Source organism: Henckelia pumila, chromosome 1 (assembly GCF_033568475.1).
Source record: "Henckelia pumila isolate YLH828 chromosome 1, ASM3356847v2, whole genome shotgun sequence".
NCBI classification, from domain to species: domain Eukaryota; kingdom Viridiplantae; phylum Streptophyta; class Magnoliopsida; order Lamiales; family Gesneriaceae; genus Henckelia; species Henckelia pumila.
In genome coordinates this window covers 156,085,919-156,158,007 of record NC_133120.1, presented here as the reverse complement: position 1 = coordinate 156,158,007, position 72,089 = coordinate 156,085,919, and the positions used below count along the sequence as shown (strand labels likewise).

General features: G+C 33.1%; 4 protein-coding genes across 6 annotated transcripts; 1 reads left to right on the top strand and 3 right to left on the bottom strand.

Annotated features, from left to right (window-relative positions):
- Positions 1-18,305: 18,305 nt before the first annotated feature.
- On the bottom strand, positions 18,306-22,441 carry LOC140892343 (binding partner of ACD11 1). Its single transcript, XM_073301198.1, has 5 exons — positions 22,334-22,441; positions 21,145-21,271; positions 20,164-20,239; positions 19,044-19,157; positions 18,306-18,962 (listed from the first exon to the last, which is right to left on the bottom strand). Exons 2-5 carry the CDS (start codon positions 21,255-21,257, stop codon positions 18,534-18,536), a joined length of 732 nt encoding a protein of 243 aa, XP_073157299.1. The 5' UTR covers positions 21,258-21,271; positions 22,334-22,441; the 3' UTR covers positions 18,306-18,533.
- An 8,908-nt stretch (positions 22,442-31,349) lies between these two features.
- On the bottom strand, positions 31,350-32,464 carry LOC140875667 (transcription factor PRE3-like). Its single transcript, XM_073279422.1, has 2 exons — positions 32,235-32,464; positions 31,350-31,582 (listed from the first exon to the last, which is right to left on the bottom strand). The coding sequence occupies exons 1-2, from the start codon at positions 32,358-32,360 to the stop codon at positions 31,436-31,438; spliced, it is 273 nt and encodes a 90-aa protein (XP_073135523.1). The 5' UTR covers positions 32,361-32,464; the 3' UTR covers positions 31,350-31,435.
- A 12,452-nt stretch (positions 32,465-44,916) lies between these two features.
- LOC140881411 (peptidyl-prolyl cis-trans isomerase CYP23) lies at positions 44,917-52,917 on the bottom strand. 3 transcript variants are annotated; one of them, XM_073286717.1, is made up of 9 exons: positions 52,699-52,917; positions 51,768-51,881; positions 51,526-51,674; positions 50,917-50,989; positions 50,715-50,804; positions 49,990-50,029; positions 48,144-48,226; positions 47,988-48,055; positions 44,917-45,394 (listed from the first exon to the last, which is right to left on the bottom strand). In XM_073286717.1, exons 1-8 carry the CDS (start codon positions 52,804-52,806, stop codon positions 48,035-48,037), a joined length of 678 nt encoding a protein of 225 aa, XP_073142818.1. In that variant the 5' UTR covers positions 52,807-52,917; the 3' UTR covers positions 44,917-45,394; positions 47,988-48,034. The 3 variants fall into 3 exon arrangements, with proteins under 3 accessions (XP_073142818.1, XP_073142810.1, XP_073142804.1); XM_073286709.1 differs by lacking the exon at positions 44,917-45,394 and adding an exon at positions 45,949-46,443; XM_073286703.1 differs by lacking the exon at positions 44,917-45,394 and adding an exon at positions 45,958-46,391.
- Positions 52,918-65,916: 12,999 nt separating this feature from the next.
- LOC140874288 (uncharacterized) lies at positions 65,917-67,083 on the top strand. The gene has a single exon (XM_073277560.1). The coding sequence runs from the start codon at positions 65,917-65,919 to the stop codon at positions 67,081-67,083; it is 1,167 nt and encodes a 388-aa protein (XP_073133661.1).
- Positions 67,084-72,089: the final 5,006 nt, after the last annotated feature.

Genomic DNA, 72,089 nt, shown 5'->3' with positions numbered 1-72,089 from the left:
AAAAAAAAAAAAAAGAAACCGGCCAGATACGAGAAAATCATAAAAGCTCAACATGTAAAGAAATCAACTAGCTAGTTTTCACAAACTGAAATAAAGCATGTCAAGATCCCAATAAGTCACTATAACCAAGTAATTACTATTTCTTATAGATTGAAATGACAAGTCATAAAAGAAAGAGGAATACATATTATCAATAAATCAGGCTGGTGATTTATAGGCAGCGCTACATTTATAGGTGAGAAAATATACTTGTCATATCATGCTGGTGATTTATAGACATCGCTACATTTACAGGTGGCTCCTCAATCATTGGCACAGCTTCCTCCACATTTTCATAAGTAACACCATCTTCCATATCTGGGATATTGCAACTCATTGTGTGTTCTTCAGATTCCACAGTCAACTCTACAGCTGAGATCAATGGATCACAATTAATAAAAAAAACTTGGTAGGGATGACAATGGTGCGGGGCGGGACGGGGATGGGGAAGCCTTTCCCGTCCCCATCCTCGTCTCGAATTCGAACCCATCCCCATACCCGCACCGATCCCCATAATTTTGTATCGGGGATTCCCCATCCCCATCCCCGCGGGGAACATGTCCCCATCCCCGTACGCATACCCGAAAATATATATATGTATTATAAATAAATTTTATTATAAAATATATATGATATTAATAAATTTTATTATATAAAAATTATTATTCAATTTTATGATAAAATACATAAAATATTTTGGGTCAAATTTTTTATTATAATATTAACTTTAAAATTTATAAAAATATTTTAAATAAAAAATATTTCTAACAATCAAAATTATTATTTTAAAGAATATACTATGTATCAAAAATTTATTAAGATTATATATTGTTTCTAAATTTATCAAAATAAATAAAAATATTTACATTGATTAATATAAATTGTTTATATGTGTACGTAACATTAATGAGATTCAAATAATATTTTTATGGTATAAAAATGACTTTATCAAAGAATGTATTATATATAATACAGAAAAATATATATAAACCAAATAATAATAATACTTTTAATTTTAATTTTTTTAATAATATTTTAGATTTAATAAAGTTTGATAATTAAAATATTTGTTATTATTATTATTATTATTATTATTATTATTATTATTATTTTTATTATTATTATTATTATTATCATTACCGAGGATGGTTCGAGGATGGGGATAGCATCCCCATACCCACCCCAATATTTTTCGGGGATTTTTAAAAGTCTTCAAACTCGAACCCATACCAAAAAATACTCTTTGAACCTCGCGTGAAAAATTATCATCCCTATCTTTGAACACCTCCTTTGACACACAATTTTTAACAACAGTTTTAAAAGGCCCACGACAAAGGTCTAAAAACGTTGTCTTTTTTTAAATAAAAAACTAAACAAAAATTTAAAATTTAATACACAATTTTCCAATATTATAAATCCTTTAAAATGCAAAATTCGAAAATAAAATTTAATATACAATTTTCCAACAACTGAAAATAATATTAACAAAATTCTGAAGAAAATTCATAAGCAATCGATAAAATGAGAAAGAACTGACACCAATAAAATAAATGTACAACAACACATAAGATTTTCTATTTAGATGCAGGTGAAGAGGAACACTTCATCTCCTAGTTTTCCATCACCATGAAATATATAACCAATCACATAAATGTTAGTTGATAGCAAAGATTCATTCCTATCTTCCATTTCAGACACATATTCATGGAAGTAACAAAAGTAAATGCAAATATTTCTTAAAGTAAAAAACACAATTCAAATATGAATAAACCGGTGTTAAGGTTCTTAACGGAATAAAACCAAGAATTATGAAATTTCATAAGACCAGTTTAAGTGCAAGCAACAATTGACGAATGATAAAAAAAAAAAAAAAAAAAAAAAAAAAAAAACCGGCCAGATACGAGAAAATCATCAAAGCTCAACATGTAAAGAAATCAACTAGCTAGTTTTCATAAACTGAAATAAAGCATGTCAAGATCCCAATAAGTTACTGTAACCAAGTAATTACTATTTATTATAGATTGAAGTGACAAGTCATAAAAGGAAAAGGAATACATATTGTAAATACATCATACTGGTGATTTATAGACAGCGCTACATTTATAGGTAAGAAAATATACTTGTCATATCATGCTGGTGATTTATAGACATCGCTACATTTACAGGTAACTCCTCAATCATTGACACAGCTTCCTCTACATTTTCATAAGTAACACTATCTTCCATATCTGGTATATTGCAACTCATTATGTGTTCTTCAGATTCCACAGTCAACTCTACAGCTGAGATCAATGGATCACAATTAATAAAAAGAACTTGGTAGGGATGGCAATGGGGCGGGGCGGGACGGGGATGGGGAAGCCTTTCCCGTCCCCATCCTCGTCTTGAATTCGAACCCATCCCCATACCCGCACCGATTCCCAAAATTTTTTATCGGGGATTCCCCATCCCCATACTCGCGAGGACCAAGTCCCCATCCCCGTACGCATACCTGAAAATATATATATATTATAAATAAATTTTATTATAAAATATATATGATATTAATAAATTTTATTATATAAGAATATAAAAATTATTATTCAATTTTATGATAAAATACATAAAATATTTTGGGTCAAATTTTTTATTATAATATTAACTTTTAAAATTAATAAAAATATTTTAAATAAAAAATATTTCTAACAATTAAAATTATTATTTTAAAGAATATACTATGTATCAAAAATTTATTAAGATTATATATTGTTTCTAAATTTATCGAAATAAATAAAAATATTTACATTGATTAATATAGATTGTTTATATGTGTACGTAACATGAATGAGATTCAAATAATATTTTTATGGTATAAAAAATACTTTATCAAAGAATGTATTATATATAATACATAAAAATATATATAAACCAAATAATAATAAAACTTTTAATTTTAATTTTTTTATAATATTTTAGATTTAATAAACTTTGATAATTAAAATATTTGTTATTATTATTATTATTATTATTATTATTATTATTATTATTATTATTATTATTATTATTATTATTATTATCGGGGATGGTTCGAGGATGGGGATATCATCCCCATACCCGCCCCAATATTTTGCGGGGATTTTTAAAAGTTTTCAAACTCGAACCCATACCGATAAATACTCTCTAAACCTCGCGTGAAAAATTGTCATCCCTATCTTTGAGCACCTCCTTTGACACACAATTTTTAACAACAGTTTTAAAAGGCCCACGACAAAGGTCGAAAAATGTTGTCTTTTTTTAAATAAAAAACTAAACAAAAATTTAAAATTTAATACAAAATTTTCAAATATTATAAATCCTTTAAAATACAAAATTCGAAAATAGAATTTAATATACAATTTTCCAACAACTGAAAATAAAATTAACAAAATTCTGAAGAAAAATTCATAAGCAATCGATAAAATGAGAAAGAACTGACACCAATAAAATAAATGTACAACAACACATAAGATTTTCTACTTAGATGCAGGTGAAGAGGAACACTTCAACTCCTAGTTCTCCATTACCATGAAATAGATAGCCAATCACATAAATGTTAGTTGATAGCAAAAATTCATTCCTATCTTCCATTTCAGACACATATTTATGGAAGCAACAAAAGTAAATGCAAATATTTCTTAAAGTAAAAAACACAATTCAAATATGAATAGACCGGTGTTAAGGTTCTTAACGGAATAAAGCCATGAATTATGAAATTTCATAAGACCAGTTTAAGTGCAAGCAACAATTGACGAATGAAAAAAAAAAAAAAAAAAAAAAAGAAACCGGCCAGATACGAGAAAATCATCAAAGCTCAACATGTAAAGAAATCAACTAGCTAGTTTTCACAAACTGAAATAAAGCATGTCAAGATCCCAATAAGTTACTGTAACCAAGTAATTACTATTTCTTATAGATTGAGGTGGCAAGTCATAAAAGGAAGAGGAATACATATTGTCAATACATCAGGCTGGTGATTCATAGACAGCGCTACATTTATAGGTGAAAAAATATGCTTGTCATATCATGCTGGTGATTTATAGACATCGCTACATTTACAGGTGGCTCCTCAATCATTGACACATCTTCCTCTACATTTTCATAAGTAACACCATCTTCCATATCTGGGATATTGCAACTCATTATGTGTTCTTCAGATTTCATAGTCAACTCTACAGCTGAGATCAATAGATCACAATTAATAAAAAAACTTGGTAGGGATGACAATGGGGCGGGGCGGGACAGGGATGGGGAAGCCTTTCTCATCCCCATTCTCGTCTCGAATTCGAACCCATCCCCATACCCGCACCGATCCCCATATTTTTTTATCGGGGATTCCCCATCCCCGCGGGAACCAAGTACCCATCTCCGTACGCATACCCGAAAATATATATATATATTATAAATAAATTTTATTATAAAATACATATGATATTAATAAATTTTATTATATAAGAATATACAAATTATTATTCAATTTTATGATAAAATAATAAAATATTTTGGGTCAAATTTTTATTATAATATTAACTTTTAAAATTAATAAAAATATTTTAAATAAAAAATATTTCTAACAATCAAAATTATTATTTTAAAGAATATACTATGTATCAAAAATTTATTAAGATTATATATTGTTTCTAAATTTATCGAAATAAATAAAAATATTTACATTGATTAATATAAATTGTTTATATGTATACGTAACATGAATGAGATTCAAATAATATTTTTATGGTATAAAAATTACTTTATCAAAGAATGTATTATATATAGAGAAAATTACGTTTTTAGTCCTGTAACTTGCATTTTTTTCAATTTCAGTCTTGTTATAAGTCAATTTACGTTTTTGATCCTGTAATTTGCAATATTTTTCAATTTCAATTCTTTTCTCCCAAAATTGAATTCATTCACCGGATAGTAACCAAGTCCAGTGTCGGAATGCTTAGCTGTAAATTAACTTAGGGAGTTTGACTTTTGGCAGCCCATGTGGCTTTCAAAAACTCCATGTAGAAAAATATGATAATATAAAACAGAAAAAATAAACCCATATCATTAATATAAAAACCATATTTACGACAAACATATTCCAAACAAATTTAAAAGCCATCAGATACAACAACAATTTTCCCCAACATCAAATTTCGAACCCTACCCAAAATCATTTCCCCAAATCGCGATTCATTATTTCTGAACCATCAAATCCTCCTCCCAAAAATTTGAATCTGGTTTCTCACATAAAATTGGAAGATCTAGTCGGGTCCCAAATCAAAAGCAGGATTGAAAGATGTCTTCAACCTCTGAAACTGATTTCATGTTCTGTAAGTGTGCGAAACGGGAAGTATTGCGAATTTTTGGACAAATGATCATTGGTAGGAGATTTCATGGCTGCATAGGTTGGAAGGTGGTTTTTTCCCTCTTTTTCTTATGTATTCTTAAATTTTGGCAGAAATGTAAATAAATCTTCATTTGCTTTTCGGTCTCTTGTTCTTCTACAGAAGGGTGGCTGTGATTTTTTTTTCTTGGGAGGATCCAAAAATGTGCTATAGAGCAATGAATATAATTCCAGGATTAAAACGGAAGATAAATGTGCTAGACGAAGAAAATCGGAAAATGGCGAGTGAGAACACAACTTTGAAGTTGATTTTTGAGCTGTTGTGGTTGATTTGGCTTGTTTTGTGAATAATTTAATGGGTGATTTTGGTTACTGAGAAGATGAAGATTTTGTTTGTTCGAAGATGTGAAGCTTCTATAATATTTAGGGACTATGCGTGTTGTCTACTGTCATTTGCTAACTTTGAAGATTTTGTTTGTTCGAAGATGGGAGCTTCTACAATATTTAGGGACTATGTGTGTCGCCTACTGTCACTTGCTTACTTTCATGCGACAATATCAAGCTTTTTAGATTTTAGGAGAGTGAATAAATTTGTTTTGTTGTTGTCAAGGTGAACATGTGATTAATGTGTTGAAGTATTAATCAATGTATTATCGTTAATGTATTTCAGACTTTGTTATTTCTTGCTCGAATTTTTCGTTCTTGGTGTTATGGTTAACATATTTAGTTCATTCAACCTTTTGTGTTCTGTTTTTTCAAGTTGGAAATGTGGATATGAATGCGGTGTTTTTTGGATCTTTTAACTACTGTATTAACACTATGCGCTAAAAACTCATGCTTATTGAGATAATGCGATTTGAGATTGTTTCTGCAGTGCTTCTTTACAGCTTCAAAAGAGTTTAAGAAAAAATATTTCATTCACTTAATTGGCTTTGCTTTGTTTATAAAGGAATAATTGTGATTGTTTGACTCATTCTTGAAGAGATCATCTCCTGTGATTTGAGATTGTTCACTTATATTTTGAGTTTTGACAGCTTCAAGAAATATTTTTAGACAATATTTTTAGAAAAGAAACTAGATGAAAATTTTGTGTTTTTATTATATACAATATTTATATACCATATCTTTTTGATATTAAAAAATTAAAAAAATACCCAAGCAAGAGTTCTCACCGTTACCAAGAACAAAGGAGTGATTATGCAAATAATGAAAGATTATGGAAGTATGCTCATAGGCACTTCATTATTCACCTTGCCAAGCAGAGACCTGTCGATTTCCTCTTGATAAGCACGACTCTGGAGTCCTAAATAATGTCAGGACATCGGTTCTAAAAATTAAACAACAAACATATTCTTGACAGATTAAACATTAATTAAACTAGTTAAAACCACTTGTTTTGGACAATAATATATGACATAAATAAAATATAAGCATATTATATGAGTACTTTCTGTATCTATAACTAAACAACAAATTAAAAGCTAAGAATTTTTGGTCCTTCCAAGACAAAGTACAGATTAAGAGCTCGTTTGGATTTTGTAGAGATTTTTTAAAATAAGTGCTTTTAAAAGCTACAATTTTTGGCTTTTAAATAAGCTCTAATTTTGCCTTAAAAAAGTGCTTATTTAAGTATTTTTTTTAGTCAACCAAACACCTTATTAACTGAAAAGCACTTAAAAAAGTGTTTTTTTTGCCTGACTTTTGAAACCAAACGGGGCCTAAATCATATATTTTCAAATAACTAAAAAACATAGTAAAATCCAACAGTACATAAAATCCAAAGGCATGAAAATTGAAAAATCTAACGATGTATAAAATGAATCATAACGGAACTTTCATATGATGTAACCGTAACTGAAACATCATTCAATGCCAATGTTTCATTTCATAATCCATGAATAAACAAAATATTTGCCAAAAAATAACAACTTCTTCACTATCAAAAAACAGCCCCCGAATGAGTTCAAATTTCCAAAAAAAACCATACAATATTCTTCATGTGGCTATAACAAGTCACCCAAAAGCTTGCACTTCATTCACTTCACTTATGATGAGCATTTTCTTTCTTCTTTTTTGCTGCAAATCCACATTCATTTTTAGATACCAAAGTATTTAGACTAGACATTGTTCTGCATTTCTGCCCTCCTTCATGCACGATTGACATTGAAAGCGCGTGCGAACGATTGATGCATGGTTCGACACTTTGTATGTAGGTTCCTCCAACAAATGGTGCAGGTGCCCTTATATTAGTCATATTTGAGGGAATTTGACATTGTTTAAACTGCTCATACATGGATGGAGGAGACACAGAGCTCGAAGAGGGAATTTTTGTAGTTTGTTGAGCCAATAGTTGAGATCTCTGTGACAAATGGATTTTAGATAAAATAAAAAAAATCTGATATAGAATATTTGAACTACTAAACATGAAATAAAACGCTAGCTTACACTACTATTGCCATGATAGATATTTGATTTTTTTGCCACATAACCTCCGATGGTATTGAAATTAAAATTCACATTCCTCCTCACCTGAAAAAACATTATTGAGAAACATTGCGATTAAAAAATAATAATTGAAACATATACCTGTAACTTGGATGTGGTTGACTTATGGGTTCTTCGATCAGCTGACTTATAGGTTGTTCTTGTGACTGTTCGGATTCCAAAGGTTGTATTGGTTCAGTTCGAGCACAAGCTTTCTTATTATGACCCTTAGTACCACATATGCTACAAGTTACTATTCGTTGCTGCCTCCTCATTTCATGAACATTTCTTACTGTCTTTACTTTACTTTTCCTTTTTTTTCTTCATTGTTTCAACAACTTCATCTCTTTCCATTCTTCTTGCTCGTTTGGGCCTTCCCACGAGTCTCCCAAATTTTGGTGGAAGTGCAGGGATAACTCCTGTTTGTTGCCATTCACTTCTACCATTTAGTGGCATCACTGTATGAGCATAAACAGTTTTGTATGTGGCTAAACTATAGCATTTATGCACGTAATCAAAATAATCCCATCGTTGGGCTAAAATGGCAGATAAAGCATGGTTACATGAAATTCCACTCAGATCTCATTTCCTACAACCACATGTCCATTCTTTTAGATCTACACTGTACTTACTCCCATCAAAGCATGAAACTTGGTAATGAAAGTTATTTGCTTTAATTGGTATGCAATCCCCAGTCTTTGTCAAATTCTTCTCTATTAGTTTTTTTATCCGAGGGCAAAACAATACATCCCACTTTTCTTCAACCCTATCCCTATTAACTTGCATTTTTGTCATAAAGTACTCAACAAGCCATTCAAGCATCTCGACAATATGACCTTCTCCCTCGCATCCAAGATACTACTGTTAAAAGATTCACAACAATTATTCAATAAAAAGTCACATATAGAGTTTTCTGTGAAGTGTGATCTACTCCAATGCATTGGTGGCTTGTCATTGAACCAATCAGCAGCGCTTGAATCAATATCTCTCATTTCTGCCATCTTTTTGCTGAATTCATTCACTGTTGTAGCTGTGGCACATTTTCATAATGCATTTTTAAATGATTCACCTCTAAAACCTGCATTTTTAAATTTCTCATGCAAGTGCCTAAGACAAAACCTATTAGTCCTTGGAAATACTTCATTGAATGCTTGGATCAACCCTTTTTGTTTTTCAGACATGAATGTCCATTCATAATCTCTTTCAATATTCAAATCTAATTTCAACAAACACAAAAACTAGCCTCATGTCTCACATGACTCGCTATTCACAATGGCAATCCCAATTGGAAAGTTACTATTATTTGGATCAATTCCTACAGCTGATAGTAGTACCCCACCATACGGTCCCTTCAAATGACACCCATCAACCCCAATAAAACGCCTGCATCCTGACAAAAATCCTATTTTCAATGCATACAAACACATATAAAGCCTGTCAAACCTATTTCCATCGGTCGCATCATTAGTTCCAATCACAACAGTGCTCCCAGGGTTCGATCTCTTAACCTCATTTGAAAAATCCTATATTAGTGCATACTGCTCATAAGCTTGTCCTTCAACTAGCTGAGTTGCTTTTGCTTTTGCCCTATAAATTTTAGACTTTGAAACTATGCATCCAATGTCTTCTATAATATCAGTTCTAAAGCCTTTCACATTTCTTTTTGGGTCTGATCTGATTTCGCTCATATACTTTGTAGACAACCAAGTTGATTTCAGATTTTTCACAAACAAATTCATCACACGTGTGTTCAGGCATGTACTTCTTGATTTGAAAACTGCATTTCCCACTAAGCTTCAATGCATGAAGCTTCCACTCACACTCCTCAGCTGCACACTTAGCATATACTCTGATCTTGTCATTTTTGGTAATGTTGATGCTTCTTCTATTTTTTATAGCATGTGAGTGTATTGCCTCTCTCAATTCCTTCTTGTTGCTAAACATCATTCCCAACTCAAAATGTGGATCATATTGATGTAGGCAATTAAAAAAAGGAAACCTCTTTGCATCATTTTCGAGACTTTTCTTAAATTCATCCTCACTATCAATTAAATTCTCCTCGGTTGAATCTTCGGCCATACATATTTTCAAGGCACCTTCTAAGCCATTATTTTTTCCGCACCACTCACTATCAAAATCCACATTAGCAGTAAGCAAATTATCGTCACATTCTTCATCGACCTCAATGAAAGATTCATTGTACTCATCATTGTCATCATCTGTGCTCTCATCACTTCCATCTTCTTTCCCTAAACTGATGTTATCCTCTATTGCATAGTCACTTTCTTCACTCGAGTTTTCGTGCCTTCGAGCTTCATTAGGTGCATATGAACAGAAAGTTAGTATACGGCACCATTTGAAATTAATAATACCTTAAACAATTAAAGAAATAACTTTCACCGTAAACATGAAGAACATATATACACATAAATCAACAAATTTGTTTCATTGTCTAAGGTCAAACGTTATTTTTAAAATGGACAGGCCCACAAAGATTCCAATTACTAAAAGATTATATACAATACACATGGACCACAAAAAAATGCATATTGAAAACGAAACAAGAAAACAAAACTCAAACCAAAATAAATACATTTTCATAGCAACCGGCTACGAACTCACATATATCATTTTCCAGTGGAGGAAGCTTCATTTTAAAGCAACAACTTTTCGATTCAAAAATTTCGGCTACTGAAATATTCTGTAGTTTATCCAAGTGGGAGGACTTCCCAGTTGCATCGATTATGTGAGAAACCAGATTCAAAGTTTTGGGAGGATTTGATAGTTCAGAAATAATGCATCGCGATTTGGGAAAAAGATTTTGGGTAGGGTTTGATATTTGATGTTGGGAAAAATAGTAGCTTTTTCTTATGGTTTTTAAATTTGTTTGGAATATGTTTGTCGTAAAAATGGTTTCTATATTAATGATGTGAGTTTAATTTTTATTTTTTATATTATGATATTTTTCTACGTGTAGTTTCTTAAAGCCACATGGGCTGCCAAAAGTCAAACTCCCTAATTTATTTTACAGCTAAGCATTCCGGCACTGGACTTGGTTACTTTACGGTGAGAGAATTCAATTTTGAAAGAAAAGGACTGAAATTGGAAAATATTGCAAATTACAGGATGAAAAACGTAAATTGACTTATAATAGGATTGAAATTGGAAAAGATGCAAGTTACAGGACTGAAAACGTAATTTTCTCTTATATATAATACATAAAAATATATATAAACCAAATAATAATAATACTTTTAATTTTAATTTTTTTATAATATTTTAGAATTAATAAACTTTGATAATTAAAATATTTGTTATTATTATTATTATTATTATTATTATTATTATTATTATTATTATTATTATTATTATTACCGAGGATGGTTCGAGGATGAGGATAGCATCCTCATACTCGCCCCAATATTTTTCGGGGATTTTTAAAAGTCTTCAAACTCGAACCCATACCCAAAAATACTCTCTGAACCTCTCGTGAAAAATTGTCATCCCTATCTTTGATCACCTCCTTTGACACACAATTTTTAACAACAGTTTTAAAAGGCTCACGACAAAGGTCTAAAAACGTTGTCTTTTTTTAAATAAAAAACTAAACAAAAATTTAAAATTAAATACACAATTTTCCAATATTTTAAATCCATTAAAATACAAAATTCGAAAATAAAATTTAATATACAATTTTCCAACAACTGAAAATAATATTAACAAAATTCTGAAGAAAAATTCATAAGCAATCGATAAAATGAGAAAGAACTGACACCAATAAAATAAATGTACAACAACACATAAGATTTTCTACTTAGATGCAGGTGAAGAGGCACACTGCAGCTCCTAGTTCTCCATCACCATGAAATAGATAGCCAATCACATAAATGTTAGTTGATAGCAAAGATTCATTCCTATCTTCCATTTCAGACACATATTCATGGAAGCAACAAAAGTAAATGCAAATATTTCTTAAAGTAAAAAACATAATTCAAATATGAATAAACCGGTGTTAAGGTTCTTAACGGAATAAAACCAAGAATTATGAAATTTCATAAGACCAGTTTAAGTCCAAGCAACAATTGACGAATGAAAAAAAATAAAATAAACCGGCCAGATACGAGAAAATCATTAAAGCTCAACATGTAAAGAAATCAACAAGCTAGTTTTCACAAACTGAAATAAAGCATGTCAAGATCCCAATAAGTCACTGTAACCAAGTAATTACTATTTCTTATAGATTGAAGTGACAAGTCATAAAAGGAAGATGAATACATATTGTCAATACATCAGGCTGGTCATTTATAGACAGCGCTACATTTATAGGTGAGAAAATATATTTGTCATATCATGCTGGTGATTTATAGACATCGCTACATTTACAGTTGGCTCATCAATCATTGACACAGCTTCCTCTACATTTTCATAAGTAACACCATCTTCCATATCTGAGATATTGCAACTCATTATGTGTTCTTATAATTGCACAGTCAACTCTACAGTTAAGATCAATGGATCACAATTAATAGAAAGAACTTGGTAGAGATGGCAATGGGGCAGGGCGGGACGGGGATGGGAAAGCCTTTCCCGTCCTTATCCTCGTCTCGAATTCGAACCTCATCCCCATACCCGCACTGATCCCCATAAAAAATATTTTTTTATCGGGGATTCCCCATCCCCGTACGCATACCTGAAAATATATATATATTATAAATAAATTTTATTATAAAATATATATGATATTAATAAATTTTATTATATAAGATTATAAAAATTATTTTTCAATTTTATGATAAAATACATAAAATATTTTGGGTCAAATTTTTTATTATGATATTAACTTTTAAAATTAATAAAAATATTTTAAACAAATAATATTTCTAACAATCAAAATTATTATTTTAAAGAAAATACAAAGTATCAAAAATTTATTAAGATTATATATTGTTTCTAAATTTATCGAATTAAATAAAAACATTTACATTGATTAATATAAATTGTTTATATGTGTACGTAACATGAATGAGATTCAAAATATTTTTATGGTATAAAAATTACTTTATCATAGGATATAATATATACAATGAATAAAAATATATATAAACCAAATAATAATTATACTTTTAATTTTAATTTTTTAATAATATTTTAGATTTAATAAAATTTGATAATTAAAATATTTGTTATTATTATTGATGATATGATAAAAATTTTATCATATCTTTATTTATATTTTAGAAATATATCATAATATTGCATGGATATGCATAAATCTAGTTGTGTTATATAGTTTAATTCTACATGGACTGAGACTCTATTCTTATAAATAAGGGATCTCTAACCCTTATTAGGACAAGTTGTATCGTTTTCATACGCCTCCCATATACTTTTTTTACACATCTTATTTATGTCTTTTTCATCATCATTCACACTCACGTTTACATTAACGCACTCATATCTGTCAGTTTTCGCATTCATCATACCTTCTACCTTCAAAACACTAACTTAGGTATCGGAGGGGTCACGCCGAAAACACTTTCGGCTCCCTCTGACCTAGTTGTTGCTTGTGCAGAGCCCGGTGGTACCCGACCCGACCTGCTTCATGAGTTGGTGGATCCATTCTACCAGACCGAATCCCAAGGTAAAATTTCGACATCATCAATTATTATTATTATTATTATTATTATTATTATTATTATTATTATTATTATTATTATTATTATTATTATTATTATTATTATTATTATTATTATTATTATTATTACCGAGGCGTATTCAAGGATGGGGATATCATCCTCATACCCGCCCCAATATGTTGCGGGAATTTTTAAAAATCTTCAAATCCGAACCCATACCCAAAAATACTCCCTGAACCTCGCGGGAAAAATTGACATCCCTATCTTTGAACACCTCCTTTGACACACAACTTTTAACAACAGTTTTAAAAGGCCCACGACAAAGGTCTAAAAACGTTGTGTTTTTTTAAATAAAAAACCGAACAAAAATTTAAAATTTAATACACAATTTTCCAATATTATAAATCCTTTAAAATACAAAATTCGAAAATAAAATTTAATATACAATTTTCCAACATTTGAAAATAATATTAACAAAATTCTGAAGAAAATTCATAAGCAATCAATAAAATGAGAAAGAACTGACACCAATAAAATAAAGGTACAACAACACATGAGATTTTCTACTTAGATGCAGGTGAAGAGGCACACTTCAGCTCCTAGTTCTCCATCACAATGCAATAGATAGCCAATCAAATAAATGTTAGTTGATAGCAAAGATTCATTTCTATCTTACATTTCAGACACATATTCATGGAAGCAACACAAGTAATGCAAATATTTCTTAAAGTAATAAACACAATTCTAATATGAATAAACCGATGTTAAGGTTCTTAACGGAATAAAACCAAGAATTATGAAATTTCATAAGACCAATTTAAGTGCAAACAACAATTGACGAATGAAAAAAAAAACGGCGAGATATGAGATAAATTATCAAAGCTCAACATGTAAAGAAATCAACTAGCTAGTTTCTACAAACTGAAATAAAGCAGGTCAAGATCCCAATAAGTTACTGTAACCAAGTAATTACTATTTTTTATAGATTGAAGTGACTATTCATAAAAGGAAGATGAATGCATATTGTCAATACATCAGGTTGGTAATTTATAGACAGCGCTACATTTAAAAGTGAGGAAATATACTTGTCATATCATGCTGGTGATTTATAGACAGCGCTACATTTATAGGTGGCTCCTCAATCATTGCCACATCTTCCTCTACATTTTCATAAGTAACACCATCTTCCATATCTGGGATATTGCAACTCATTATGTGTTCTTCAAATTGCACAGTCAACTCTACAGCTGAAATCAATGGATCACAATTAATAAAAAGAACTTGGTAGGGATGGCAATGGGATGGGGCGGGGCGGGAGGGGGATGGGGAAGCCTTTCCCGTCCCCATCCTCGTCACGAATTCGAACCCCATCCTCATACCCGCACCGATCCCCATAATTTTTTATCTGGGATTCCCCATCCCGGCGGGGACCAAGTCCTCATCCCCGTACGCATAACCAAAAATATATATATATATTATGAATAAATTTTATTATACAATATATATGATATTAATAAATTTTATTATATAAGAATATAAAAATTATTATTAAATTTTATGATAAAATACATAAATTATTTTGGGTCAAATTTTTTATTATAATATTAACTTTTAAAATTAATAAAAATATTTTAAATAAAAAATATCTCTAACAATCAAAATTATTATTTTAAAGAAAATATTATGTACCAAAAATTTATTAAGATTATATATTATTTCTAAATTTATCGAATTAAATAAAAACATTTACATTGATTAATATAAATTGTTTATATGTGTACTTAACATGAATGAGATTCAAATAATATTTTTATGGTATAAAAATTACTTTATCAAAGGATGTAATATATATAATGCATAAAAATATATTTAAACCAAATAATAATTATACTTTTAATTTTAATTTTTTTTTATAATATTTTAGATTTAATTAAATTTGATAATTAAAATATTTGTTATTATTATTATTATTATTATTATTATTATTATTATTATTATTATTATTATTATTATTATTATTATTATTATTATTATTATTACCGTGGCGGGTTCGATGATGGGGATATCATACTCATACCCACCCCAATATGTTGCGGGGATTTTTAAAAATCTTCAAACCTTAACCCATATCCAAAAATACTCCCCCGAAATCATCCCGTTTTGGGTTTTCCCCGCGGTTACTCGAATCCGCTGGAAAAATTTTCATCCCTATCTTTGAGCAACTCCTTTGGCACCCAACTTTTAACAACAGTTTTAAAAGGCCTACGACAAAGGTCTAAAAACGTTGTCTTTTTTTAAATAAAAAACAAAAAAAAATTTAAAATTTAATACACAATTTTCTAATATTATAAATCATTTAAAATACAAAATTAAAAAATAAAATTTAATATACAATTTTCCAAAAAATAATATTTACAAAATTCTGTAGAAAATTCATAAGCAATCAAAAAAATGAGAAATACTTAGATGCAGGTGAAAGAGACCGCACTCCAGCTCCTAGTTCTCCATCACCATGAAATAGATAGTCAATCACATAAATGTTAGTTGATAGCAAATTATTCATTCCTATCTTCCATTTCAGACACATATTTACATATTCATGAAAGCAACACAAGTGTCACAATTGCCCAGGCACCAAGGAGGTGTTGTAACAAATGGACGGGCAGAGCAGATAAAGCGAGAGAACCACCACCTCAAAAGCAATGGAAGCCAATTTTCGTTTCAGGAGTGTTCTTCGTCGAAATATGAATGCAATATAACCCTCCCTCAGCCAATGTGTGGCTAGGGGCCATATCAGAAGGCCAAAAATCAACACAAGGTTAAAGGAACCCAGCTTCTTAGCGACTCCTGCCGTTCAGTAGAAAATCGAGGCAACGATCCAACTTAAGAGAGCTGCCAAACACGCCCAAACTCAAACAGTAGTTACACGTATCATTTGGTGGTTCTTATCGGCCATATTATATGATAGGGTTGGGGATGGGGACGAGGAAGACATCCCTACACTTGTCCCGCCCCATATTCATGCCTACACAAGTCCCGCTATCAAGACAAAATGATGTCCAAGATTTTCTATGTTTACATCATTGATCGCTTTCTTGCTTGTATTCTGTAAAATGCCTTCTTCATAGTAAATAAAAATTATGCATAATATATAATTCAAGAATAACAGGAAGTGTTCTCAAGTATCTGATCGTCTGCCTCAATTTCATGCTTTTATACAAATAGATTTGATATCCTTATTCGACATCAAAATCCACGAAAAAATTTCTCTTCTGCAGGTTGGTGCATATAGATGACGTTTTTTATCCATGTATTCCTGGATGTACCTACTAAAATCCGAGATAACAACATAAAAAAAAAAAAAAAAAGAAAGACATCCTGCCTAAGAGCATCGGCATCAGTAAAGAATGGTGGCGCCAAATACAAGATGTCGACTATGTCGACAACGTCAAAACAATAACCTTTGCACCATTGATTTCGACATTTATAATTCTGTAGTGAATCTCCATCAAATCAACAATATTAACGCGCACACGTACGTTGACAGACTTTTGGTCAGGCATCGGGCGCAATAAGTGATTTAACATTTTTTTTAAAAAGAAAAAATAATTCATTCATGTACAATTGTTTCCAGAAATACAACCTGTTTAACAAATTTTTGAACCGAGTCTAGAATTTCTAAATCCTATCTATCATGCAAATCTTTTGTTGAGGAAATTAAGTTTTTGCCGTTTTTAACTCAATCGCATAGCCAAACTTCTCTCGTCACCAACTACTCTCATCACTAAATTGAAGTACGTGAAGTCAATCTACCAATATTTCAGGAATAATCGGTTAATGTCAGTCTACCTCAATGGATAAAGTTTTCCGCACACTTACATTCTGCAAACCGCATCCGCACACTCAAATTGTACTATTGCATTAAAGAATGTTGACGTGGCAATACAAACAGTGCAACAGGCAGAACTTGAAAGAAACAAATATTATGACTGTTGACACCAAAGCTTATAAATAGGCATCAAGATCAGTTTTGGTCTTTTGGAGACTCTTGCACAAACTCGCTTTATCGCACATATCAGTCTACCAAAAGCTTTCACAATTTACCAAGCAAAACTGATCGAGAACTCAAAGCACACATTCAAAGATATTATCTGATCATTGAAGGATCGATTTGCGCTATTGTAATCAAGTTGTAAACACTTTGAATTAAATTCAATCTAGGAATATTTTGTTATTAAGTTACTAGAAATTCTGAGATAGGCAGTGGAGTAAGACCTAACCTTGGGTTGAGATTCTACAAAGAGTTGTAAAGTACAGAGGAAAAGAGATAAACGAACTTAGATAACAAGATCTTCACCAGGAAGAAAGACAATGTCATAGAAAGTTTCAGTAGGATGCTTCTAGAGAGAAAAAATGCCAAATACAGGTTTTTTTATATATATATTTTCTATTGTTGTTAAAACTTAGAAGAAGTTAATGTTCAATAAAATTGGATTTTCATATTCTAACGAGTCAAAAATTGAACCAAACACATCGTGAATATAGCTTATCGAACCAAACTTCTCGGGCTCAAAGATTGGAGCAAGATGACAAGATTCGAACCAAACACAAGGCAAAAGAAGGATTAAAAATCAATCATTATGATCAATAACTCATCAGACATCAAAAGAGGTCTCAGGTTCAAAATTCAATTGTAAAAAAACTCACTCCTTCAAAACATTAAATAAATAAATGTTATGTTTGATCGACGGAACGCGAGTTTTGAGCATTCAAACCAGATCTATCCTAATGCAACCTTTAATAACAACATCGGGGTGACATTATGAAATTCAACTGTACATCTCTCCCATTTAAACATGTTCCTTGAATATAAACTAATACAAACCACCGTTTGAGTACTTTCAGTCACGTATCTAGCAAAAAGAACTACGGCAGAAACAACCAAGCCCGGTGTACACGAGGAAAATGAAATCAACAATAAATAAAACACTTTTAATCAAGATCATTTGAGTAGGCAGCATTATTTATTTATTAACACCACGATTACCTAAATCAGCAGCGGCTTGAGCAGCTCTGTTCAGAGCACCTGATACCCAAAGAGCTCCCTTAGAGAAGTAACTACTATTGACCACAGCATTTGCTGCAGAAACCACAGTTCTTCCCGTAGCAGAAACGGCTGTTTTGGTAGTATCTGAAACATGGTATCTTTGGTCCACTGTTCTCGCTGCTTCAACCCCAGCAAATAACTTGTCAGTCAGTCCAATTCTTTCACTTAATTCAGCAACTTTGGCCACCGCTGTGGCTGATACTTGGTGAGATTCATCGAAGGCTTTCGCCTTGCCAAATGCATCTTTTCCGAGTATGTATCCTTTAGCTGCCATTGTTTTGACTACATCCTGAGCCAGAGTAATAGCTTCACCGGCAGAGGGAACCGTCTTGTATTCTTGAGAATGCTGCAAAAATCAGTACAAGTAATGCGTTAATTATCCCCAAAATAGATTATTGTCTAGATATAACAAAAGAAAGACACCCACACTTGGACTGCTATCATCTTCAATTTTCCATGAAGGACGGTTCCAGAGATTATTGTCATCTTCATAATTTCCCCATCGGGCTATGCATACTGGTTGATCCACGATAGTTGCTCCCTAATATCAACATTCAACATCAGTGAGTAAGACTCCAAGGAACCTCAAATCACTAACAACAAAGCATGCGACATATTCAAATTACTACATAAAAACACCAAGACACGAGCAAAATTAGATGTCAGTGTTGCTCCCTAAAATGATTGCAGACATGATATTTTTAATGTATGACATTCGGCAGACAAAAAATTTGTATAGCGTAGTCCCTATACAACCATGCCAATCATAGCATTCCTCGATTTTATTAAATAATATGTTTAGGCAAGCAAACAAGAACTCTTTGACATAAACCTGAAAGCTACATAGCACTCGACCAAACAATGGAATTCATCAAATTCATAGAACATGAAAGAAGCATTGGAACATTGCAAAATAGGTTCAGATTTCAAAAACGGTCAATGCTGCACATCAACACCGATGGACCACATGAAAAATATTTTAGATTCAGGATTCACCGATCCTGTTCACTGTTCTGGGGCTTAGATACAGTCTCTTTCGATTATGTTTATCCTAAAACTATAAAACAGGTAAGTACTTTGGGAGCCCATGTATTTAAAGAAAAATGATATAGGAACATACCAAAAACGAAAATAAAGTCGCTGAGCGAAAAGGAAAATATGGGTGAAAATTATTATTTATCATTGATGAGAAAGGACCACAGCCACATGATAGTAAAGCTGTCCCGGGAAGAAGGGAGTTGAATAGTATACTTTTGATTGGCTAAACGTTATGAAGCACATATCAAAATAAAACAGAAAAAGACCATAATCACACCTGCATTTGTGTTTTTTGGGAACTGCAGTATCATTTAGACTAGTTTGTTTAAGGATCATTTAGACTTTTATATGTGCTAATAATGGGGAACAAAAGTATTATACTGTCCAACTCCGAACTAAATCAAAATCTCTCATGTGCAATTATGATGTCATTAGATACATTAACTCTGAGACTGTACTTATTTATTAAACCCTTAGTCACAAGGTACGATAATACAAGCAGAACTTACACTGAGCAGGACAGCAGTTTCCAGAGCGTGAGGATTTCTAAATGTCACATAGGCTGTACTTGCATGTTCACCGGCTCTGTTGATTCCATTAACAACATAATCATATCGAATTAAGCAATTATTACACTTCAAAAGGAAACTAATGAATAGAGCAAAGATTATATAACAAAAGCATCTGGTAGAAAATTTCAAAAGCATTATTGCAAAGATAAACATAACATATCTCATTTTAGATATGTTTTTTCAACCATGGCCCCATCAGTCCAACTTATAGGCAAGCTGAGAAATTTTATGGAATATTAGGCTCACTCTTGTCAGCCAGGGATGTCTTAGGCAGGTGCTTTCATGCAAGTCAATGAATGATTAAGTTTGAAGATCAAAACATGCAAAAGATTTCAGTGTACTCTTAATAGTAAATTAAACTCCCTTTCAGTTTACTTTTGTTGTGAGTTCTTAAAACAGCTAGCATAGTGAAACTAAACACAAAGAGCATGCACCATGTGCACACACAATATCATAGATTATATGGACCTGCAATGATTAAATTTCAAGAGCAGATCACTCAAAGTTTCCACTGAGGTCTTGTTAGCAAAAAAACTGCACGGTTTTAACTTCCTTCCAGTAGACATTTTAGTGAGTTCTTAGAAAAGCTAATACAAAGCGCAAAAACATGCACCACGTAAACATATTTTAAACTACATGGACCTGCAACTATGTGAACATAGAAAAATATATTGCTTTTCTGTCCCTGTGGTACAACGTAGACCTTAAGTTCAGGCATGTGTGAAGAGCGTTTTAGGAGGATCCCAGGCATAACTCGTTGACCAAAATCCGCAGCATTTAAATTGGGCACAAGAACCATCAAGTAAAAGATAACTCAAGAGGAAGAATTGATTGAAAATACATGAATATGTCAAGTAGAGACACAAGGATCAAGTACAAAAAGTATACTGTTATGTGATGTTAAAATATGGAGGGTACCTGACAATCTCCACATGCTCGATTGCACCACAGAATGCAAAGAAATCATAGACATCCTTTTCCGTGACTTTAGGAGACAGACTTGACACTTCTACAATATAACTTGGACTCATTTCAACTGATAAACCTGAATAAAAAAAATGATTACTAACTTTAACATTTCAAATCTCTGATTACCGAGAAGCACCCTTGTTAAGATTTCCAGCCTTTCTAACATCAGACAATTTAGTTTGTTAGTTTGAAACCTAGGGTAAGATATTAATTAATTAACATCTAAAAAACGAGAATCACTGGCTAGGATAAAGTTCTAACAAATTTGTTTCTCAGTCGCATGAGATACTTTATGAACTCCCAGACAAAGATCACTCATCATTTATAAGTTTTTATGTGCCATGGGGTCTTAGTATGATGTCTCTCCGAAAAATGATTGCTTGATGAATGGATATCTTGCATGGCTAAATGGTGTTTGATATAAGACAACTCAATTTCGCTGTTCCCAACTTTCAGGCTATTGCGCCAGACGGTTTTATATTAATCATAAGGAATACAGCCAATAGGGTTTTTTCCAGGACAAATTTCGAAAAGGTCACATGCAATGCAAAGGGCCTAGAAGCTTTTAAATCCTGAATATGGCTTTTCATTCCCACGTAAATGCGCATTATTAAAAAGGTAGGATCTTGGTCTGCACATTGACAGAAAGAGAAGTAGCAATTCAACCTAGAACATTAAAGGCAAATTATGCATAGCCAAAGCGACATGTATTCCTTATTCAATTTCTTTGTTGGTTCCACATGAATTAGTTCAGTGAAGTATAAACCCTCAAAAGAAGGGCATGCGCCGTAAACTACTGTAGAATTTCCCATCCACGAAAATGAATAAACAAGACGAAGCAAATAAATAAAATTAATAAGTACAACTTCCGGTAAAGGCAACTTAGATTCGTTTCTCAACAAATAAAAATCACAAAATCAAATAGAATCCAGAATCGAAAAAATACAGCGATTTTCGCAAAATAAATCAAATTTTACACAGAATTCTTCCTGCAATTGACAATGAAAGAATCACAAAAGGGTAGCTGAAAAACGATCTAATTAACAAAAAACCCGATCGTTCAGAACCACAAGTAGAAACAAAAACAGATACAGAATCCCTTCCATGAACAAGAATTCAAATAATTTCATCAACGCACCTTTTGTTTGTCTCTAAATTGCGGAGTAATTTGGGAGCTTGAAGATGATCTTTCGTGACGAAGAGCGGTTGATCTATCAAATCTTTAAAAGTATCCTATAGAAGCTTCGTGACGAAAATAAATAATTACAAATTGCACCCGAAACTTTCATATTTTATCTAGTTAAAGCTTAACAATTCCAAATCGGTCCTTTTGGTCCTCTGAGCCACTTTTTTAAAAATGTATGGCGTGTCATTCATTCACCACACCATAAAAGGAATATTTACTTCTTATTAAGTTTAAAAATATTTATTTAAGTCGTTTGACTTTTTTTGAATTTGAAGTTTTTTGGTCAATAAGTTTTTAAATTGATTGAGATTCTTTTATTTTAAAATTATCTTTAACTCAACTAATTTATTTTCTTAGTTAATCGATTTGAGATATTATTATACTTTATCATAATATTTATTTATCTCATATCTTTATGATCTTTTTTATATCTTTGCAGAATTAATATTTGAAATATGAGTCTCACGCTTACAAGGAAACAATACAATGATCCAACGCTTACAAAAAAACAATAAAAGGAGGATTTTTTGCACTTATTTTATAAGAGACGAACAAGAGTGAGAGCTTGGTGAGAATATTGAGCGTACACTTTGAAGATTTCTGAAGCTTAGAATCACAGCCTTGTTCGTTGCTTGTTTACTTGATCGACGTTGAAGGTTTGAGAGTATTGAAGATCGAAGGCTTGTGTTGCTCTCGTTTTTAGTCAACAAGGATCATCTCTTTATTTTCTTTTCTTTATTCTATTTCGTATAGAATATTTTAGGAGATGTTTTATTCTTTATTTTCTCAAATGTTTTGAGAAAATTGTTTTTAGAATGATTCACTAGTTTTAGGATTTTGTAAACTCTTTGATTTATTTTCTAGTGAAAGTTTTGCTCTGAGGCGTTGCAAGAGTATTTTATACACTTGCTTAAATATTTGAGTCTATCTATTTGGTTGATTATTTATTTTATTTACGTTTTTAATAAGTTCTCGTTGCATGTTATTAAAGATGTTGCCAACACCTAGTGATAATATCTGAATCTGATTTTATGTGCAACCAATTATTCTCTTACAAGTGGTATCAGAGTCATATTCTTGATACACTAAGAACTTATCCTGGTCTATTTATTTTTTTAGGGAATAATATGGACTTATCTACTACTGCAAACTCGTTTTTGAAACCTCTGGTTCTTGATGGCACGAATTATGCTTTGTGAAACACAAGAATGCGCTTTATGATCAAAGCTATGGATGAACGTGCTTGGCAGAGAATACTTACCGGTTGGACTACACCAAAAATTTTGGACAAATATGGAGACTACATCATAAAACCAGAAATCACATGGACAACCGAGGAGGCATAAATCTCAAGCTTTAATGCTAAGTCTATCAATGCTATATTCTCAAGCGTGGACATGAAAATGTTTGGGCTTATTGCTGACTGTGTTACTGCCAAGAATTCATGGGATACTCTACAAGAGCATTGTGAAGGATCGGAGAGTGTCAAAAGAACAAGGATGAGACTTCTTAGCTCAAAATTCGAGAACCTCTGTATGAACGAAGATGAAACTATTTCTGAATATGATCAGCGTCTTCGAGAATTAGTTACTAAAGCATTCACTCTTGGAGAACTAATTGCTAATGAAAGACTTGTGAATAAGGTTCTTCGTTCACTGCCGGAAAGATTTAATGGGAAGATTTTGGCGTTTGAAGAAGTAAAAGACACTTCAAAGATGAAGTTGACAGAATTGATAAGCATTCTTCAAGTGTTTAAGATGAATACCACTGCACAAAATATGGACAAAGGGAAGTCAATAGATTTTCAAGCCTCAAATGACTCATATGAGGACTTTGTTCAATTTCGACAAGAATTTCTTCAATCTGACCTAGAAGATGATACGATCTCAGTACTCATCACCAAAAAGTTCAATGACTATCTAAAGAAGATGAAAGAGATCAAGAAGTCTGATCAGAAACTTAAGGCTTCCATGTTCTCTAACAAGCCGTTGAGAATTGCTGGACCAGATCAATCACCAAGGAAGTTTCCTGATCCTCAGAAGCCTCGACTGATGTTAAAAGGAAAAAAGATGCCTATTTTGAAGAATATTGACACTGCACAGTGTCATGCATGTCAAGATTTTGGACATTATACCAATGAGTATGCAAATACTCTTTGGAAAGGAATGAACACATCTTTGAGTGATGAAGAGTATGAAGAAAGTAAAGAATAGGATGATGAAGAAAGTCTCACAGCTTTGACATCATTGATGGAAAGAAAGAAGTTGTTTCAAGTCAATCCTTTAGGTGTTGTTTGATAAGTGCAATTTATGCACTTAATTTATATATGATTTTACTTGGCTTTTGTCATATATCGAGTGGATTTTATGCATATTTGTTGTTGTTTTTGTGAGATGCAAGGATTAGAAGAAAAGTAGCGAGAAGAAGGGGAATGATGAATTATGGAGCAGCAACTTCAGAAAATTACCGGGAATATTTAAACATTCAAATCCGATCTCGACCATTCATAATAAATTTTAGGATGTTTTGGAGCAGCTGTCAAAATTTAAGCTCGATCCGACGGCTAGAACTCCGGATATGATTATTTCAAGAATGCTGCACGTTGGACATAAGCTGAAGCGCCCCAGCGCCTGATACTAGCGCTCCAGCGCCCTACGTTTCATATCCGAAAATTTTTTATGCCGAGCAGCGCCCCAGCGCCCGAAATAGGCGCTCCGGCGCTGCTACTGCGAGATAAAAAGTGCAGAATTTTGGAAATTTAAAAGACTCGATTGTCGGGCTTTATTTGACGGGCTTCGACGAGCAATAAAAGGGGAGACCACACGCACACGACAAGGGGAGGGCCGCACAAATCAGCCACACTTTTGAGAGACTTGGGAGGAGAAGAAGCGGCACCCAAATAAGAGAACCACACACAACTACGCATTTAAGTAGGCTTGGGACACAAATTTGAGACGTGGGAGCGAAAGACAAGGGATAATCGAATCACCATACAGAGAAAATTCATCTGGGGACGAAGAATCAACTCTACTCTGTGATTTTTATTATCTGTCTTGATTTATTATGAGATTTTTGAATATATCTATGTGTTTAATTATTTCATTATAAACTTATTAGTTGTTTCTAGATATTGACGGATCTTGATTGGAGTTTCATGTTTTGACTATTATTTTGCCTAATATTATTTGTTCTTAACAATTTATTTGTGTATTCCTGCTTTGACTGTCTTTCAATTACTTTATCAATAATTGAATTGTTATATTTATTTGAAATCTGGCACTCGAGAGAGGCGATTTTGAATAGGATCATATGAAAACACAACCTAGTTTTTTTGTAGAGTTCGAGAGGCTTACAAGTTCCTTTGAGGTCATTGAAAGAGAACCATAGAACTTGATTAAATTATTTTGTTGTTTGATTTTTGATAGGGATATCGAAATCAGCATTAGAATAATAACATTTACTCGGCACTTGAGAGAGGCAGTAAATAACAATTAAGGGTTCTTGGCCTAGAAATTGGAATAGATTATATAATCAATTGATATGATTTGCATGAATGAAAATCGAGTGATATCTTGTATCTAGACCCGTCTCAGATCGTGTACCCAAAGCCATCCTTCAAATTTTGGATTCTTTATTTTATTTTATTTTAGTTTATTAAATTTTAAACTTTGATTTTCTAAACAAAGTTGAGATTATTTTAATTACAGGACTTGGTGTGAATATAAATTATCAATCCTCGTGGAAACGATACTCTACTCATCATATATTAAAACTTGACACCGTGCACTTGCGGGCACAAAAATACGCAAAAAGTTTTTGGCGCCGTTGCCGGGGGTTGATTTAATTTATTTTGCACTAATACTGTTACCAAGTGATCTCGATTTTGATTTAGAATTATTATTTTTATTGTCTATTTATTATTATCATTTTTTTGGATTAATTTATTTTGTTTTGTCTATGTCTGCAGTTTATTTACAGATCTTAAAATTTTGAAAGTGCAGACACAGTCGTGCTGAGGACTATAAACTAAGCGCTGCTTGGGAGGCAACCCAAGAGTTTTTAGTATTATTTATTTATTATGTTTATTTGATTTTTATGTATTTACTTCTTAAATTTTTGTCCCTTGTAATTTTTTTTAGGTTGTGTAGAGATGAAGTTTGGTGGTGTTACCCCTACTATACCCCAATGATCTGCAAATGACAATGAAAAATATGACGACTACTGATGGTCTTTGTCACAGGTACGTGTATTCCTATGCTATTTAATTTGTTTATTTTACATTGAGGAGAATGCACATTTTAAGTTTGGGGGGTGTTTAAATTTTGAAAATTTTTCATGAGTTAGTTTGAGTTAACATGATGTATAATTGTGTTGGCCTATGATGATGAAAATATTTTTTGTGCTGAAATGTCAATGTTAGCTATATTTAATCTTGTTCTCACTCATATGCACTTTGCCTTGATTGTTGACACTCTAGTGATTAGAGAAGCTTTGTAATTTTGTGAGTGGATTGAATGATTTGATTCTTAATTTTGGTGATTTGTATTCAAAACCGAGGTAGACTTCTGCGATCTTAGAAATGATTTAGGCAATTTTTTTTTAAAAAAATGAATAACTAAAAAGTTGTCAAAGCAACATAGAAAAAAAAATTTACAACTCCATCCGGGCCTGGAAAGAGATTGAAATCCTAATCACCAATCCACGGCTAAGTTTGCGGACAAAAATGGGGTTGATGCTCCATCTGGGCTATAGACGAGGGGATTGAAATTCGAATCCTATCTTTAGTTGTAGCTAAGTTTGCGGGTAATTTATGAAAAATCTTTGATATAACTTGAAAAGTCCTTTTGATCTTAGTGAGTAGAAGTTGAACATGGTGGAGACTGTTTTGAAACTAGAGAGCGGAGTTGATGATTTTATGAAACAAACTTGTTGCACTAGTGTATCGAAAGCGAGGAGGATAGACAAGATTGGTGAATCACACACACACGAGAACTCTTGAAAAAATTAGCTGACATGTGTATTGAATCTTGAAATGTAAAAATTTGAAGGCCGATTATATTACTCATTATTGTTTTGCTCGGGACTAGCAAAAGTCTACTAGACCTGATATCATGTTTAGTATTTGTTTGTGTGCTATATATCAATCTAATCCAAAAGTTACACACCTAAAGGCCGTAAAACGAATACTGAAATATGTGGCAGGTACTTTGAACTTGGGTTTGTGGTACACTAAAGAAAACTAATTCAAATTTGGTTGGGTTTAGTGATGCTGACTGGGCTGAGGATCTAGATGAGAAAAAAAGCACTTCGGAAGGATGTTTCTACTTGAAAAATAACTTAGTATCATGGTATAGTAAGAAACAAAACTGTGTGTCTCTTTCAACAGCAGAATCTGAATATGTTGTTGTAGGTAGTTGCTGCTCACAACTCCTATGGATGAATCAAATGCTGAATAATTATGAAATTAAAAGTAATACTCTAATTAGCTAGAATGAGTATGTCCTTGACTAAAAATGTCGTATGGTTGGAACTTGGAAGGTCCATTTCCAACTTGGTTTAATGAAGCTGTAAGTAAAGACTTATTGCAGTGACTTCTATGAATGAAGTTTGTTTTTAAAATGTTAGAACCTAATGGGGGGAGGGGGGGGGGGGGGGAAATTTAGGTTCTATTGGCAACTTTAGCAATTTAAAGCGATTATGCAAATACGCAAGCGGAAGACTTAAAGAAATTAATAATAAATGCGGTAAATAAATGTGTAATGTAAATAAAGCAGTAAAAGAGATAAAAGATGTTTATGGAAGTTCGACGATAAATCGTCTATGTCTTTCCTTCTTGGTTAAGATCGATTAACCAAGGATCCACTAGCACTTCAACATCTTGGCCTTGATGGCTTCAAGGATAGCCGTACAACTCAACACGATCACCGCGCCGATACAACTCAAACACTTGGCCTTAAGGGCTCCAAGGATAGCCTCAACACAACAACACACTTGGCTTCACACTCAAGTGTTTACAAAGATCGCACAATCAACTCACAAATGATTTTTACAAACAACTCTCGATTTTTGAGCGTATATATCGAATAACTCTTTTATAGAACACTTTGAATGAGAGGAGATGCTTGCAAGAGATGAAAGTGAATTGGATGGTTTGAAATGGCTTCAAATGACATGTATTTATAGTTGCCAATGCAGGTTGGTTCGGAGCCTCCGAATTGTACTTCGGGTCTCTGAACGTTGTCTGATTCAAGTTCAAATTTCTGCGGCTGGTGAACTGTTCGGGTGGTCCGAACTCATCTTCAGGTCGTCTGAACGGCTGCATTAAATTCATTCCGGCAAATTTCTTCCGACAAAATCTTCAGTGGTCGTAAAGTAGTTCGAGTCCTCCGAACTTGTCTTCGGGTCGTCCGAAGTGTGCATTTCCTGGCCTCCGAGAGTTCCTCCGAGCAATATTAAATTCCAAGAAATTCTTCGGGTCGTCCGAACTGATTCCGGATCGTCCGAAGTGGTTTTCGTTGCCTCCGAGCCTGTCCTCCGATCTTTATTTAATTCTGGATAATTCTTCGGGTCATCCGAGCTGACTTCGGACCGTCCGAACCTGGGCAAATTCGAACCCTTAAAATTTTTATCTCCAATTTTTGATTATCGGTTCTTGCTTCCAATATTGTTCATACTCAAAAGTATTATTATCTGCAAATTTCTCACTTTAAACTGTTAGTAACGATTAACCTAATTTTGTAATCATCAAAACATATTAATTTGAGATTTGTTAATGCATTAAAAATATTAATCTCATTACACGAGATTTGTATGCGTTTAAGGCGTAACACAAAAAAATAAAAAAATACCACCTTTAAAATATTATGAAAATAATTAATAAACTCTCAAAAAAAATTAATAAAAATTTCATCAATAAAATCATGAAGGTTTAATTGTAATTTTAAATAAAATTTACTAAATCAGTTAACAATTAATAAGTATATTCTTAACTTTAATTAAATAATAAAATAATATTAGAGCTATATTATATATCAATATAATTATATATGCAGCCATTTTTTATGTAGCTTTTTTTTTAGTATTATGCATTGCAAATTTTTAATGTACACGCAAATTCGGAAAATTCGTTTCTTTCTTCTTCTTTTTTTTTTTTTTTTTGTCTGGTTAAGTAATAGATAATTTTAAATTAATAACGATAAGATTGGGTGTTTATCACTATATTAAAAACTATAGTTGCTAAATTATGTCTCAATCACATCTTTTAAATCATGCAATAACTCAAATATTGTCACTTGTCGATTTATCTCTCGGTAATAGCAAATATGCAATCTTAGTAATCCCTTTTAGCAATCCATGAGAATCAAATATGTGACATTAATCAGTTAGCAATTATAGAACTGAACGTTTAATATTTTACCAAAAGTTGTAGTTGATGACAACAATTCAACTCAAATATTATAAATCATAAAACAACTGATCAAATACATCGTATCAGTTCCTCTCATGAAACAATTCTTGCATCCCAGTAATAACCCCATATAAAGGTTCAAAATTTCTTAGCTTTTTTATTATTATCATTATTTTGTGAAAGTGAAAAAAAGTAGCCAAAATAATGCGCGCGCACAAGCAAATACACACACACACGTACACATATAGATGAGTTGACTTGTACATGGTGGGCATGAAGTGGACATATAGTGTTGGGCACCATAAAAGAACTCTATAAAGTTTTTTTATGATGTCCAACACTATATGCCCACTTCATGCCCACTATGTACAATAGATGAGTTGACCGGTACAATAGATGAGTTGACTTGTACATGGTGGGCATGAAGTGGGCATATAGTGTTGGGCACCATAAAAGAACTCTATATATATATAAAACACGTACGTCATTTGGTATGCATCAATATATTCCATTGATTTTATTCTTCGACTTCAGCATATCGCGTACGACGGGATATATAAAAGTTCTTCCATGCATGTAGTTGATCTTACTTCTTCACATATATGATCTGATTCATGAATCATGATTTCCCAAAAAACTGCAAAGTTTGGCAGATATGGGAAGCAATCTTGAAAATCGAATTTAAAAATATTGGCTGGCTCTTGCATGTCTTAATTATCATATCAACATGAGTATTATTTAATTTAATTAATATAATATATCAGTTACACAAATATAATAAAGGGTTGTTTGAATTGTTGACTTTTACGTCTCAAAATGAAATTTATATATATATATATATAGTTAATTAAATTGAACACGAAACGAGAGACGTGACTCGATCTGGGACCTTGATGTCAATATGTTTTTAATGGGTCGATGTTAAAATAAAATATTTAATTCGAAACTAAATTCAAGAATTTATGATTTAATTTTTATTTATTTTTTTTTAAAAAAAGTTTCCGAACGTTGAAATACATGAATAACTCTTGTTTGCGGTAAATATGGCGCCATTGCATTTCTAATATGATAGTAAATCTTTTGTTTTATTTCTTTCTTTCTTTCTTTTTTTTTTTTTTTTGTGGTGTGTGTGTCAGTTTGGTTTTTTTTTTTTTTTTGTCAGTTTGGTTTTATTTTCATAATATATTTTTGTTTTGTATAATATAAAGGAAACATATATATTTTGAGCAGAAGTCATGCTAAATTTTTTTGTATGCTAAATAACGTTAAACCCCTTATATATAGTAACAAAATACCGGTTAATCACTCAACTCCAAATTCAACATTTATTTTCATATTATTTTCTCTCCTAATATTTCAGTTAATTTTTTTTTTTAAAAAAAATCTCCATTTTGAATTTTTTTCAACGGATGACATGCATGTGTGTCAGGACTCGGTAATATTGATTCAGGCAATGTATAACGTGGAAATTATTATTAAATAAGGTACTATATTAAAATTAAAAATCTGAAAAATTCCCAGGTTGGCCTAACACAATGACCAAACCCTAGTGTACAACAATGAGAGGGAAAAGTACAAACAAGCATGCATATATACTGCATTAATATAATATATCTAATTAAGCGCCGCGCCGCCATGCACGGCCATCACATGAGCAAGCTCCGGATGAGGGCTGCCTGAGCACCGTCCGAAGATTCCAGAAGCTCCGATAATCGGTCGCTCAGGTTGTCCACCTCCTTGTGCAAGTTCTTAATGTAGTTACAAGTCTCTTGCAGCACTCTTGAAGCCGAAACCTGCATTGCATTGCATGCCCATATTAAATTTTTTTTATTAATTTAGTATAATATAATGTTACACAAAACGAATATCATCCAAATAATATATTACAGATAATAGATTAATATTAGCAATATCTATATATATGTTATGTATAAGGCGGCGCCTACATTTTATTTTGTAGAAGTATCATCCAGTACCCTAGCTAGCTAGTGTATGTATACATAGCCAACAATCTTAATAAATGCGAAAATTAAACCACGTAACTCCAAGTAGCATATCGAATAATATTGAAACAAGAAAATATATATATATATATATATCCAGTAATCTTAATTAACTTAGTTTTTGAATTAACAATATTGTACAAAAATGCATGACATGCAAAGTATATATATGTTTCACTAATGCATGTATATAGACATGAGGGAACATTGGAGTCCCACAAAATAAATTCTGAGGGGATTGTGTGCTTGGGGGGCGTAGGATACTTATCCTTAGGTAGGAAAACAAAGGCCACACAAAACAAATTCATGGATGAAAATTAATTAATATACAACACAAAGTTATACAGTATGTATGTACATGGCTAAAGACCAACTGAATAGTGAGTGAATATTCATAATGAATAGCTACTTATAATTTTTTCTAGATAGTTAAAAGAATGACCTTATCCGAGCGTCGGCTGCGGATTTCAGGGATAAGTTGCTGCAATTTGGTCACAAGATCAGCAATCTGATCCTCGGTTATCCTCGAAACTCCGGATTGCCTCGAACGTGACCTTCTTCCAGACATTTTCAGTTATGCTTAATTATAACCTTAATTAATCTTGTAGAAAAGAAAGAAGGGTTTCTTGAGATTTTGAAATGGGAGGTGGGATTTAAAAAGAGGAGTGCTTGGGGACAAGTTATGGACAGAGGGATGTGAAGAAGAAATAATATGGAATGCAACAACTGTGGAGTAGTAGTACTGTTGGAGGAGATGAGGACAAGTGCATGGAGAAGCAATGGGCTATGGCTGTTTTTTAAATAGGGGTGGGGGGTTTGAAGTTTAATTTGAAGACTGTTTGTGTGTGTGTGAGAGAGAGAGAAAGATAAACAAACTAGCGAACATATATATATTTATAATGTATCTGTCTTTAGAAAAGATTGTACAAGTTCATATATACAACTCTACAAAAACTCAACGGATACACCGATTAAAAGAGCGATGAAAATATATCTTTCTTAAATTAGTACTATATTGTCCGACACATGGTGCTATATATGGCATTTGATAAATATAAATATTGAGAATGAAGAACATGGTAACGTAGATTGAAATAAATGTTTGGGTCAGGAGAAATAGAGGCGTCCATAATGTCCTTCTCTATGTGTTCCCCAAAGTGGCAAACTGGGGTTTGGTGATCAAATGGGTTAAGAGAAAATTGCTTGTTTATTAGACACCTTAGGGGGCCTCTTTGTGCCAGTCTTAGCACGCATGCCCATGTTCTCTTTATTATCTTCAATCATTTTAATATTATTATTATTATTAAGCATATCGTTAAAGTATTACACTTGTGAAAATATCGCACCCGATTTTGGGATAATTATTTTTCAGGTCTCAGTTGATTTCAAGAAGAAACATGGATATATTTATCCACTGGAGCCAATAACGTTGTGGATGGTGTTTCTGTGGTGAAATTTGGGTTAAGACAAAAGATATATAGGCAACTTGGGGTAGATATAATTAATTAAAATTGAAATGTTGGAATGTAAATCACTTGTTTACCTGTAAGTAGCTATCTAGTGGATAGTAGAGGCTACAGCATTGGGGCCACAAAAGTATGTCATTTTTGACCACTTACTTCCATCACATTAAATAAGATTTTTTCTATCTGATGCAACACGTGGTGTCTAGTAAACTCCGCATTAATTTAACTTGATTCCTAGTTTAATTATTAAGATAAAATTGATTATAGTTTCTCGAAATAAGTATAGGGATTAATTAATTGGTGAAGTAATTAGTTTATTGTTTCACTTTACGAAATCCAAGGAGGACAAATTAAGTACGTACACAATGTATTTGGGAGGAGATTTTATACGGTTGTTCAGATAATAGACTTAATTAGAGATAATTTCAGTTCAAAAGCTAGTTTTATAGTGATGATTGTCTAAGTTTATATATATAACTCGTAAAAACTTAATTCATTCGATATGAGACATTTAACAATGGTGAGTCTCGACTTGTGAACTCGAGAGAAGGGTAGGCTCGAATCGATAGCAAGAATATTGTTGAAAAGAGTTGGAATCTTGAGAATAGAGCAAGATGGAAATTGTGTTACGTGTGTGTGCGCATTGGTGCGGGAGACTGCCGCACGAGATGGGGGATTATATATATTGAAGATTTCTCCGGCGAGATTCCTGCATGCAAGTTCCTAGAATTTTATTCCCCACGTCCTAGGCATTTCATCTAATTATATGTGTGTTCTATATTATTTTTATACATGTTTTATGCATATTTTATTATTTAATTATGATTAAATACCAAGATGGATATATGTAACTCGATATAGTATAGCTTTGGAGGTCAACAAAACAAAAAAGAGAACGATCGAGATCTCGTATCACTATATAAACGACTAAAATGTAATCTCTAGATCCATTAGAGCAACTCTTCCAAATATTGTGTACCTCGTTATAAATTATGAGAGTTGTTGAAACAAGCTGCAGATACTTTGATTGTTATACATGCATTTAAAAATATTTGAATTGTATATTAATTTATTATTATTATCAGCTATATTTTTTTTAAAGCTTGATTTTATAATGATATTGAAGTCAATATCATGTATTCGATTTTCACTTATTGCAATTAATTCAATTATTCAGAATAGGTTGTTACACAACAATAATTACTCATACTGAAGTTATTATATCAAGTATAATTTTTGGTTAAACGACACAATCGTCCAACACAAACTTAACCCAATCTTGTCAGCTAGTGTATCCATATATATTCCAAGAAAGATTTACAAGTTTTGCATATACTTGAGAATCGACTCTTGAAAACAGTTTAATTAATTGCATATCACTTCCTTCTTTGTTATGATGATGATTTGACCCAGTGAGAAACCCCATTAATTTCAATGATATACGAAAAAAATTATATATTTTATAGTGTTCCAATTCATTGTTTGCCAACGCGTGACATGCATAATTGCTTAATCATACCATAATAATTTTCGTAGTCCATTATTTGAATGCAAAATTTTTAATGAATTGATTATCACGTTTAATTATATCTTTTTATACATATATTTTATTTTTTTTTATATATGTCGGTCATTAATTTGTGGTTTTTTCTTTTGTTTTGATTATTTTTGTTATCGTTATCGTTTTTTTTTTTTTGGGTTTTTCCGGGCATGAATCTTCTGTAAATCAGAATGTATTGTGATCTCTCTTGAATATATAATTTGTTAATTTTTTTTTTACTGAATACCTTTAAAAAAAATTAGACAAACGAATTTTAAATAACTCAAATAAAAGAACTTTTGTATAAATACTTGAAAATTTTTCTTCTAATTAAGAAAATATACGTTTTAGTTTATCATAGTGAAATATAAAACTTCTTCGGTTTTATTTTAGGAAAAAATATTTTTTTGGTCCGGTATATTTAGCACTTTGCGATTTCAGTCCTCTATGTTTTCAGATTTCAGTTTTAGTCTGTTATCTTTGTGTTTTTGACAATTTTAGTCTTTTTTCCGATGTGGTGCTGATGTGGCATCAATGCAGTGCTGATGTGGAGTTGGCGTGTATAGTGTCACGGTGGAGCTGGCGTGTATAGTGTCACGTAAGCATTTTCGAAAAATGACTAAAATTGCCAAAAATCAGAACATACAGGACTAAAACTGAAATATAAAAACATAAAGGACTGAAATCGCAAAATAACAAAAATACAGTACCAAAATTACAGTTTTCCCTTTATTTTATTTCAAGAACTTCTGCATCAACAATTTAAGATAGAAAAGTATTTATCAAATAGAAAGTCACCTTAAAAATGTTACACATTCTTAACTGCCTAACTAATACAACTCTTAATAAATAATTATCATCTAAAACAAAATCATACAATAAAAAAATGACTAATACCGATACGTACAAGGTATGGGTCCGTGTGTTACTTATTAGGGACAAGTGCCCACTAAACTTTGTTATCTGATTTTATGTCCTTTTTAACTTTTTAATTTGATTAATTAGTCTTGTCAGCAATCTTTGTGTGTTAATTTAACTTTATAATATATGTCGGTATGTACAAATTTTTCTGTGGCATTATTGGAGTTTGATTCTCTAATTAGTCCAAAATAAATCTTTAATATAACATGCACTTTGGATTATTTTGGCTTCTTATATACTTTTCACCATTTTAAATTTTTTCATCGAAATATTGAAACAATGTCGGACATGAAGTAATCTCCTTAGGAAGTGTTAGGGAGAGTTTTTAAGAAGCACTTTTCAGCTTTTCATTAACAAAATTTTGCAATTTTATGAAATTTTGTTAATAAAAAACTGAGAAATGTTTTCTAGAAGCTCTCCCAAACACTACCTTACGCACTTTCAGCTACTGGAGAAGCTATCCTAAGGTTGCGGTGCACAGGTGAACGATCTTTCAACTGCAATACATAAAATTAAAGAATATTTCATAAGCTTGGATTTTGATTTTTGAGTACTCTTGATTAATAGTTGTCGCTTTCATTCGATCTCAATATTTCAATTATTTTGGTAATTTAAGAGTCTAGCTACCAGTCATGTAGGACACAACCCGATATAAATTGATGCATGTATCGACCCGTTGGAATAAAATATTGCCCTCCGTGTTATGTTATATATAGTGGTATAGGTATATGTGATATCTTTAAAGTAGTGGTGAAATTTAATTAATTACTTAATTAGGGTCAAAATGCCCATAAATCCATAAGTTCCCCACTATATCAACACACAAATAGATATATGAAAAATGATATACGTATAATGAATACTATATGTAATTTTTGTTGTGAAAAAGTAAAAAATTTATGGTAAAAAGTAAATACTCCAAAACTCAAAATATATTAAACTCTACAATTTATAATATTTTTCTCTCAACTCAATTGTATTTTTCATCACAAATGAAGACCTATTTATAGATTCATATTTGAGATTAGTCCAAAAATAAATACATCATCATCTACATCATCACACACTAATTTTCCACATTTTACAACTCAATATTCAACATTCAACATTCAATATTCAACATAATATTAATAATAATAATATTTTTCAACACTCTCCCTTGTGATGATGATCGTGATATGATGACTGTTTTCATTACGTGTTTTATACTGCCTCGTTAAAAACTTTACTAGAAAAAACCCAGTGGGATAAAAACCATAGTAAGGGAAAAAGAGTGCAGCCACGTAAACTCTCCCTCATGTTAACATGAGTGATTCTTCACATATTCCGTAGATTGCGCATCCCAATGTTGTATATATGCTTTCTGAATATCGTCGTGGGAAGTGCCTTTGTGAAGAGATCTGATGAGTTCTCACTTGATTGAATATAACAGATATCAATATCTTTATTCTTCTCAAGCTCTTGAGTGTAGGCAAAGAACTTTGGGGGTATATGTTTTGTTCTGTCACTTTTGATGTATCCTTCTTTCATTTGAGCAATACATGCAGCATTGTCTTCATACAACGTCACAGGCTTCTTGTCTACTGATAATCTACAAGAAGTTTGGATATGTTGTGTCATTGATTTTAGCCAAACACATTCACGGCTTGCTTCATGTAGCGCAATAATCTCAGCGTGATTTGATGAAGTTGTTACGAGTGTTTGTTTCTGTGAACGCCAAGAAATTGCGGTGCCTCCACGAGTAAATACATATCCGGTTTGAGAACGTGCCTTATGTGGATCAGATAAATATCCAGCATCAGCATAACCAATGATACTTTGATTGGTGTCTTTTGAGTACAAAAGTCCCAAATCTGTTGTTCCTCGTAGATAACGAAATATATGTTTAATTCCGTTCCAGTGCCTCTTTGTTGGATATGAACTGAATCTTGCCAATAAATTTACAGCAAAAGATATATCAGGTCTAGTGCAATTTGCAAGATACATAAGGGCACCAATGACACTTAGATATGGTACTTCTGGACCAAGAATAACTTCATCATCTCCACATGGACGGAATGGATCCTTTTCTATGTTTAATGATCTTACAACCATTGGAGTACTTAATGGATTTTATTTATCCATATTAAAACGTTTAAGGATCTTTTCTGTATAATTTGCCTGGTGAACAAAAATTCCACATTCTTTTTGTTCGATTTGCAAACCCAGACAATACTTGGTTTTTCCAAGATCCTTCATTTCGAATTCTTCCTTCAAGTACATCATAACTTCTTGAATTTCTTTATTCGTTCCAATGATGTTTAAATCATCAACATATACAGCAATAATTACACATCCGGATGTTGTTTTCTTGATGAAAACACAAGGGCATATTGGATCATTTACATATTCCTTTTTCATCAAGTGCTCACTTAGCCGATTATACCACATTCGGCCAGATTGTTTTAACCCATATAATGATCTTTGCAATTTTACAGAATAAAATTCTCTGGGTTTTGAACTTTGTGCTTCAGGCATCTTAAATCCTTCAGGGATTTTCATGTATATATCACTATCAAGTGATCCGTATAAGTAAGCTGTAACAACATCCATAAGACACATTTTCAAATTTTCAGACACTGCCAAACTAATCAAATATCGAAACGTAATTGCATCCATAACATGAGAATACGTTTCTTCATAATCAATTCCAGGACTTTGAGAAAAACTTTGTGCAACAAGTCTAGCTTTATATCTGACTATTTCATTTTTCTCATTTCGCTTTCGAATAAAAACCCATTTGTATCCAACAGATTTTACACTTTCAGGTGTGAGGACTATAGGTCCAAAAACATTGCGTTTATTCAGCGAATCCAATTCAACCTGGATGGCATCTTTCCATTTGACCCAATCATGACGAGTTTTACATTCACCAAAATATTTTGGTTCATGATCCTCATTTTTATTTACGATGTCACAAGCCACATTATAAGAAAATATCTCATCAATATCTTCTATGTCTTTTCGGTTCCATATTTTTCCAGTATTAATATAATTGATAGAGATTTCACGATTCTCGTCAGTTTGTGGTTCTGACAGAATATTTTCATCATCAGGTGATTCTTCTGGAACACCATTTTCTATTTTATGATCGTCGTGTTTCTCTATGCCTTTTCTTTTCCGAGGATTTTTATCCTTGGAACCGACTGGTCTTCCACGCTTCAAGCGTTTTATAACATCATGAGTGTCTTCAATTTGTTTCTTTGGAATTTCAATTCGAGCAGGGGCATTTACAGCATGTATATATGATTTTATTACCTCTTTTGTGTCTGCAAATGCATCTGGCATTTGATTTGCAATTCTTTGCATGTGCACAATTTGCTGTACATCTTTCTCACATTGTTTGGTCATTGGATCCAAATGTAACAATGATGGTACATACCATATGATTTCTTTTTCGATGTGTTTCTTTTCTCCCCCTAACACTGGGAAGATTTCTTCATTAAAATGACAATCAGCAAAGCGTGCTGTAAACACATCACCTGTCTGAGGCTCAAGATATCGAATGATTGATGGACTATCATAACCGATATAAATATCGATTTTTCTTTGTGGACCCATTTTTTATCGTTGAGGTGGTGCAATAGGCACATACACCATACATCCAAAAATTCTCAGATGAGAGATATTTGGTTCTTTACCAAATGCAAGTTGCAATGGGGAGAATTTATGATATGCACTTGGTCTGATGCGAATTAATGCCGCAGCATGTAAAATTGCATGTCCCCATATAGAAATAGGGAGTTTTGTTCTCATAATCATTGGTCTAGCAATCAGTTGTAGACGTTTAATCAATGATTCAGCTAATCCATTTTGCGTATGAACATGAGCTACAGGATGTTCAACAGTGATTTTCATTGACATACAATAATCATTGAAAGTCTGGGATGTAAATTCTCCAGCATTATCAAGTCTTATTTTTTTGATTGTATAATCGGGAAATTGATTTCGCAATTTTATTATTTGAGCCATCAATCTTGCAAATGCCACATTCTGAGTTGACAATAAGCATACATGTGACCATCTGCTAGAGGCATCGATCAATACCATAAAGTATCGAAATGGTCCACATGGTGGATGAATTGGCCCACAAATATCACCCTGAATACGTTCAAGAAATATGGGTGATTCAGTTTGGATTTTAGCTGGCGATGGTCTTATAATAAGTTTTCCAAGAGAACATGCTTTACATTGAAACTTATTATTCTGAAAGATCTTCTGGTCTTTCAATGGATGACCATGCGTATTTTCAATAATTCTTCGCATCATTATTGAACCAGGATGTCCCAATCGATCATGTCAATTTATTAATATTGAAGAACTATTAACCACCATATTTGATTCGATTGGCCTTATATGTGTATAATGCAATCCAGTAGGGAGCATTGATAATTTTTCAACTACATATTTCTTTCCTGATTTATATGTGGTAAGACACATATATTTCTGATTTTCATCAGTTATCGTCTCAGTATCATACCCATGAGAGTATATGTCATTAAAACTCAACAAATTTCTTTTCGATTGTGGTGAATATAATGCATCATTTATCAGAAATTTTGTACCATTAGGTAACAAAAAATGTGCTTTTCCACAACCTTCAATCAAGTCTACGGGACCTAATATGGTATTCACCATTGTTTTTGTTGGTTTTATTTTCAAAAAATATCTTTCATCTCGCAGAATAGTGTATGTTGTACCACTATCTGGTATGCAAATTTCCATGATATTATTTCCATGTTTGCTCATAGCATTTTCCATACTTCAAAAAAATGCAATAAAGAAAATCAAGGATAATATATATATGCAAAATATAGCATGTTTCATAAGAATGCATGAAAAATATAGCATGTTACATTTCAGTCCCACCAATATATTAATCAATGTTCTCGAAATCATTTGAAAAAATCGGCAGCATTGAAATAAGTTGAACCACTTAAATGGTTACTGTTTTCAACAAAATTGGTCTCTTTTTCTTTCCCCTTTATCGATACTTTAAAGAGCTTACATAAGTGCTCAGGGGTACATGACCAATATCTTGGAGTGCCACATTTATAACAAACACTCTCATATCTTTTTGAGTGATTTTTATTTTCACTCATATTTTCATGCTGCCTTTTTGGATGGTTCGTGACGTTCTTTTGAGATTAGTTATTGAAGTAACTATCTCGATTATTTTCATATTCACGGCCATAACCACGACCACGATCATTTCTACGTCCACGTTCATGACCACATCCTCGACCTCAACCAAAATCTAGTTTATGCCTTTGATTTTGGTTTTCATTTTTTACTTACGACATTTGCTTCTGAAAATTCCGTAGATACATTGAGTCGGGATTGATGATTTCTCATTAACATTTCTTTGCTCTTTTCTAGTGATATCGAGAGCAACGAATTTAAACTTTGCCAAATTTGACATGGTGGTACTAGAAAAATAACAATGCATTTTATAAGTTAATTTTCATTAATATGACAATACAAAATAATGGATAAACGATGAGTACAAGTACGTGTATAAATAGAGAAAAAGTATGTGGTGGAAAATCGCTGGTGAGTACAAGACTCGTGAGCATGATGATCATAATCGTTATGAAAAATAGCCTTAGAAATGTCATCATCTTCATCTTCGAAAAAACCGAGGAGAAAATATTTTGAGAGAAAGAGTGAATTTTGGTGTGATTGAAAATGAGTTTGAGTGAACATATTTATAGACCAAAAACTAGCCGTTTGTTACCGTTTGTGACCGTTGGGAGTAAGGAATAAAATCGAGTATGTGTTGAATAAAAAATTGTGATAATCATGTGATGCATATAATGATAATCATAATTAAATAATTATGTATATCATATCACATTATTATAAGATTGGTGTCGTAGACAACCTTTTATATAATATTGTGAAATTATACCAATATAGTTAGTATAAAGTCAGGTATAGTATATCATATCACATTATTATAAGATCGGTGTCGTAGACAACCTTTTATATAATAACATGAGATTATACAAATATGGTTAGTATATAAATACACAATAATATATATCATATCACGTTATTATAAGGTCAGTGTCATAGACAACCTTTTATATAATAATATGAAATTATATATTAATATAGTTAATATATATATACATAATAAATATATATCATGTTATTGTTTAAAAACCTTAGAGGCTTTTATACTTGTCGTATCCCTTACCGGGAGTGTGGGATGTCGTCTTAACATCCTCCCAGGATTTATAACAAGTTTTGAAAAAAAACTTATTTTTTTTCATAACATGATATTATATATTAATATATACACAATACAAATATATAAACAGTAAAATAAAAATTCTTACTTGTTGAATATTTTTGACTTCTTCTTGTATTTTGGAGCGTCGGAAAATATAGAGAACCTTCGAGCGATCGTGCTGATAACGTGTTGTGAAAAAGTAAAAAATTTACGATAAAAAGTAAATACTCCAAAACTCAAAATATATCAAACTCTACAATTTATAATATTTTTCTCTCAACTCAATTGTAGTTTTCATAACAAATGAAGACCTATTTATAGATCCACATTTGAGATTAGTCCAAAAATAAATACATCATCATCTACATCATCACACACTAATTTTCCACATTTTACAACTCAATATTCAACATTCAACAATTTTGAAATTATAAAATTAATTATCTCAAATGTATTTTTAAAAAGATTTCTTTTAATTAAAATTTATTTAATATAGTTTCGTAATTTAAAATATAATGTGTAACCCGTATGAGTAACATTTATTATACATGTGACATAACTATATATGAATAATTGGTATATATATATATACACAGGAATGATCATGGACTAGCGATCAACTTGTATTTTTTTAAAATTTTTTCAGATTTTCGTGTAAATTAAAAAAATAAATAAACAAACTCCTCAACTAGTCCGCAAGTTGGACATCAGCTGATTTTCAGGATATCATATATATATATATATATATATATATATATATATATATATATATATATATATATATATATATATTATTTAATAAAAAATAAATAAGAAATGATAGTTAATATAATATTTGATTTGATTTATATATTATAGTTTATTTGATTTGATTGATTAAATTTTATACAAAAATGATAAATTATCATGTTGTTCTTTTAACAATAAATAAAATATGAATAATATTATTTATAAGGGGTAATGTAGTAATTTAAATTCAATGATTTAATTGATGTAAAATAAATAATTAATGATTTGATTGATGTAAAATAAATAATTAATAGATGGATAAATAATATGACAAAAATAACACGAGATTGGATAAGATAAATTATACATAAATTAATAATATATCATACCAAACGGTACCTTACATTAAATACCATATACAATTCAAATAAATAAATTTTAAGATCGTGTAATTGGTTATATTAATAAAAAAATATTAAGAACTATCTATATATTAGTTATTTATTACATGATAGAGTGAATATGCACGCAATGAATAAAAAAAACTTCGTTTTATCGATATTTATCAGTTAAATATGAATTAGTTTACCAATAGATGCTAGATAATTTCTTATTGACTTAATTAGATCATTGTACTTCCAAAAAAAAATAATAATCATTATATGTGTTAATAAAATAATTCCCATTAATTTAATTAAATGCCTCAAAAAAATTGTGATAAAAACAAGAAATTCATATCTTAATATAAGAAGATAGAATATTCAATAAGTTTTACAATGTTAGAAATTATATATATACATAAATTTTTATTTTTATCTAAATAATGATACAAATTATATGATGGCTAAGAGTAATACTTGGTTTTTTTGTTCTTGATTAATCAAAATCCTTGAAATTAAATAATGCAAGCTATTATTACATGTATATGTATGTGTATTGGGGAGCAATACTTGTAATTGCTTGCAATAGAAACCTGGAAGTTGGAGTATGATGTTCTTTAAAAATTTTGAATTTCACTGTTATCACCAAATATAATTTTTTTTTATACATCAGCCAACACTCGATCGTATAATTATTTTCATAGACAAAGTAAAGTTATATGTTCAGTTATCATGGATGACAAAAAGTTCAATTGCTAGAAGCATGATTTTTGGGGAGCAAGTATTTCCACTGTTATAGCCCCAGATAGATATCCGGATAGCCATTGTGGCAAAGAGTTGGCAGTGTTAGAAGAGTAATTACAACATGATTATTCGAATTTTCGTTAACATTTTTGAGTTATACTGTAAGCAACATATACAATTTTTAGTACGATGAGAAGCCATGGATCCTACAATATTTAGTATATGTGTATATATATTTACATGTGTACCTAAAATGAATGCACATTGTGGACCAAGTTGGGTTCGCCCTCACATGGAATATACATGCATGCATGTACATCAATCTAGGACCAAGTATGAGACAATAAACAAGTTTGGTAAAATTACATCAAAAAAACGTTTGGGGAAATCATTTTTTTTTTGTTTTAATTTTGTGATGTATCAATGTTTAACATCCATCCAATAACTTAGATTTTTTTTATTTGGTCAAAACCATTGAATATTGGTCAAAAAAGCTTATCGTTTCCCTTTAATCCCTTTAATTTTGCTTAAATAGATTTTAATGTGCATAATATAGCTTTTATTCTAATTATATAAGTCATATACGAGTGTGCATGCGTCAAATAAGCAATATTTTATAGATTTCATTGCTTTGGGAGAAAAAAGAACCAAAAAGATCCAAATTATTGGATGAAAAGCAAACACTGACAACTTACATGACTAAAATTATCATTTTCTGGACCTATAATTTGAAAATACATCTTCTTTGAGGAAATAATTAAAAATATTTTAATTACTCTTAACATGGTCACTCGCCGGTTTTGAAATGTCTGCACAAATTTTACATTTTAAGGTAATTGCCGAAGGTATGATCATGTGTTTGATATCGAAAAGTCAATAAAGGTCTCTCAAGTTAAAATTTGTTGAATTATGATTCTAAGTTAAACGGTCAACCAGAGAACAAGGCAAATATACAAGGGTACAGCAGCCATGTCACAATCAAAGAAAAACACCTTCGGAAAATTTGTCAGAAATAGACAACATTCATGTTCCATTTATCTTGAAATTTTGGCAGAATTGGAACCGCTATTCATGTGTATGTATATGTGTATGCATGTATGTATGTGTGTATTTATGGTAAACCACATGACACAGAGATGCCCATGTCTGTGAAAGAATGTGAAAATTTAATCCTTGGCTGGGAAACAAGTCGTTAGGGATTCAACCAACCAATTTTTTCTTTCAAGTCCATGTGCCTGCTGCTTTTTCTTGCCTCCCACAATTTGCAACCGTATTAGTGAATACACCCAACAACCCATGAAGCCACATATAAATACATGAATGTCAGTACATATTATATATGGACCACCCTCCTCTTCCAAACCCATGCACCTTTCGCCTCACTTGCGTTATTAAATATGGGATCGAGTTCAACTGTCTTTGTGTTTCTATTTCTCACATGATACATGTCATTGTTGGCGGCCCCTACATCCATCCACACTAGGATTGACCCAAAAACATATGTATACATCAGAGTCTCGTCTTTGATCCAATAATGTGAAGTACCTGCCATGTAAACCCTTGCATAACTATACACATGGTCGAAAAATACGGGGTCCACGCGAGGCCAAACCCACCCCCTCTCCCCCTCAAAATCATTCTATATTGATCCAGAGCAAGTAGTGTTCATATCTATGGCCGCCACATCCATCGGTTTCATCGGGATATATGTTATTCTCGCGGCGCAACTAGAAAATGAATGTTGGAGGCTAAACTGAAACCTAGAAGTTTTTTCAGGACAAAATCTCAATCTTTAGCTATACATTTTATAGAATCATCATGCATGTATTATGTATACCGAGAAATGTGGAGAGGGGCCGACCGGACCCTCTTCTCTTCGAGTGAGACGAATCCAATGCATTGGACAGTCGGACTCGATTCAACAAAAAAAATATCCCCCCACCCCACCAGCTACCCCCATAACAGAAGATGCATTAGCCACAAAACACACAAGACTATGCCACACAGACAAATGTTTCATCTGATACTGCCACATGGTGTGTCTGTCCAATAGCATTAGCTAGATACATTCTGCCTTCTCAGACCTCGAGACCTACAAAATTTGTTCCTAATTTCATTCACTGATGAGATTTCCCATTGAATCGGGCTTAACGTGGAGTATACCATATAGTGCCTGCTTAAGTTTCATATCTTAAATGTCCAACATGAGGTGTTCAAAGATTTGTGCAGGGCATGAAAACATAGCAGAAAACTCAGTAAAATAAAATATTCTCGTATTATCGTGTTTAGCATCATTAAAGGTACTATAGATTCTATTCCACCCACAACAGAGCACAGAAGAATATTTACATCACACACGAATTTGTCATTGAATTATATTCCTCATCTTTGTTTATTAATGTTTTTGGAGATTCGTTACAAAATAATCAATCTGTAAAGCATTTGGTCTTTGTACCACTTATTAGCAATCATTCACATCGAAGTGATGTTATCAAGAAGTCGGCCTTGACTTCGATGTTTTATCATTATTATTGAAGTTTACCTGGAGATTCATTTCAAAATAAACAATCAGTGAGCCATTTGGGTCACCATCCCTACAAGAACACAATAATACAACAGGAAAAATGCAAATTATACAAGGGCAATAATTCACAGAAAGGTCCTAGCGTCATTAAGTAGGTGTCCACAACGCGTTAAAAGTTGTATTAGGTTTTAGATTTGGGTCTACATATAAGAAAAAAATAGCAACAAATTACGGCAAGTTGCAAGACTGGATGCTTATGCTTTTGGGAACAACAGATTATGATTTCATAAACATGTCATCCAGCATAATCAATAGATAACAAACAAGTGATTTGATGGGGTATTAAGTCCCATCAGACAATAACCTCACAATTAATTGATTGTTTTTTCTGCCGGTCATTTCTTAATCATCCCTTTGATAATAGGCATCCCACAATAAAGTAGATTAAGTTTAAATTATCAAGATAGACCATTTTCAGCTTCTTAGATACAGATACTTCATATCTTACCAAAAATTACCTGTTTTACAATTAAGCATAAAACTATGCTGAGATACGAGTTGTAAATTCGAGATGATATTGGTTTCACATTTTCGTCACACTCTTCTAATCCACTACATGATGGAACTAAAGCTTCCACCATGTTATGAAATTACATTGGGTAAATCTCAAAACTAGCTCTTTATCAAAATCTAGTCTATTTTCATATTTCATTAACACAATCGACCAACAATGTTTCTAATGCATAATAATGCACCCTTGAAAGAAACAGAAGTTGGCTACCATTGTTTAATCTGACTTCAGCTTCAATCCAAAAGCAGGGTGGGTTTCAAGAAATAAAGAATAGTGAGCTCAATCTGATTCTTGCCATCGTTATCACCGCCACTAATTTCAAATGTTGCATAATAGTCACAACTGTGCTAATCTAGAGTTCAAGAGATGTCCAAGGTAGAACAAATTATAATAAATTCTTAGTTATGGATCAAACAGAGACGCAAACTTTGGAGCCATGCAGAATCATTATTTTTTTTTCCAGATAGAAGCATCATAATTATTAAATGAAAGATAATGATAACGAGCCATATAGAGACAAATGTGTCAAAATCAACTGCCTGAAATTTCAAAAGAGCTGCTAATGATAGCTCAATATCAATTTATAAAGCTGAAATGTAAATCACCTGAAGATTTATGTGTCTAAGCACATAATTCAATCAAGAAAAATGTCGGCATAAATTTCATTTCAGATAGATAGGAAGGTTCTGTAGCAGTAGATTAATGCTCAAAAAAGGCCCTGTTAGGTGAAAAAAGAGAAACGTATGCAACAATCATCATCAAGTTTTGTAGCAAGTCTTCCTAGCATGTGCTGCACATGGTAATGTTAGTCAAATGCCTTAAGAAGATTCTGTGGACAAGTTTTATAGGGATTGGGTACCACAGAACATAAAGCGGTTTAACAAAGGATGATTACACAAACATTTCTTGTTCCAAATTGAATTATTTGAATCAACCGGCTACTTTCTCTTTATGATGGTCGAATCAGAATGTTAAGGTATTGCTTAGAAATTTCTAAGAGATCGAATGCACACAATGTTTGTTCAGTAAAGGATATGACATACTTATTCCAAATCAAACAGTTCCTCCCAGCCTTATGATTCTTTCCAGCTCATGGAAAACATTTCATTCTCTGCATGGTCCACAAAATGATATATGTTTATGCATAAACATATTCAATGTTTTATATGGCTAATTTCAGAAAGCCTGGACGGTTTTACCTGTTTTTCAATTTCAACAGCAGAAGCAGCAAGCCTCCTTTTCAATATCAGTCTATCGTCCTCACAGGTTTCGGTCTCAGTATCTAAAAAACCACAAAAAGAGAACTTTCTGAAATTGAAACTAGAAAACTATGAAAACAATTATAAAGCACCGAAATAAGAATGCATTTCCCGGCCAGAAAAAATGACATTACTTTAGATTCATGTTACTTAAAATTAATTTATATTGAAAAGGGAAGGAAGAACATGAAATACACTCAAAACGCTCATAAAAAGAAACAAAGATCAGTCAGACGCTCTTTAAATATTTTAGAAAAAGAAGACTCCCATTAAAGAGTTGTGACAATACAGATTAATATTTTTGGAGCTTTTTATTCAACCAGATTTGTGTACTTTTTCGGACTTTTAAGCTGCAACAACATATGGTAAACAACCAGTGCTACAAAAACCATGCTAACCTTCAAATTAGTATAACATTTCTAAGACTTGGCAAGAAACAGGAAAAATGCTGAAGCAGGTCATGTTTTTGAGAATCCAACTTATAATTATAATTCCTTTTTAAAAAGTCAAAATGTCACCTTCCATTACAATGAAATAATATTTTATATTTGGGAGTAATCTCAAACATAATCAGGTTTTAAAGGACGGATAGAGGAGCTGCATCTCAAGTAAATTGTTTTTGAATAAAAACAGAAAATACCACATTAATTTAAAAGTTCTCGAGAGACATCCGTTGTATCAAGAACTTAGAAAATTGTCAATTTTTACCGTATGATTTGGTTCAATGCAACGAACTAAGTTACTACTCAATCATTCAAATAACTGAGTCTTCTAATTTTTTTTTATGTATGATAAAATGTTATTATAGTCAACATAATATGCTTACAGACGAAAATTAGGTTTTACACGTAAATATATCTTAAACATGTTCTAATAATGGAGGTGATATCTTTAGCTATAAGAGAAACTTATTGCAATTATACATAGAATTTGATGAAGAATGTTATATTTTTTTTTATCAGTTTAAACTTTCAAATGGTTAATTTAATGTTGACATTGCATTTTTTTTTGTATTCTAACATAATTTATCCGTTAATAAGGAAAGTGTAATATTATTCTAACCACACGAATGCAATATTTTATGAACTTGAAGTTTTGATATCACCTCAACATACTATTGCACCCTTTACAACTTTTCTTAGAGGTACACAACATAGAATCACATCCGAGGATGTCAATTTTCCCATCCTCGCTATAATTAATTAAAATGCAACTCGAAACAAGCTCACACTGGCCATCATGTTGCATTAGCTTATCATTTCTAATGAAGATGGTTATTTCTCCTATATATATGAGTTCATAATATCAGAAAGCCTTGAAAATTTTCTAACATAATTTAAAAGCTCTTAAATATCTGATCTGGGTAAATGACAAAGATAGCAGTGCGGCTTAACATGAGTTTCGATGCTGACCAAGCAACCTTAATTAGATAAGCCATTAAATGGAGACAGCTTTACTTTGTGGAAAATGGGCAGATACCATGGGATAAATTAGGTGAGAATTTATCATCGGTTAAATACATGTCATTCAAAGAACTGAATTGCCCACCGGGGGCAACCAATCCCGGCATAATAGCAAAATATGAGGTAAAATCATGGATGCCTATAGTGCTCTGGGTTGTAACAAAAAGACTTGGTATTGAGCCAATAGGATTCAGTTACTTAACAGCTACTTATATTAGCAGTTTACTAAGGGAAGCGAAAGATGAGAAAAGGAGGGAAGTGTATACATGAAAAACAATCACCGGGTTCTATATATGAGTCAATAAAAAGTAGATAGAACTTACCATAATAGTATGTTGAAAAAATAGTAATACGCTCAGTTGGCTGGAAAAGAAAATGGAAAAAATATTAGTATGACGGGAAAAAAATCTAACAAAGGAAGGTTTAAACTATGATTCCGGTTGATTAAACTCCCTAGGGAAATAATACCACTTTCAGTGAAAACATTTTATCACTTGAGACCATTTATGAAACTCCGGCGAGAAATAGGAAAATCCATGAAATTGAGAACTAGCAAAATCAATTACTACTCACTGGGGTTGATAAGTTAAACGAAAAGAGAAATTCAGCTATTGACCTAAGTTATATCACTCATTTTCAGTCGTGTGGTTATAAAGCCCAAACAACTCCATAGTTTACTCCATTTATAAGCCACTCAAAGAAGAAAAAAAGAATTATTTGCAGACAATCTGCCACACATAAATCTATTTCATTTTATTACGGACCACAGCCAACATTCTACCAGCAATACATCGTGTATGACACATATAATAAACATCAGAAGCAAGTTCGTTTAGGCAGAAGTTACTAAATATAAGGCCAAACAATAACCGAACAGCAATCATGATTTTCATCTTGATTAACTACCATGCAAAGCTGTGGTCAAAAGATGTTTGTTTTTTACATGTAACTCAAGGTGCACCACTGTAATCAAATGAAAATGGAAAAGGATAAATATAGGACATTCTGAGGACAAAAGAGTCAGACCAATTTGTCTGATAGGCTTTACCATCACAAAAATTCCTTCTGTCCGTGTAGGTACTTGTTCAAGTTTTTTCAGTGTTTCGTCACCCTTAGTAACTTTACCAAAAATCGCGTACTGAAATATATTTCAGAAAGAAAGGTCACTGATTTATGAGATGGAATGGGAATTTTTTTAAAACAAAACATGCAAAGTGGAAAAAAGAAATATAGGTTTTGCTCCAGCGCACCTGGCCATCTAGGTGCGGAGCATTTCCCAGAAGTATGGAGAATGAAGACTGAGCACTGTCTGGATCAGAATACCTATCATAAAATAGACAAGTCTTTAAACTAGAGGCTGCGCAGGGAGGATAAATGAACTACTACGCAAAAAAAGTTTAACTATATTATTTTTAAAAAGATTCTAATATCTTGTTCAGAACAATGCACTCAAACCTAACGACACACGAAATTCTCGTACTATGGCACTGCGTCATGTAACAATAGATATAATTTTTTGCTAAAGAAAAAATTATGAAGAGCAATAATAAACTGCTGACCTTGACATCCATTGTAGTTATATAGCTATAAGCTTCTTTAAGAAAGAAAAACAATGAATAAAAGTTAGAGTAGTGCAAGTGTTTATACTTTATAGTGTGATGCAAAGTTGAGCAGAAAGATGATTTCTTTACTTTACTAGTTTAGCTCCCATTTTTACAATTATATAGTACTCTAACGATAGTGAAACTCAAACTTGAAATAAGACTCATGTCCATGCAAGATTGCAGCACCTTTCAAGCAACATAAAAATTCCTATAAAAGTTAAATGACTGCAAAAGATTTTCCTAAAGGGGAAATACCTGCCCATAGAAAGAATACCTCTGACATGTTTTACATCACTAAATTCACCAATGATAGTTCTGTCAGCTACCAACTTCTGTGCTTCATTCATAGGAGCACTTCTACCACCAACAACATCAGCCACTTGAGCAACAAACCCCTTGTCAACCTATACAATGCGTAAGTGTTTGTCCATGAACTTTTTCATTTAACATAATGAATTTAATCAATAATCATCCTACATTCAGTTGTTGAAAGATACCCGGAAGAAATGATTGGTATTATAGCATCCCAATCGAACAAGCTTGAAAATGTGTTCAACCGTCTTTGGCGCAACACTTGGATAGAATCCAAACTCAATGTCCCCATAGTTTGTCTGCATATCAAAACCCATTATTCCTTTCAAAAAAACTCGTCGATTAGCATTATATTAGCGAAAAGGAATGCTACCCATTATTAGTTAATCAATGCAAGGAAAATTTGACAAAGACACAAAATTGAAATTTAAACAACTTACATGCATAGATAAGTATCTACAATCCCTACTCCTCAATCCACGCAAATTAGTATCTAATTATGCAATTCGGAGCAACAACATGGCTCCGACAGTCCGGCTATCAAATTATGGAACCCCACTAGCACTGTTGAGGGTCTGGAGACTCAGATGTAAAAAGATAAATTTGAATTAAGTTTTCGGTTCCCTATTAGCCTTCCAATAACAAATGTGATTACTTCTAAGAACCTAATGTAAAGGCCAAAAATTTTGGGTTCCAATACCCCGGGTATTCTATACATAGGTTGTTCTGATCTGAAAGAATAAGAAGCCAAGAAAGAGTGCGGAGAACTGCGAATTATTATAGTATTTGTGCATCTAAATCGTTATAAAGCTCAATGATTGTGGTACAAAATGCATATCATGAGGCATTAAAAATGTATAAGCATATTTCATTTAACATTAAACAAAATTACATAAGTATTGTATAAAACAACAATACTATCAATAACTTCACAAGAGTTGACGAACAAGACGGCAACAAAAAAAAAAAAAAAACTGTGCATCAATGCAAACACCAATTGCTCGATAAGATCACCAATTGCACGAAAAAAAACTTCTACAAGCCTAAATAAAATCCTACAATTCGAGACCACGAGAACCCACACCCACGCACACCAGCAAACAGCTTTAAACAAACCTGAAAAACCACACGCGCGGATCCCATTTCGGGGACTGCAGCAACTGCGCCGCCGAGGAGGAGGCTAATGAACGCGATCGCGGCCATGGAACTCCCGCCGCCGCTCATTTTGGTTGACTTTTGGCGCCCGATTTCTGAGGGTCGGCCGGCTAGCTTAACGGCTATGGCTCAAGTACGTTTGACCATATAGGCTATAGCGCTCCCTTTACTTCGTACCTCCATTTCATTGACTCCGCAGCTCTGAAGATTTAGGCCCTTCATATTGGGCTTGTATTAACATCGGCCCATTACTAACTTTGAATTGTACCAATCTCTATTAAAAAATACTTCAATATCAAAATCGCAATACGTCCATAAATATTTTTAAAAAAAAAATTGGTGGTAAATAATTTTTAATTGAAAATTTAGAGTTCTACGAAATATTAGTCTCAAAATACAAAGTTAACTTGGATTCTACCAATCTCAAAAAACACACATTAAAAAAATTTGGCGTCGAAATCTAGAGTCATGTCAATTGCGTTCCAAAACATGTAAAAATTTATAGTCTCAACTCTCAAGCCACCAATGCAATTGGATACCACTTATATATTGAATTTAGGTAGAGTTTGCAATAGTTTATTTTAAATATTTCATAGCCTTTACGTACAATTTTCAAATATTTCATTCGCTAAAAGTTTAAAAACACTTAAAATAAATTCTTACAAACACTATTTTAATTGTCTTACCTTACATAATTAGCCATATAGTATTGAATATTTGGCAACAAGAGCGTTTCGGAGCTCAACCACGCACACTTCATGTGTGATAACAATTCGAGGTTAGGAAAAGTCCACACCCCATCAAGGGTTAATTTTTACGTTATCTCGGCTCGTGTGTTGTGTGCATACATATTAAAAATGGCTAGTTCAAGAGTCAAGAATTCAAAAGACGTGATGAAATAAAATTGTGTTAATTAAATAAAGTTTTTCTCTTATGTTATAATTTGGACATTGTAATGTTTGTCAATTTTCTCGACTAAGATGAAGATAAGTAGTTGGGGGTGCGTACATATATAATATATGACTTATAGTTTTTGATTGAACGTTAGTGGAGAGCTTAGGGATATCTATGCATTCTTTCAACGTCTAATTTCAACACGTCTCATGACAGTACCACAAAAAGCCTTTCATTAATTATAAGACAAAAGAACGTAGGATACAGCTATAGGTTCACTAATTAGAGAATATAATGGCCATAGAATAAGATGTGGTTTAAAGATATTTTGAACTTTATTTCATCCCATTTTAATTGAAAATTACAAAACATGACTTTGTAAATATAAACAATGTTACAAAACTATTTGGAGCTTGAAAAGTTAAGTACGTATACAATATATATATATATACAATATATATATATATATATATATACTACTTTAGGCTCTTGTTTTTTTTAAATCATGTCGGAGCTTGGAGAAAACCCAATCACTGAGGAGAGCAGTGGCAAGACAGATCGAGTGAAACGATATATTTATACTTTTTGAGTAATTTTTTTCGTATAAAAATAATTAAATTATTGATTTATTGGTTCGAACAGTCCAATCGAACAACATAATGTGTGCGCATCTTGTTTAGAACTTTTTCTTTCATATATTTTAGTGGGGGCTTGTTTGTATCTTGTTTTCAACTTTTCTTCGTATTTTATTTAATTTGATTGTTTCGATAATCTAAGCATCAATATATATGTGAAGCAAAAAGTCGAGAAGATGCCAACACGGCGCCATTGCTGGCTAATTCTCCTTCCATGTATATATATATATATATCATATGATCACTTGTGATCATGTCAAAAAAATTGATCCTTTGATTTATAAACCGTATATAGTTGTACATATTGTATTTAACAAAATATCGTTGTAGTAGGTTTCAAATATATGTATGTATATTATATATATTGGGTTATAGAGATATGATCACTTTTTAGCAAATTGGGTTAAAAATGAATATGGGGCATATATCGAGATAATTATGACTTGTAAAATTTATGGTGCAAAGTTTCCTTTATACATGTGTGTGTGATTATTAAAGAACCAGATTCTTGTAATAGAGAGTTGCAATATAATGTAACATATGTGCACATATTCCAAGAGAACTCTTACTATCAAGTCAAGTATTAGATTCACCGTACCTATCAATTTGCCCTAAACATGAAAGCAAGAGTAAGGCAACTGTGGCATATATAGCTACCGTCCACTCTGCATTGGACCATAATTATAAGGATTTTTTTTTCAAATGATATATATCACTTTGTAGAATCTAGAGTTTGATGATAGCAGTATGTGCAAGTTTTTTTGAGTTAATAACCCCATTTGATTTTATATTTATGGCACACGCATTGATCCGGCTACGTTTTGTACTACACGCGTTATTAGTTACGAATATTCAAGGTTTTTTTGGATAAAAATATCTAAAATACCCTTAAATAACAATTATAAACTCTTATGTCATCCCTTATTAAAAATTTTAATTAAAACATCAATGCATTAACTTATATCTTCAATTAATTTATTTATACAATTACTTTAAAATTAAATTTATTTAAAAAATAATTAGACTTATTACATTTGCAATTAAAATATATTTCTAGTATAACTAATATTAAGATATAATAATTATATATATTTTTCATTGTTATTTAATTAAAATTTGATTACTTTATTGATCAATTAAATATAGAATTAATTCTGAGTTAGGGTGCGTGTCAGTGTGTGATATATACCTAAAATCCAGGGTCTTATTAGTTCAAAAATTTTGACAAGGTATTATTAGCAAACCCGATAATTCACCATGATGATATATACAATTTTCTATTATTTTTTTAGCAACGAATTCATTTGTCATTTTTACCTTTACATGAATACTGAATAAACTAAAAAATGAACGTAACTAAAATTAAGCTAGTTGGGTAAATAGTACCGGACAAATTAACGCGTGTATTACAAGCACTTTGGTTAATGGATAGGTATTGAAAATTATACATTCAAATAATTAAAGTCCCCAAATCCTTCCTCATCTCGAAAGGTAGCTAGCAGACATAATTTTACCTTAATTTTTGTTACATATATAATATATACACGTGATCGAATCATGGACTTCATTTCGACCGGCACTGATCATGCATGCAGAGGCTGCTATCTGATCGAGGTTGGATGATCCCATGATACTATATATGTGCATGTGTTGATTATTTTTATACAATTTTCATATTTTAAAATTAATTAGCACTGTAACTTCGGATTCGATTTAGTTCTCCACATCAGACTTTTGAGTTTTGAGGAATGTAAAATCATTTTTTTATTAATATTTTACAAGATGAATTAAAAGGTTAAGAATATATATATATATATATATATAATTATAAATTATCACGTCCAATCTCTTATAATTGACATGACAGGCGACGACTCCCGATCAATTCATGGTAAAGATTAATCCAACTATAATATAATATTGAAACTTTGATTTGACATTTTGTTAAATTTTCCAACTTTTTTTAATTAAAAATTTGGGCATATATTGGAAAATAATATTTGGAACTTAAGATTCTCTACTTTAATTTCAACTCTCTCTCGATCGACATATACTCTCAGCATCGTACGTAGCCATCAATTAAAAAGAAAAAATACTTTGTGTTCCTTTTGTAAGGTTTGGACAGTTTGAAATCACAGAAATACCAAAAATAACTTTTTGACTTTTAGAGTTTGTGTTATCTTTCAGTGTTGACATTTCAAAAAAACACTAAGCAGCGAAATAAATAAATAATAGTAAATAACACATAGATATTTATCCACAAGTATTAAATACTTGTATTATGCCTCATGGCAAAATAATCACTAGAAAATCAAATCAGTTTACAAAAACCAACTAGTGATTGTTTATGAAAAATATACTTTTCTCAACAGATTGAGAAAATAAAAGACTTCCTAAAAACTAGTAAGAACTAGAATAATAAACCAATAGGAAGTTCTAAGCCGAAAAACGAAAACCAATGATCCACTTTCATAACAACACTTCACTCGTGTGTTCTTCAGTGTTTCCAACACTACTCGGTAACACAGTGTAACATCAATGAACACTCCAGAAATTTTTCAATAATCTACCTTCAAAGCTCCAGAATTTTCTGCAGTAATTCTCTATGTATTTTACTCTCTACGTTCCTCCCTTTTTAATCATTCTCTCTTGATTGTTACTTTGATCGGTCCACGCACTCCCTTTTATAGATCTTCAATATATTTTCATAAATAAGTTCCTACAAGGTATAGAAACAATATATCATCAGAAATCAAATATTTGCATGAAGAAATAATATATATCACCAAATTTAAAATTTGTGTAAGAAAGACAAAACTTTATAATTAAGAATTGAATGCAATAAGAAAACAATTTAAATACATGTGCACGACAAACTTCATTTGGTTATTGGTCCCAACAAACTCCATATGGATCATGTCCTTCTCAACTAAATTTCGAATGAAGTGATGTCTTATGTCAATATGTTTAGTTTGAGAGTGTTATACTGGGTTTTTTGATATATCTATAGCACTTGAGTTATCACAGTACAAAATTGGAGTTTCACTTTTAAGATCATAATCTTGTAGCATTTGATTCATCCAAATTAATTGAGAACAAAAACTTCCCGCTGCCACATATTCGGATTCAGCGGTGAAAAGTGACACGCAGTTTTGCTTTTTACTATACCATGAAACCAACTTGTAACCCAAATAAAAACAGCCACTCGTGATGCTTTTCCTCTCATCAACATCTCATGCCCAATAAGCATCACTATAGCCTACCAAATTAGTATTGGTTTCCTTAGTGTACCATAAACCCAAGTCTAAAGTGCCTCCAACATACTTTAATTTTTTTTTTACAACTTTCATATGTGTGACTTCAGGATCATATTGATATCGGGCACACAAATACACACTGAGATATCAGGTCGAATTGCACTTAAATACAGCAGACTCCCAATTATGCTTCTGTACAGAGTGTTGTCAACACTATCAGCAATACTGTCTTTGCAAAGTTTTTCATTAGTTCTCATTGGTGTTTTCATATGTCTAACATGATCAATACAAAACCTCTTACCAAATCTTTGACACAAAAAAATTTCATCACTCATTTGTTTCACTTGTAATCCTAGAAAGTAATTCAACTCACCTACCATGCTCATTTCAAAGGTAGCAGTTATGCTTTCAACAAAATCATTCACAAGCTTTTGAGATGAAGCACGGAAAATTATGTCATCAACATAGATTTGACAGATAAAAATGTTACATTGTACTTTTTGAACAAAAAATATTTTGTCCACCTCACCTCTTTTGAATCCAATGTCAAGCAAATACTCCGTGAGCCTTTCATACCAAGCACGAGGTGCTTGTTTCAATCCATATAAGACCTTCTTCAACTTATAAACATGTCAAAATTATGTGGATCTTCAAATCCCTTATATTGTCTTACATATACTTTTTTATTCAAAATTCCATTTAAAAATGAACTTTTGACATCCATTTGATAAAGTTTCATTTTCATATGACATGCAATGGCTGACAACAATCTAACAGATTATATACGGGCTACAGGTGCGAAGGTTTCATCAAAGTCCATCCCCTCAACTTGTGTATACCCTTGAGCTACCAACCTAGCTTTGTTCCTTACAATATTTTTTGATTCATCAGTTTTGTTCTTAAAAATCCACTTTGTTCCAATTATATTACTATGATCAGGTGGAGGAACTAAGAACCATACATTATTCCTAACAAATTTTTCAAGTTCATCATGCATAGCATTGACCCAAAATTCGTCTTTTAAAGCCTCAACAACATTTTTTGGTTCAATATTTGACACAAAACAAGAGTGTCTTACCTATGAGTATGCGAAAGTCATGCACACTAACCCACTCATCTTTCTATAATCAACCTTTTCTTTTCTTCGGGTTTGCATCCTTCCTTGTGCATCTCATATAATTTGTGAAGTATGATGGTTTTTCTGAATTCTGCTTGGTACATCATATTCATCATCTTGTGATGTTTCTTCAGAATCATCCTGATCTTTTGTACTCTGTTCATTCAGATTCAATGTTGGACTCAGTGTTGTGCTAGGTGATTTTTCAGGTGGGACAACACTAGTGACAATACTGGAATCAGTATGGGAAGTAACAGTATCTAGCATATCATCAATATTGTCTTCAATTGTTTTTCCCTTCAGATTTGCATAATCATCAAATACTACATTAATAGATTCAATGATAGTTCTAGTTCTCAAGTTAAACATACGATAAACTCGACTATTCAATGCATATCCAAGAAATAAACACTTATCGCTTTTTGAATCAAACTTGGTCAACTGTATTCTGTCATTCAAAACATAACATATGCATCCAAAAAACATGAAAATATTTAAGGTTAGACCTCTTTCTCATGAGAATTTCATAGGAAGTCATAGTAGAACATTTCCTTAAATATACCCTATTGGATATATGGCAAGCAGTATTTAAAGACTCAGCCCAAAATCTTTTTGCAATATTTTTAGAGCTTAACATAACCCTTGTCATCTCTTGGAGGGTTCTGTTTTTTCTTTCGGCAATGTCATTCTGCTGAGGTGTCTTAGGTGCTGAATATTCATGTGATATACCTTCCTTTTCACAGAATTGATCAAACAATGATTTTTCAAATTTCTTACCATGGTCAGTTCGAATCCTGATAACCTTCAAAGAAAACAAGTTAGTAATCTGTTTTATCAATTTTTTGAAATCCTCGAATGTCTCAGACTTTTCTCTTAGAAAACTTACCCATGAGTACCTTGAAAAATTATCAACACACACAAATGAATATCTCTTACCTCCACAACTTTCAACCTCCATAGGTCTCATTAAGTCCATGTTTAGAAGTACTAGACATCGTGTTGTCCCACAGTGTTGTAATACTGGATGTGACACACGAGTTTGCTTACCTTTCTGATAATCTCCACACACATATGGAACTCCAGAAATTAAATTGCATTCCACGTATAGCTTCATATTTGCTCAGTTTCTTCAGTACTTTGAAGTTAGCATGTCCTAACTTTTGATGTCATAAATTCAAATCATCAACCTTGGTGAATTTGCAAGAATTTTCTCTCCAAGTTGATAACAATTGTCCGATGATCTAGATCCTGTCAAAACACAAGAATTACTCTTATCAAATACTTGACACAGATTCTTATCAAATTTAACATAAAGATCATCATAAAAAATTTGACTAATGCTAATAAGATTGACATTAAATCCTTCAACATGTAGAACATTGTGAAGCTTATGCAGTCCTTCTACATTCAAAGTGTCTTTTCCAACAATCTTTCCATTGGCTCTTCCTCCGTATGTCACTTTTCCTTTATCCTGTTCAACATAATCAGAAAGATACTTCTTTAATCTTGTCTTGTGGCGTGAACTACCACTGTCGAAGTACCAATGAGCTGCAACATTAGTTTTCAAGGAAGTATAAACAACAATACAACTGGATTTAGCTTTTGGTACCCAAACCTTTTTTTCTCAGAATTTTTCCTCTTGGCAGTGTTCTGGTTCAGTGTTGGCAACACGGATGGCAGCAATTGCCTGGAATTTCAGTATATATAATCATACCTGAGCTTAAAATAGTAGGGCTTGATGTGACCTTTCTTATGACAGTAATGACAAACAAACCTACGCTTCCTTTGTTTTTTCCTCTGAACAACAGCTCGTGCCTTCAATGGAATTGATTTTTCCTTTGGAATTGCAATTGGAACACTAGAAAATCTACTGTTCTCTTTGACAAAAATAGTTTGTGATGACTCCCCTACTTCAAACTTATTGTTTCAAAATTCTAAAACAGCTCTATCATCTTTTCCCATCATTAATATTGATTCCAGCTTGGTCTTGCTCGAATTAAACTTTGCGAGAGTTGCATTGGCTTTTTCAAGCTTTTCTTTAACCTTGCATAGTGCTAAATCCTTTTTGCTCATAACAACTTCTAGTCTTTCGACTAATGCCTTCAGTTCACTGTTCTCTTTTGATATAATTGAATTTGATTTGTTTCTTAACATCCAATCAGTATACAATTCTTCATACATCTTCTGGGCATTCTCCAAAGAAAGCTCTTCCTCATCAGCATCCTGATTGTTAGATTTTTTAGGTACTGATGCATTCAAACAAAATAGCTTCTGGTCAATGTTGTGACCAAGTGTTGTGACAACACTGTGTTTATTCTGCAGAACCAAAACTGACAATGCATTATGAGTCTCTTCTTCTATTTGTTCTGTACCTTTCTCATCTTCATCATCACTTAGGAAAGCACACAGTCCTTTGCGAAGTCTAGTTGGGCACTCATTAGCATAGTGACCAAAGCCTATGCACTCATGACATTTCACAGACTCAAATCTCTTTGAGTTATTCAGTGTTTTTCTTTATTTTTGAAAATGATTTTGACTATTTGAAGGGATGGTATTCTGTTTTGATCCGCAAATCCTCAATGGTTTTCCAACAGCAGGAGCATTCAAAACTTTAGGTTTCTGACCAGGTTTCTTATAATGTCTCATTCTCTTCAAATAGTTACCAAATTATTTGGTAAGTAAGGCAATAGAATCATCTCCTAAGTCAGACTCATTGACTCCATGTGTCAGATCAACAAAATCATGGTATGAGTCATTAGAAACTTGAAGTGCATTAGACTTACCTTTGTACTTTTTTTCAAAATTCATCTCCAACTCATAAGTTCGAAGAGAACTCATCGATTCATCCAAGCCCAGAATTGATGTGTCTTTCGATTGTCTCGTTCTCGATCTTCCTCAAGCGCTGTTCATAATCATCAATTGTCTCACTTTCTTCCATCCTCAAGTTTTCAAACTGAGTGGTGAGCATTTTTTTTTTGGTTCGACGCACACTTTCGGATCCTTCACAGTGCATTTGAAGTTTTTTCCAAGCCTGTTTAGCACATACACAGTTAGTGACCAGTGAAAACATATTAGAATCAAGATAAGTAAATATAACATTAAGGGCTTTGTTGTTCATATTCAAAGCAGCAGTTTCATCGTCATTCCACTCTGTCTCTGGTTTGAGGAGAAAATCTCCTTCTCCATCAGTTCTTCTTGGTGGATTCCAGCCTTGTAGCACACGTTTCCATGCCTTTTCATCAATCAATTTGATGTAGACACGCATCTTGACTTTCCAGATAGCATAGTTGGATCCATCCAAGATTGGAGGACGTTGAGCAGTTCCTGAATAAGGTATCTCCATTGTGATGTCCTGTCAAACACAAAAATAGAATCACACTTAATATCGTCAAGTTAATGTCTCTGACGCCACTTGTATTAATAGTAAATAGCACGCAGATATTTATGCATAAGTATTAAATACTTGTGCAATGCCTCATGACAAAATAATCACTAGAAAATCAAATCAGTTTACAAAAACCAACTAGTGATTATTTATGAAAAATCTACTTTTCTCAACATATTGAGAAAATAAAAGACTTCCTAAAAACTAGTAAGAACTAGAATAATAAACCAATAAGAAGTTCTAAGCCGAAAAACGAAAACCAAGGATCCACTTTCAGAACAACACTTTACTCGTGTGTTCTTTAGTGTTTTCAACACTACTCGGCAACACAGTGTAACAGCAATGAACACTCCAAAAATTCTTTAACAATCTATCTTCAAAGCTCTAGAATTTCTGCAGTAATTCTCTATGTATTTTGCTCTCTACGTTCCTCTCTTTTTAATCGTTCTCTCTTGATTGTTACATTGATCGGTCCATGCACTCCTTTTTATAGATCTTCAATATATTTCCATAAATAAGTCCCTACAAGGTATAGAAACAGTATATCATCAGAAATTAAATATTTGCATGGAGAAACAATATATATATATCACCAAATTTAAAATTTGTCTAAGAAAGACAAAACTCTAGAATTAAGAATTGAATGCAATAAGAAAATAATTTAAAGACATGTGCACGACATGTTCTTTCACCTTTAATAAAATAATACTATAGAAATATTTTTTAAAAAATCTAGGTATTCAATTAAAATCAGACACTTTAGAAATTAGTTTTGTATTTTAATAATCTATAATACTAATTATTTAATTAAATACGATATTAAATAAGAGCTAATTAAGTACTTTTGTTATTCGATAAGGATATTTTTTGTTTCAAAAGATATACCAAAACTCCAAGCTTATTATTCTATCACAAAAACTTCAATCAAACCGTTTCAATGTTTAATTTTTTAAGATGAATTTTCTAATCGGGCCGAATCAAAACTATTACCCAGCTATATCAAGCGTATTCCTTTTTATAATTGTATATATATATATATGGGATGCAGCCAACCTCTATCACTGTATCACAGATAAAAATAAATGTGATTGTCTCACAAGATACCTACTTATATTATAAAACTTTCATTAATTTTTTAGAATATAGTATGATATAGATCAAAATGATTGAGCCTGGGGTAGTGTTTAAGAGAGTTTCTAAGATACACTTCTCAACTTTTTCTTATCAAAATTTCAAAATTTTGTTAAAGAAAAGTTGATAAGTGCTTCCTAGAAACTCTATCGGCCCAAACACTACTTGATTATTATCGACGAAAGTCGAATATGAATGACACTCACATTCGCTGAATTCATGAGCCAAAGCTTGCTCCTATAAAACTCTTCATTTGAAAGGAGGTTGGCTGCCTCTATCCATGCAAGGGATGTGCTCGAATATATATGTGAACCCCATTTGAAATGGAAGTAAAAGAAAGAAATTAAAGGTTTTAAAGATTCAGTGATGCTTCGAACCATTATTAATTTAATTAAAGGCCATCACAAATTAATGGGAGGGGGGATGTCTTATTCATGTATTTTTGGGTCTAAATGACTTTAGTTTTGTGGGTAATTAATTAATTAGAATAAAATTCAGTACATTTGGTTAGGCGAAACTCACGGATTTCTTGGTCTTTCTTTAATAACTTAGAATAATTTTCAAGAAGACATAAAGGCACACAAAAGTTTAATCATGTTGCGTGCATGGAAAATTAAATATTTATGTGCCAAATACCTAACTTCTATCCATGTTCTTTGAGGCCAAGTAAATGCTCAAGGGTTGCCTTTGCCTCATGACTCAAGTCAAAATTAAAAACTTTAAAGGTTATCGTACATTTGTCGTCAATATGTCTGTCGAGCTTAATTATTTAATTTATGCAATATAATGATATATTTCGAGTACTGCACTCGTTTTATTATATAGCCTTACCCCTTATATTTATAGATGGCATTTACTGGAAAATTAAACGGAGAGAGACCAAAATAATAAGAAAAATATATAGTTCTGAAATGAGATTTTCTTGTATTTGTCTTTGTAATTTTTTTTTAAAACATAATACTGTTTCACTTTATAATCTTGGTTCCAATATAGTGGCGTAGATCCAAAAACACATTTCGATATTGACTAGAAATGACATACACGAATCGGTAATTAAAATTAAACATGTGAACGATCGAGTTTGGTCTCATTCGATATTTTTTTAGAGGAAATTTTTAATAAGAAAATTGAAATCAAACTGCAACTTCAAGTTGAATTCAATCAGCCGAGAAATTTAGAAATTTGGTAGTGTTTGAAAGGACTTTTAGGAATTACTTCTCAGCTTTTTCTTAACAAAATTTTGTCAAAAAAAACTGAGAAGTGTTTCCTAAAAGCTCTCCAAAACATTATATAGCTTAATCTTTCACATCATAATCAAGATCCAATATTCATATCAAGAAAAAATTAATGAGCGAGTGATGAGATTTTTTTTCCTCAAAATACAATATAAATTAAAATACAATTTATTATTCTAAAAAAATACAATTTTTTTTTCAATTATTTAAAAGATCCATATAATCTTGTAGGCCCGCAACGACTCTTCTATTCATACAGATTTAACGGGCCACGAATTTTTATTCATAAATTAATAATAATTTATGTGTGATTTAAAAGAACTCGACTGTTGGTTAATTATTTTATGTAGAAAAACAATGAAACGACAACTCATCAACCAGAAACAAGAATATAATTGTTTTCCTGTATTTATTATTCATATTAGGGGGGAAAAAATAAGGTGGTGCAATTATTTGCCATTTAATACTTTTCAAAATGGAAATTTTGTATTAAAAAAATCCCTGTAAATTACTTTATAATTTGTTTAATAGATTTCTGCGTTGATATTTCCCTGACTTATTAGGCAACATGCCACGTAAAAACCATGCATACCACATGCGTAGTCCCATTTATGCAAGAAATTTAAAAATCAACATGTAAACTAATGTGTTGAAAATAATATGGTCAAAATTATAGAATTTTATAACCTTGGAAATTAATTAATAAAAAAAAGAAGTGTTTGCTACCTCAAAAAAAGTTATTGTTGATTATGGATTTTTTGTGAAAAAAATTCATAATCATTTTTTAGAAGTTACAAACACTTATAATCTGATACCCCCAGGAGGAAATTACCTCAGCTCATAGATGACCCTAAGGTAAAAGGAACATCCCTAATTTATCAGAGAGAGTTCAGGATCTCAGCTCGGGAACTCGGGAGCTCGGCCAAGCTCCACCACCTTAACTTCCAGCTCTGGTCGGGAGCTCGGCCTCGGGAGCTCGGGAGCTCGGCCAAGCTCCACCACTATAATTGCCAGCTCGGGTCGGGAGCTCAGCTCAGGTGTCTGGGAGCTCAGCTCAACCCTGATGACAATAAGGAGTTAGTTGGGTGAATTTGTTCGGCAACCTCGATGAACCAGCTAGGATGTTAGGATCAGTGTTTGAGATAAGATTCGGGCGAGATCTCAGCCTAGATATTCGGGATCGTGATCCCGTGATTCTCGGGTTCTTAATAAGGGAGGTAAGCGAAAATTACGGAGCTTTCTCCTATAAATATCAGGTTCATTTTCATTATTTGGATCCTAATTATTCACTCGTATTCACACACCACTCTCTATATTTTCGCTATCCTAGCATCTGACTTGAGCGTCGGAGGGGATACGCCGGAACACCTTCCGGCCTCCCTTTAACACTCTTGTTAGTAGTTTCAGGTCAGCAGAAGCAGTTCATATTTTATTTGGAGGAGTTTCTTCAGCTCATCCAAGGAGATCACTTAATTGAGGTACATCAATTGGCGCCGTCTGTGGGAAATTTGAGCTGGACGTAGATATGGCAGGAAGAGGAAGAGGAAGGGGAAGAGGAAATGTGGCGGATATGACTGTAGATCAGCTCAGCCAGTTCATCACTCAAACGGTGCAAGCGGTCATGGGTCAAAATCCACCACCTCCTCCCGTGGGTCAGCCAAACCCAATGGATGCGGTGTGGGAAGAGATTAGGAGACTAGGTCGGCAAGTAGGAGGTCGGCCTGGGCCAATACAGAGGGAAAGTCCTTTTGCTCGGGCTATTCTAGATGAAGAACTCCCTGCAAATTTTAAGCAGCCTAATTTAGGGGAATATGACGGGAGCTCAGATCCGGAGGAACATTTGGGGAGATTTGAAAATGCAGCCTTGTTGCATAGATACTCAGATGCAATTAAATGTCGGGTCTTCCTCACTACTTTGGTAAGGTCAGCCCAGCAATGGTTTAACCTTTTACAGCCTGGTAGTATTCAAAGTTTCAATGACTTCAGCTCAGCCTTTCTACACCAATATGCGAGTAGCAAGAGATATTTGAAGAATTCTCTCAGTTTGTTCAATATGAAGCAATCTGAGGTGGAATTGTTGCGGGAGTATGTTCAGCGCTTCAATACAACGGCTCTGGAAGTACCTGCTGCCACTGCTGACACCTTGGTCAACTCTTTCACTCAAGGGTTGAGAGGAGGGGAGTTTTTCAGATCCTTAGTCAAGAAGCCTCCTTTGACTTATGATGAGCTCCTTAGTCGAGCTGAGAAGTACGTGAATTTGGAGGATGCACAAAGGCAGAGAAGACAGGAAGGAACGTCTGGGAATAAGCCCAGTGCCAAGGTGGGAGCAAAGGCAGAGGGGAAGACAGAAGGAGGAAGGAAAAGGGTGGCAGAAGAGATGAACAGGGTCAAAGGACCCTACCCCTATGTACCCCTATCGGTAAGCCTGGAGAAGGCAATGCAAGTATGTGAGGATAGGCGAGCACTTGTGAGACCCCGTAATGCTGAGAAAGGCCCGCGGTTACCGCCATCTGACAAGTTTTGCGATTTTCATCAGGAGTATGGGCATATCACCAATGATTGTCAGAGGCTAGGTGAGGAGGTTCAAAGGATCATGTATGATGACCCTCGAATCAGAGCTGAGCTGACTCGAAGAGCAAATCCTTCTCGCCAAGGCCGAGCTCCCCAATGGAGGAATCAAGAGAATAGGTGATCATCAGGGAAGAGCTCCTCAAAACGGTCAAGGAGATAGGGTGCAGCAAATTGCAAATCATCCCAATCGGGTTGTTATCCATATGATCTTCGGGGGTAGTACGGATGGAGATTCGGGAAGGGCTCGCAAAGCTCACGGGCGTAAGTTGGAAAATTTTGAGGTAAGTTCTCAGCTCAGCTGTCCCATTGACCCGAACATCAGTTTTGGGAGGGAAGATTTAAAGGATGTGGTGCTACCTCATAATGATCCCCTACTGGTCACCTTGACCATAGCCAATTATGACGTGGCTCGCATCTTTGTGGATACTGGGAGCTCAGTAAACATTATCTTTAAAGAAACTCTCTGGACCAAATGAAATTGAAAGGATTTGAGTTGGATCCAATCACCACAGAGTTGTACGGGTTCACGGGTCATGCTCTGCAACCGTTGGGACAGATAGTGCTCCCTTTGTCCCTTGGGAGTGGAGAGCAGAGAGTAACTAAAATGGCTTGCTTCACCGTGGTGGAGGCACCATCCTCTTTCAATGGAATATTGGGGCGCCCTGCCCTGAGTGATTTCCGAGCCGTGGCATCTACCTATCATCAAAAGTTGAAGTTCCCAAGTGGAAGAGAAGTGGGGGTTGTTCGGGGTGATCAGAAAGCAGCTCGGTTGTGCTATGTGAATGAGGTAAGGATTGATTCAAAGAAGAAGAAGAGGGAGGTAGGAATGGTTTCGATAGGTCGAACATCGAAGGTGCACGGACAGAAGGTGCTTTTGATGTCCGAAGAAGGTCATGAGAAGGTGGAATTAATCCCGGGAGCTCAGATTGTCAAATTAGCTGCTGATCTGAGCCCATCAGTGAAGCAAAACTTGGTTGGTTGCTTAAAGAAGAACAAAGATGTTTTTTCTTGGTCTGTATCGGAGCTCACAGGGGTCAGTGCAGAAATTATGGTTCATCGACTAAATATTCTTGCGGGAGTAAGACCGATAAAATAGAAAAAGAAACACTTTGGTCCAGACAAGGATAAGGTCATTAAAAAAGAGGTAGAGGAACTTCTTAAGGCAGGACACATTAGGAAAGTGCAATTCCCTACCTGGTTATCCAATGTGGTCCTTGTCCCTAAGAGTTCAGGAAAGTGGAGAATGTGTATTGATTTCAGGGACCTGAATAAGGCATGCCCAAAGGATTGCTATCCACTGCCTCGAATTGACCAATTGGTTGATTCAACGGCAGGTCATCAGTACTTATGCTTCATGGATGCATATCAGGGGTATCATCAAATTCCTCTAGAAGAGGAAGATCAGGACAAGGTAAGTTTCACCACCTCTCATGGAACTTTTTGTTACGGAGTGATGCCTTTTGGTTTGAAGAATGCAGGGGCCACTTATCAAAGACTCATGGACAGAGTGTTTGCCTCCCAAATTGGCAGAAATGTGGAAGTTTATGTAGATGATATTCTGGTAAAGTCTCAGGATGATGTGGGGTTGCTGGCCGATCTTGAGGAGACTTTCTCGACTTTGAGGGCTTATCAGGTGAAGCTTAATCCGGAGAAGTGTGTATTCGGAGTCAGGGGAGGTAAGTTTTTGGGGTATATGGTTACTGAGAGGGGCATAGAGGTCAGTCCTGAGAAGGTGCAGGCTATTCAATCCATGTCTGCTCCCCGTAACTTTCAAGAAGTTCAAAGGTTGGCAGGAAGGATTGCAGCCTTGTCTCGATTTATATCAAGATCAGCCCATAGAAGCTTACCTTTCTTCAAGGTGCTTCGCAAAGCCAAGAAGTTTGAATGGGATGATGAATGCGGGAAGGCATTTGATGACTTAAAAAGCTACTTAGTTGAACTCCCTGTGTTGGCTAAGGCAATTCCTGGTGAACCATTGTACATCTACTTATCAGCTTTGGAAGGGGCCGTTAGCTCAGTACTTATTAGGCAGGAGAAAACAGCTCAACACCCTATATATTTCTTCTCACATGCCCTTAAGGGTGCAGAACTTCGGTATTCAGAGGTGGAAAAGTTAGCATTAGCCTTGGTTATGACAGCAAGGAAGCTCAGACCTTACTTTCTATCACATCCTATTGTGGTGCTAACCAACAGCCATATTGGGAGGATATTAACTCGAGTTGATATTTTGGGAAGGTTGGTAAAGTGGACTACGGAGCTCAGTGAGTATGATATCCAGTATGAACCAAGGACGGCCGTTAAGGCTCAGGCGTTAACTGATTTCCTTGCCGAAACGAGACATATGGAAGCAGAGGATTTGTGGAAAGTATACGTTGACGGCTCTTCTAATAGTGAAGGATGTGGGGTGGGGGTGTTTTTGATCTCCCCTCGCGGAGATGAGATCAGATTGGCAGTTACGTTGGATTTTCGAGCTTCTAATAACGAAGCAGAGTATGAGGCTGTGTTGATTGGCCTCCGAGCAGCTAAGCAAGCTGGGGCAGTTCGGGTGCACCTCTACTCTGATTCACAGTTAGTAGCCCAGCAGGTGAACGGAACGTATGAAGTCAAAAATGAAAAGCTGAAGGAATATATGAGGGCGATAGAGGAAGCTAAGGGTTTCTTTGATGAGGTATTGTTTGAGCAAATTCCGAGGGAGGGCAATGAAAAAGCAGATTATCTCGCCAAGATGGCTAGCTCACTTCATAGCTGGAATGAAACGACCCTAACTCTATAATAAATAAATATGCGGAATTTTTTTTTTTTTTTTTATACTTACTAAATAAAATATGTACATATATGCCCATACATATATGCACAGAATAAAAATATTTAAAATGAATAAACAATTAAATACTTAAATAAAAATGCATTCTTAAAAATATAATAAATATCTGAGTCAAACATTAATTAAAAATATACTGCATAAGTAAATAAAAGTTTGCATGCACTGAAAATATTAAATAAATATTCTAGACCCTCAATCACTGAAAATAATAAAAATGTATCATGCTGACAAGAACAATAACATGCATAGCGACTCAGAATATTTCACGGTCACGGGGCCACTGCATGCATGCTCATACGTCCTCGCCTCCGGTGGGTACAATGTCATCCTCAACGTACTCACCTGCACCATACCAGTGTAGTGAGCCTAGAGGCCCAACATGCTAACATAACAAGGGTTTAAAATAATTTAAACCAATTTAATACTAATACATACATATACATGAATGAGCATGCTTAAAAATTACATAACATAACTTACTTAAATAAACATAATACATAACATAATACATAACAATATTGAGCAATTTATTTTCTAACATAGCATGGTTGTATCCGTAGTGTAACCTTAAATCATACATTAAATACTGATCAGCGTGGAAACCTACGTACGTGGCCGGTGACGAATCACCTCTTAAATTGGCAGTAAACTGCCCTTCAATCATATGGGGACGAATCCCCCTTAAATTGTCACACTACTTCAACTTCCAACATAAAATATTTTTATTGCTCAACTTAAACATTAAATCACGCATAAAATATTATTTCATGAATGCATGTACTTGAATAAAATGTGTGTCCATCATATATATTTAATTTAATTTCTTACTAACATATAAATATTAAAATAACTTAAATGCATATAAATAATTAAATATATATTCAGGACACATGCAAATTTTCTCATGGATGGTCCTGGACTGCTGGCCCTACACACAAGTCCATTAACTTAAATCTGGCCCATTAACATACTTAAGCCCATTATTTCAAACTTTAAGCCCAAATAATTATTCTAAGCCCAATTAAATTAATAAAGCCCATTAAAATTACACTAAGCCCAATAACACTTAAACTGGCCCATTGGGCCCAAAAACCCAAAGACTGGCCCATTAACTTTTATGGGCCCAAAAGCCCATAAAATAAATGGACTAACTTAATTAAAATTTTAAAAGTCCAAATAAAATTATTTGGGAGTCCAAATAATTTTATTTCAATTTATTTGACCCAAAAACACATAAATTCGTAAAATACTTTAAAAATAAAAAGACTCGAGCCCGGCCCACCAAACTCGGACCCGAACTCACTAACCCAACCCACTACCTAACCGCCCCGACCCGGACCCAAGACCCGACCCAGAACCACTCCCAAAGCCCCAACTCGATTACCCTCTTCCCTGCACTGCTGCGGCCACGAGCAGTTGCAAAGAACGCCGGCGGCCGCCATGCTCCGGCCACCCACCGGCTGGAGCACCACCCCTAGGACTTAGCTCACATCCAGACCTTTCCAACAAGCCAAGAACCAGCCCAAACCGTCGACTATGGAGTGAGAACGAAGCCCTGCAACCCGGCCCTTCTGCACTGTCGCGCAGACCCGAGCAGCTGCGGGAAAACCCTTCGTCCTCGAAGCTCCGACCACGAAAGCCCATGCAACCTTCTGCAAAAACTTAGAAAACTCAAATGGGGTTCTAACCCAACCGGCCTTACCCTAAACCGTGGTCTGAGGAAGGAGAACGAAGCTCCCTTCCTTGAACCCCTAAACCTGCGCGAACAGCACAGATTTTGTGCAGCCATGCCCAGCCTCTTCCTAGCCATCTCCAGCCCTTAGCCCTGGTTTAGGCCGACCCTAGGGACCCTCACACACCCATGAAGACCCCTGCCAGCAGCCATGAACCGCCCTTGCCAATAAAAAAACGTGAGATGATGCCAACCAATGAAAAAAAAAACGTGAGGTACTCAACAAACTCATGCCATTTTCTGAAAAGTTCTTAAGGATCTTGATGCATACAAAACATGCACATATAACACTGATATGGTGAAATAAAGATGAAATAAAACATGCCTTTCACCGTAGAAATCAATTTAGCACGCACGTAGGACGTTTCCGGGACGACGGGCGACGAGAAACCTTAAAACTTTGAAGAGGATCGGCTATGGAGTCTTCTTGGAGATTGTTCAGTCGATGGAGGTGCTGAAGAAAAAGGGAGATGTCGGCTAAGGCTTTGGGACGTGAGGTTAGGGATATTAGGTTTAGGGTTTTAGGTTAAATAGAATTTAATTAAGATAATAACTTAATTAGAATTATATT

What these genes read in the sequence shown, in the direction of transcription:
- LOC140881411 (XM_073286717.1), bottom strand. Translation starts at nt 52,806, where the DNA reads ATGAGCGGCGGCGGGAGTTCCATGGCCGCGATCGCGTTCATTAGCCTC. An exon ending in CCGCGCGTGTGGTTTTTCAG is followed by an intron (nt 51,882 to 52,698) that starts GTTTGTTTAAAG and finishes TTTGATATGCAG; the next exon opens with ACAAACTATGGGGACATTGA. An exon ending in CAGAAGGAATTTTTGTGATG is followed by an intron (nt 50,030 to 50,714) that starts GTAAAGCCTATC and finishes TTTCTTTTCCAG; the next exon opens with CCAACTGAGCGTATTACTAT.
- LOC140874288 (XM_073277560.1), top strand. Translation starts at nt 65,917, where the DNA reads ATGGCAGGAAGAGGAAGAGGAAGGGGAAGAGGAAATGTGGCGGATATG.
- LOC140875667 (XM_073279422.1), bottom strand. Translation starts at nt 32,360, where the DNA reads ATGTCTGGAAGAAGGTCACGTTCGAGGCAATCCGGAGTTTCGAGGATA. An exon ending in GCAGCCGACGCTCGGATAAG is followed by an intron (nt 31,583 to 32,234) that starts GTCATTCTTTTA and finishes AATGCAATGCAG; the next exon opens with GTTTCGGCTTCAAGAGTGCT.
- LOC140892343 (XM_073301198.1), bottom strand. Translation starts at nt 21,257, where the DNA reads ATGAGTCCAAGTTATATTGTAGAAGTGTCAAGTCTGTCTCCTAAAGTC. An exon ending in AAACTGCTGTCCTGCTCAGT is followed by an intron (nt 19,158 to 20,163) that starts GTAAGTTCTGCT and finishes TGTTGATATTAG; the next exon opens with GGAGCAACTATCGTGGATCA. An exon ending in AAGATGATAGCAGTCCAAGT is followed by an intron (nt 18,963 to 19,043) that starts GTGGGTGTCTTT and finishes TGATTTTTGCAG; the next exon opens with CATTCTCAAGAATACAAGAC.